A 72,089-nucleotide genomic window follows, 5' to 3' on the forward strand; every position below is an offset into this window, starting at 1 on the left:
ATCACTGTGCACAAGCTCTAATATCTGTTTCGCCCTTTTAGCACCAGAGGGGAACCTCACCCGATTCTTCTTCCCATAGACAAAATTTTCACAGAAATCAAAATCCAGAGAGCTATTACTCATACCTTCTACCATACCTTTACCATGAAGTATTCAAAGGCCCTTCTCTCCAATATGTCCAAGCCTTTGATGCCACAGTATGGTCTTCTCTCTAGAGACCACTAGATTTTTAGCTCCACTTTCAGGAACCACATAACTGTTGCACCCATCAACAACAGTGCTACCTTGCAGCTTGTACAGAGTTCCAGTCCGAACTCCCCGCATCAATACCAGTGCTCCCCGAACCATCTTGTAGGTATCCTTCTCGAACACATTTTTTACACCTGCATCATCCAACTTGATTACAGAAATCAAATTTCTGGCCAATGCAGGAATATGCAGAACACCTGGAAGTGTTCTAACCCTTCCACCTTGCAACTTCAACTTTACTTTTCCATGACCAATGATTCTAGCCTTCCTATCATCTCCTAAGAAGACATCACCACCATCGTATTTCTCATACTCGCAGAACCACTCTCTATGGGGAGTGAAGTGAAAGGATGCACCTGAGTCAATCAACCATGCCTCATGACCTACATGTGTACTTGAAGAAGCCAAGTACACATCCACACCTTGATTTGAGGTGGTTTTCACCTCTGCAGAAGGAGCATCATCAGATCCCTTTCACCTATGTAGAAGGAACATCATCAGATCCCTTTCCTTTATCAGGAGCTTTAGATTTATAGTCCTTTTGAAGTGCCCTTCCTTTCCACATTTCCAGCACACCACCTTTACAAGTTTTCTTGGAGATTTAGATCTCCCACTCGATGGCTTATTTTTGTTTCTATTCTGGGACCGTCCTCGTACAAACAAGGCATCACCATTCTGGCTCTCCATATTTTTCCGTCTCATCTCCTCCGTCAGAAAAGTTGAGACTATTTCATCAAACTGCAAAGCAGTTGCATTGCTACCTATTGCAATAACCAGACTATCCCACGAATCTGGTAGAGAACACAACAAACGGATGCACTTATTTTCATCTAAAATTTTAATATAAGCAGACGCTAACTGAATTACCACAGTATTAAATGCGTTCAGATGCTCTATCACCAAGTCTCCATCTTTCATCCTTAGTTTATAAAGCTTTTTCCGCAGGAACAGTTTATTCACCAGAGAATTAGATTGGTACAAAGTCCCTAACTCGTCCCACAAATCCTTCGTCGTATCTTCCCCTGATACATTCAGCAATACTAAATCTAAGACACATAATCGTATTGTGCTCTTTGCCTTCCAATCCAACTTCTTCCATTCTTCATCGGTCACTACCGTTGGTTTAGTACCTGGATCTACCGCGATCCACTGATCTTTATCCACCAACAGATCCTCCATCTTGAGTTTCCACAACTCAAAACTCTGACCATTGAACTTCTCGATCTCTATCTTTCCACTGCTCGCCATCTTCTTTCACCACCAGAATCGATCTCGCAAATCTCCCACTGAACAGGGTCTACCACAGGCCCGAGCGAAACCCCTCAGCAATAAAGGAGTCCCCTTGAAGCCAAAACAGCTCTGATACCAAATGTAGGTTTTAACCCCGTACAGAAATTACTTGCATACAAATTCTAAATCACAGAAAAATAAACAACGCGAGAGCATAACACATAAAACACATATAGACAGAGATTTTCCCCTGGATCCCAAAACTGGGACTACCAGCTTGATTTTTCATTATATTCCTTTCAATGTTACAATACATATTTATACATGCCGAAGCATCCAATACCATGGACCGAAAACCATCACGTCCAAAACCATGGACCAAAAACCATAGGTAGGTTCGCCCAACCTAATATAGGGTCCAAAAAAAATTTTCCCGGGGCACTGCCCCGGACCCCGTAGAGGGGGGCTACCCACCCCACGGTTCACTACATAGGTTAGTTGTGGAAACAATATAACACAACCCAACAATTGCCTCTTCATGCTTGCCATTACTGCCCCTGCCCAGTTAAACATGGTGGGATTTATACATTCAAGGGCCAACCAGAGATGGGTCTTCGAGGCCTCATGTTGGCCTTGGGAGCCTTCTGCCCGTGTCACCATGAAAAGCATAGCACGAAGGATTATGTCCTCCACCGTTGTGATTTCCACCTTTCCACTCCTTGACTTGCGTCCCTGTGGGCATACTTGATCCATCAGCATAACTAAGGTATCACCCCCGGGTCGCTGCCCCTCCAGAATGGGCATAATTTCCCATTTGTGGGATTCGAAGCCCTGATCAGTAGCTCCAGCAGGTCAGGTTGTGCCCATATGTTATAGACAATTTTGTGCCTTACAGCAACAAGCATGAATTGTCAATAATCCAAGGGATCCAAAGTTCCCTAAACATGATGTTCCTACCCCTAGAGGAACAAGGTCAGCAAACCAACAGCTCTCAGATCAGTTCTCCACCTGAAAACACTCAAAAACAAGCAATCCTGAAATCAAAGCAGGTGCTCCACTAGGTTTCTGCGCTGAAACTCAGTTGCTCCATGGTGTACCTGCGTTGCAAAGCAAGTGGAACAAAGGCCACCTGCGCTGAGCGAGATGGGACAAGTGGCACACTGAGTCATTGCTCTGGAATCTTCCAAAAATGACACTTGGATCAGGTATTTCGCCTTGTGATGAGTCAGAGGCTCTGTTTCTCCAAGTGGAAGCAAGGTTCTCTAAGTGGACTCAAGAACTGAAGATCAACTAAAGATTAACTGAAGAGAGAGAGGACACAAGGCAGCTACACATCAGTTGCAAGCTGACTCATCCTTTCTCAATTCATCTATATATTGAGCTCTCTCCTATGAGCTCAGGAGGCTGGAATTTTGTGCAAAGTAATGATATGCTGTTGGTTTCACTATAGAGCTATTGGGTGATTGTTTGAGAGAGGTGAAGAGGAGAAATTCTTTCTGCTGGGAGGTGTTGCTGGATTGGAGCCTTCAATGGTTGTAATACTCTCAGAACCTTTACTTCTTCATTAATAAAAGCTATTGAGGTTCTTCTATGTGCTCTTGTTTCAATAATATATTGTGATAATTGCATGTTTGGTTTACACTAATCCTTGAACCAGTTATGATTGCATGCCTCTTGTAGTTTCCTTCTTTGTCATTTTGCAGGATCTCATTGTAGCTGGGCCAGCAAAAGAGCAAGGAGCTAGGAGCAAGCGGCCAAAGAGAAGAGTTTGGATTCGACATTAAGCGCAAGGCAACGGTTAGTGCATTTCTCCACTCTCTTTTGCTTTCATAAAGAAGTAAACCTTCAGTAGTTTTCCTTACAGTTGTTGCTAAGGTACTATCACCCTTAGAGTGGGATAGGGTCATCCGAGTCGGATACTTTTCCCTACAACAAACTGGCGACTCCGCTGGGGATCGTATCCGTTTGATTGTGTTTGTAGTATTTTGCTATTCATTTCCTGAACAAAAGAGTACCAAATCGAAAAGCTTTTGACTATATCAAAAGCAAAGTAGAGGGCAGCTACTCTAGCTCATTTCTGAGCAAGTTCATGATTTGAAGAGCTGATCTACAAGGATCCTTGTAAGCTCTTAGTGATAGCTTTTCACCTTCCTTATCATCCCTTTGAGTGTGCTTGACTGATTGCTTCTGATTTGAGCAAAAACTGTGCATTTTTGAGAAAATTATGACCCGGAAACTGTGAAAACGCAACTTTCGTTTTCCAAAGCAGGTAGTACACAGGCTACCTGCTTTGCAACGCAGGTCCCGAAGGGGCTACCTGCGCTGAGAGCCAGACTGGCTGTGCAGCACCTGCGTTGGCCCAATTTTGCCTAGTGCTGTTGGGGTTTCCTCCTTTTCTCTTGCCTGTTTTCACTATAGATTTGGCTGCCAGTTACCAGTCTTGCACCTGTTCTGAAACCAACATTACTTGCCATCATTCTGCCTCTGTTATATAACGAAATTGTACTTGTTCTTTTGTATTTCTTAATCATTTACAATTTCCCATAACGAAGAGTAAACTAGTCTTGCTTTTGGCCTCTTAGATCTGAACCTGTGTTAGGCATTTTGCTGGTCTAAAGAGTTAGCTTGTTTGCTGTCCATAGCTGATTAGTCATTTTACTTTCGTCATTATGGTTTGATTTCATGCATTTCCAGTGATTAAGCAAGTAAATCTTAAGGTGTCTTTTGATTTTGGACAAGCTTGTTTGTTTTCACTTTAAATCGAAATCAAAGTTATATAACAACTTTCTTTTTGTAACCCATCTACATTAAGAAAGGGAAAAGAAAATACATGCATTGTGCATTTTGCATTTGACTGTTTGCTTGACGATTTAGGAAAAATTTGCATTTAGTGTGTGCTCTATGATCTGTGTGAAAAGATTTGCCTTTCTTTTCCCTCAGTAGTTAAGGTTTTCAAAGTTGAAAGATTGAAAAGTTTGCTTCTCATCTTAGACTGCATTCAGGAATTTGTTATATACATCTCGTGGTGATCCTTAAAGGCAAACTGCTAAGCAAGATCAACATTAAAATAAATCCAATTTACATAACAACGCTTTGTAACATAACGCAAACACATAGAGGTCTAGGTAGAGACGTGTTCCGGCGTCGTTAAACATAGTGACTGTCGATCTCTACGAAGGTGGGTGATTCCTCCTGAGAGTCGGTGGCACTAATACGGACTTGTGCTCCCACGTACCGTCGCGTATATATTGGGAGACCCCTATAGGCAATTATCCTTTATCCATAGGAAGCCGTGTCGGCCGCCCTACTGATCGCGATGCAGTGAACACAGCATTCACGAAGATCGACCACCCGTACCGTAAAACGTATTCTGTGGTTTCACGAAAAGTTTGGCACACCCTCTGCCTAGAACTCCAGAGAAGTTTCTTTTGGCCTTTTTCAAACTCTATAACTGAAAAAGTCCATCCGAGCATTTGTCACTTCGGGCTCGTTAAAACATCGAAGGCGACTAGAGTCATCTTTAGCTTTTTCTCGACTCTTAAAACATGAAAAAGCAAGTTTGTGTCTAAAAGCGTCGTTAATAAAATTTATTTTAAATGGAACATAATCACCTGTTATTCTCACGTTGATCTTTCAGTTGAAAAGTATGGAGCCCACCAACCAAGGAAGTAACCTTGGTGGAAGTCCAAATCCCTTCTCCTCTTGGGGAGATATTGGTGCGCCTCATATGGCCACATTGTCACTTCCAGGATTGACAATTGGCCTACCTGTATGGCTCTTTTCAACTAATGTAGTCCAGATCGCCACTAATCCTGAGCAGTCGAATCAACAGTCAGACCAGTCTAGAACTACCCACCAGCCTTCCACTTCTTACAATACTTCCTCTGATCCTTCATCTTCGCAAGGTAGAGCCGGCAAAAGTCAGCCTCCCATGGAGAAGAAGGAAAAGAAGAAGAAAATAGAAAAGAAGCAGAAGGGGCCTATGGCGAAAGCGACTGGGGGCAAGCAAAAGACAGCTGACAAAAATCCACACACTGCACCGACCAGGCCTAAATCGCCATGTGTCATTTGCAAAGGGGCCCACTTCCATCGTGATTGTCTTTGTATTCCCCGGATACTAAGGGACTGGTCCCCAAGGTTGCACAATCCGGTAGCATCAACCTCTGGTAGTCATGTTGATTGCAGTCCGTCAACTAGCGAGAGTGAAGGACGAAGAGGGAGACCAAGATCACCCTGTATGTTGTGTGAAGGCGATCATGCCATCCACCGATGTCCATTTTTAGATGAGGCAAAGAGAGTTTTGGAAGATCGTCCGGTTTCACCGTTACGACTTCCTCCTGGATACCGAAAACTCGCGCCTAATCCCTCGATAGTTGAAAATCCAGCTGACCCGCTCAAGTGGTCGGCTGAAGTGTCAGTCATTGAGAATGAACCTACTGAATCCAGACCAGACGAAAGTCTAAGGGTCGAAACGGCAGTTGACCCGGTTCTTCCTTCAGAGGTTTCATCCTCCAATGACTCCGTCATTGAAGACCCATCTTCAAATGACACCCTCACTGAAGAGGATAAGGATGACACCGTCCATATTCTTTTCATCAACACAGACTCTGATGAGCATCAGGGCAATGCGCCCATTCCTTTATCGCAGGAAGGAACATCGTCAGAGTCGTATCCGGCCGTATATTCGGTCCCACCACCAAGCAACCTAGTTGTATCCTTTGATTGGAATCAATTAGGCAGACCCCGGTTACCAGCCAGTATCCCATTCAGAATCATAGTCCAAATCTACAGAATGGTGATGGCTGGAACTATCATTGATGAAGGGGCATCTGTGAGTATCCTTTCCTCTATTGCTTGGAAAGCACTGGGTTGCCCGGCGCTTTTACCTGAAATGAGAAATCTATCAGGTTTTGATAAAGGAACCAGTCACCCGTTAGGGATTCTCCCCAATGTTCCAATTACATTGAAAGGGAAGACAGTTCATATGAACATCATGGTCGTCCAGGGACCCTTGGTTTATAACTTACTCCTTGGACGAGACTATATATATTGCATGGAGGCAATAGTGTCCTCGCTCTTTAGAGTCATGTGTTTTCCGCACGAAGGAAGAATGGTCAAGCTCGTAGACCAACTTTCATTTCTAGGATCACGCATCGCAAATAGTCAAATACCATCCCTTAACGGTTTATTCACTCAAGGAATGCCACCACCCCCGGTTCTACTTCCCGATGAATGCGAGTAATTCGGAAAGAAAGAACTGGGGCCCAGGGGGCATGCACCCTGGCCTGCCTTGGGCAGAGAAAACCTTGGGTATAAAGTTAATTTCCGCAGAAGAATGAACTAGTCCGTACCCCGTCCGAAAAAGGAAGAGAGGGTTGTTCTAGAATAAAATTCTTTTGTCAAAGTTATGTGAGCGAAAAGATCGTCTCCCTTTGTCTAAAAAAGTAGGCTCTCCTAAGGAGGAGATCCATTTGTGGCAGCAAGTAGCCACCATCTTTGAATGTCAAGCCTCACCCATTAAAACAATATGTTTTGAAGGATAAGTAGGGGCAGTCTCCAAAGAAAGAGATGAAATTGCTAAAACAAGTAGTCACCATCCTTAGCAACCTAATGATAGACATCGCCGAAAAGAGAGTTTAGTTTGCGGCAGCGAACAAAACCATTTTTCGGATAATAAGTAAGAGGACAGAATCTCGAAATTATACTTTATACCTGGGGGCATGCAAACCTTTTGGAGTGCAAGCACGTGACGACTATTTATTTTTTAAATTTTTAGGTCCTCCCTTTAAACCTGTAGGTCTAACCCGTTAAACTCGTAGGATTAGCCGTTTCCAGCTTGCATAAAGAAAGGATGAAGGGCAAAAGTTAAAACCTGCCAAATTGGAGTAATTAGTGAGGTATCGCTCCTTAAATAAGATTACCTCACCTAAGGCATTCCTTGTATTAAGACTGGTATAATTGAGCAAGGTTTGAACGCATTCAAGCTCGTTAAAAAATGAACTGCCCCTTAAAGTTTAAGGGACATATGCCTCGTCTGCATTATTATGCTGGGGGCATCCAGAATCGAGCAGTTTTTGTATAGAGTTCATGCTCGTTAAAAAATAAACATAAATTGTGAGCAATCTTTCCCTAACAGTTCAAGCTCACCCAGAAAAAATGAACCGGTAAATAACCTTGAGAAATGTAACCTTTGACAGCCATATTAAAAGCCCTTGGTCGTGTTTATATGCCATCACCTCCATCCGTTCATTTGGCCAATCGTTCATCTCCATATGTTTGTTTACCCATTTTGAGGAACAGCTGCGAAGAGTGATTTCACTTAGCCATCCTTGTGACACTGCCGTGATTGGAAAATTCCAACCTGTACCTGGAATCTGCTGCTATCCCTGTTTATCACTCGTTCCTCAAAAGACGAGTCTTCTTTGAGCTCTTTTCACTGACTCGTAAAATATGAAAAGTTTGCCGAGTTTTGGCCTTCCAGCTCGTTAAAAGGACCGGAAGAGCTATCCCTCCTCTAGATTTTAATCTTTTTGGACCTGAGGGATTATTGCACAAAAAGATCGAGCGCTTGTTTTGTTCGGCTCGTTAAAGAAATCGAAAATTCATCCCTTTTGTATTGTTTTATACTTTTTCGGACTTAAGGGATTAGATGACGAAAAAGGAATTTTGGAGTTAACTTTCCGTACCTTTTCAGACTCTCTAAAAATGAAAAGGACCGAGTTTTCCTTGTCGTTAGACTCGTTAAAATGATTAAATAGCGACAAACTTGTCTTTAGACGAGAACGAGTTTCCCTATCGCTAGGCTCGTTAAAACATAGCGATGGGCTTGCCCGAAGGGCAGGTTATAGAACAAGCATATGTTATCCTCCTCAAGCTTGACAAAAATAAAGAGGTACTGGTCAGCAATGACTGGGGAAAAATTGGGAGAACCTCACAGCATTAATGGTAGCAAGTCGCTCTTGAACATGACACTTTGTCCTCCGTATCACATCGGGTTGGGTTGTTTCATTCACCGGTCTCATAACCATGGTCCTCGCCACACCATCCACAATTGGGGTAATGCTACCAATCCATCACATCAGTGTCGTTATATGTTCAAGAGATGTGGTTCTGCAAAGAGTCAACCGTGTCCCATCCACTGCCATACATTGTCCTTCATCCATTTCATGACCGCCACCCTGAATCATACATCACAGTTTGTTTTCACCTCATCACAATCACTAGCTCCGTTCCGTGTCACTGATGTGGGATTCATTAAGGCCCTCCTTTGACGGATCGCTCCTTGTCGACATCAGCTCATTATCCAAGGAGTTGATCTAGGAACACCCCCTTCAGTACTTTGAAGCTTGCATGCCTCAATGGCAAGTTTCTCACTTCCGGCGACAGGTATACATCAATGACCTTCGACCAGAAGATTTTGCATGGTGGTCGACGCCAAGTCCTTTATTCCCACCATGTGAAGTGTACTGCCGTACCTTGAGGTTCATCATCCTTATCGGTGATTCCTCTCGCGCTTGTTAACGGTTTACATCATTGACCGGTAATCAAGCGATGTCTTTCCATGTTCGACTTCAAAAAATTCTCACATGGATCGACTTGTACATCGAGTGAAGATCGGAAGAGATTGAAGACCCCGGATCTAGTTTCATCCATCCGGGCTGCGATATATATTCAGGACATAAAGACATTTGATATGTACATCATTACAGCAGATGATCATCCTTCTCAAAGGATGATAATTTCAGCAGAGAATTATCAGTCTACAATCAGATGATCGTCTGTTCTATGTACCAAAATGTATTTATAAAGCTGAGCATGGGAATGCTCGCCTCAGCTAGATCATGAAAATGTATGAAAAATAATGTATTGTATTGTATCTTATTACAGGACACTTCTCAGCAGATTGAATGAACTTCGGATCCTCTCAATAAAGCATTTCACCCGATAAACGACCTCATACTTTAGGGGGCATCTGTTATAGACAATTTTGTGCCTTACAGCAACAAGCATGAATTGTCAATAATCCAAGGGATCCAAAGTTCCCTAAACATGATGTTCCTACCCCTAGAGGAACAAGGTCAGCAAACCAACAGCTCTCAGATCAGTTCTCCACCTGAAAACACTCAAAAACAAGCAATCCTGAAATCAAAGCAGGTGCTCCACTAGGTTTCTGCGCTGAAACTCAGTTGCTCCATGGTGTACCTGCGTTGCAAAGCAAGTGGAACAAAGGCCACCTGCGCTGAGCGAGATGGGACAAGTGGCACACTGAGTCATTGCTCTGGAATCTTCCAAAAATGACACTTGGATCAGGTATTTCGCCTTGTGATGAGTCAGAGGCTCTGTTTCTCCAAGTGGAAGCAAGGTTCTCCAAGTGGACTCAAGAACTGAAGATCAACTAAAGATTAACTGAAGAGAGAGAGGACACAAGGCAGCTACACATCAGTTGCAAGCTGACTCATCCTTTCTCAATTCATCTATATATTGAGCTCTCTCCTATGAGCTCAGGAGGCTGGAATTTTGTGCAAAGTAATGATATGCTGTTGGTTTCACTATAGAGCTATTGGGTGATTGTTTGAGAGAGGTGAAGAGGAGAAATTCTTTCTGCTGGGAGGTGTTGCTGGATTGGAGCCTTCAATGGTTGTAATACTCTCAGAACCTTTACTTCTTCATTAATAAAAGCTATTGAGGTTCTTCTATGTGCTCTTGTTTCAATAATATATTGTGATAATTGCATGTTTGGTTTACACTAATCCTTGAACCAGTTATGATTGCATGCCTCTTGTAGTTTCCTTCTTTGTCATTTTGCAGGATCTCATTGTAGCTGGGCCAGCAAAAGAACAAGGAGCTAGGAGCAAGCGGCCAAAGAGAAGAGTTTGGATTCGACATTAAGCGCAAGGCAACGGTTAGTGCATTTCTCCACTCTCTTTTGCTTTCATAAAGAAGTAAACCTTCGGTAGTTTTCCTTACAGTTGTTGCTAAGGTACTATCACCCTTAGAGTGGGATAGGGTCATCCGAGTCGGATACTTTTCCCTACAACACCATAAGCGTGGAGTTAGGAAAATTTTGAGTAATCCACACCCCCGCAATGTGTTTCGGCACCCGGCATTGGCAAAAGCCTCTATATCATTTTTATCATGCACACGTTCTTGTCAGACAAATGCCATTATAACCCTGCATGACAAAAAATTCCATTAGTGCCCTGTGTGCAAAGTTTTAAATGTGAATTTTATTAAAAAATTGTCACGCTGCATCATCGCATTTGTTTCTAAAACAGACGCAATAATAATGGGTGCCTGTGTTATTTTTCCGGGTCAGCGCGGAAGTACATCACTTTTCCGCGATGATCCGGGCGCGGCCAATGTAATTTTTTATCGGTCATTGGGAACCCAATGGCGAAACCCGCGATGACCTAGAGCAGAAGGTGAATTGAAAATCTGCCCCAATAAACACATCCCACCGTCAAATGCAGTAAAAAAGACATTAAATCAGAGCGCAGGGCAATGTGTGTCTACTTGGAACTAGTTTCGGGACAAATGATGCATGTACGGGGCCAAATTTCGTTCGCCAACCTCAATGCTCCAAGTTGCTCCATAATGGCTGAATGGTAACAATGGTAAAAAAATATGGTTTAACCTCCCTATTTATGGTAATTTTGTGAAATTAAATATTATATTTCATAAATGTTGGTTTTTCTCATGGTTTTTACTATATTCATGGTCAAAATATGGTTTTTAACTATGTCCTTATGCACTTTGTTCATATTATCTTAAACGGGTTTACGTGTGTAGTGTTCTTTGTGCAGGATCTCAGATGATGGAATTACGACAGTTTTATATGCACTTGATCTCGAAAAGTCGTCTTTAAGCTATTTTCCGACTTGAAACATGAAAAGATGGCCGAGTTTCCCTCTTGACTCGTTAAAAGAAACGAGAGGCAATCACCTTTAAGCTCTTTTTTCGACTGTTTAAACATAAAAAGATGGCCGGGTTTTTGTCGTTTCAGACTCGTTATTGGTTACGAAACGACATGCTTCTGACCACTTTTTTACTTTTTCAGGTCGAACTTACTACTTACGAAAAGTACTCCTCGATCATAATGGTTGGGCGGTTCTTTTGAGTATTGTTTTATACTTTTTCGGGCTTGAGTGACACAACTCTACAAAAAAGGACCCCTGGTGAGCTCCAGTATTGTAACAATAATGCTACAACTCCTGGGGCTTCCTGTCTCTTAATTTTATCAACCCGGTAGTTCGTACAAACTTGGAAGCGGCGGTGCTATATGCACAAGTACTAGCTCTTGTCGCAGCTGTCACTTGGTCAGCTGGCACAAGTCCGCTAGGGCTCAAGCCAACTTCTATAGGCTCTCAGAAGAAGCTTGCTAATTGATGGACGAAAGCTAATCTCAAAGGAAAGCTACTTTACTTGACAAAAATGAACTGAAAGCAAATCAAAGCATGTAAACCTAGGAAACCCTAATTTGACTAGTCTAACCTCTACAATGCAAGGAATGTAAATGCAACTTCTACCAATGCTGTCATTACCTCTAATAAATGAAAATGCATGGATATAAACTACTTGCATCATGAAAGTTATGTTTTTGTATTTTTCCTTTAAGTGTGTGGAATGATGGTGATCTTGTGCTAACTAGGGTTTGGTTGTGCAGATGGGATGGAGAAGGAAGGAAAGCGTGGGATAGGTTGGGGAGGCTAGGAGAGGTCCCTAGGGATCCTTGGCATCCATCCACAGAGGTTCCTCGCATTCAGATGCTCAGCAACCGAGAGAGTGGCCTCCTACAGGATGGCTGTGGAGGATCCTACAGGATACTCTGTTTTCTACAGGATAGTCCTGTAGGTCTTCTACAGGATGTTCTGTAATTCTTCTACAGGATATTTTCGAATTGGATTTTTGAGGATGGATGGTTGATGGAAGATGCATGGATGGTTATAGGGGTAGGATGGGGATCTGAAGTGACCTAGGAACTGATGGGTGGAGTGATGAGATGATATGTGGAAGGCTGATTTGGCTTTAAGGTAGTTGAGGCAACAATGGAGAAGAAGGTAAGGTTACTTGGCAAAAGAGAAGATGGGAGATGAGCAAACAGACTTGGTGATGGAGGAGCTGATCTGAACGAGGCTCAGATGAACGAGGAGGTGATGAAGGTGATAGAGATGCCCTACACAATGCTTATTCAAACAAATCAATGAATTCTTGCAAACAAACCAAGTCTTAGCTAACTCAATCCAACAGTTAATGAATGAATAAACAGCAGCCTTGTTTGAAAAGAGAACCATATACATCACATGAGAAAGAACATGCCAAAAGATCTAAATGCATACAAACTCCTACCAATCTATTATAAACATGAGAAGCTACTTGAACCATCAAAAGAAACCTAAGTAACAAAGCACGAATTAAATCTAAAGACCAGATTTTATTATGAGAATGCAGCAAAGACACATAAATATAAACAAGGGAGGTACTGGGCGCTTGAGATGGGCCCAACCCCAAGAGCTACAGCCTCCCAAGAGCGATTTAGAGCTGGTGCAAAGCTGGATCCATCTTTATTAATCAAGAAATGAAAAGTACATGAAAACTGTCCATAAGGAGAGCTTGAGAATGAGTTGAAAGCAAAGCTAATCCATGGCCTAAAAATCGAACTACAAGCTAGCTAACTAATGGCTAAAACAAAATGACTAACTAGCTACAAAAATGACTACCAACTAGCTAACAAAAATGACCAACCACTAGCTACAAAATGTCTATTAACTAGCTAACCAAAATGAGGCCCCAAGCCTTCTTATTTATACAATTTGAGGACCCAACAGTCCTCCTAAAAGTTAGGGACTTGGCTGCCCAAGACTTGGAGTTAACAGCAGTCCAACTTGACTTGCTTGGCTGCCCTTGAGCTCATTGATTTGGTGGCCTTTGAACTCCGAGCTGATGGTGGAGAATTCGAGGTAAGGGTCCATAAATGAGGGGGACACCTTCCTACAAATCCTCTAGCTTGTTCTCCCACGAATTTGGCTGCCAAGTGCACATTAAGACCTTCCATTTTGTCTCCAAGTTGACCAACAAGGCTACACAAAGCACCCATTAGACTTGTTGGCATAATGACTAACCAAATTCACTCTATTAACATAAATATAATCAAAAACATGCAATAAACAAATGAGAATGGTGGACTAAGCCAAATTAGGAGGTTGAATGAGCCCAAATAATTGTACATTTTTGGGGCTCATCAACCCCCCTGGAGTTTTCTTTTCCGTGTCTTTTTCAAACTCTCTAAACATGAAAAAGACTCTGAGTTTCACCTATGTTGGACTCGTTAAACCCTGATGGCATTGGACTCATCACCATGACGAGACTCGAGCTTCTCCTTCCTAGGGCTCGTTAAACTATTACTAGGTTGGATTCAAAAACAAGTTTATCATTGATTGTCTATGGCAACTAGTCACTTTTGAACATCGACACTTTTACTTTTTGTCAAGTTGGGACATCCATACATCGTCATTTGGCCTTCCACGGGTTTGGGTTATCATTCTAGCCTCCTTTCATGCGATTCATGTCGTCTCCTTCGTGCCTCTGATCCATTGGTGCCTGAATGCTGCCACACCCCCTTTCGGAGTCGTGTCACCAATATGTTTAAGAGTATAATCCCTCTGCAGTTTACACCCTCGCCTTCTCCTCTAGTAATCTACTCTGCCATCTACCACTTGTTCGTTATCTCATGTCATTGATGGGGGAAACATTATGGCCCTCCTACGACGGGTCATCTCCTGTCGACATCGGCTCATTATCCAGGAGATTGACCTAGAGATCCCCTTTGATACCTTAGAGCTTGCATGCCTCAATGGCAAGTTCTTCACACCTGACGATCGACTTTCATCATTGGTCGTCGATTAGGTGATTCCACGAGTGTTCGACTTCAGCTCCTTTTTCACACTTCGTGGATTGTGCTAGATAGTACCTTGAGAGCCGTTGGCATTATTGGTGGTTTCTCTCGCGCTTGTTAACGGTTTTCATCATTGACCGGTAATCAAGCAATATTCTATCATGCTCAACCTCAGCACCTCTATTCGTATGTTAGGATTTGTACTATGATCGGATGGGTTCAAGACCTTGAACTTAGCCTACACATGTTCGGGCTACGTCGATTGGTTTTATGATTATATGACTCATTGATGGATCGCTATGACCATACTTGAGTCTTCATGGATGGCTGCGACCATACCTTTATTATCATCATGGTCTCATTAGCTGGGCGGCTGCATCCATACCAAAAACCTATTTTGTATGTCTTTTGGATGGTTGTGCTCATGCCTAGACTACATGTAGTTCATTATCAGAGATATCAGTTGTACTTGCGTGCAGGTTCTTCCAAATGGTGTTCCAGTTCAGTCAGTTTCATAAAGCATTTCACCCCTTCCACTCTCTCGGGCTTCATACTTTAGGAGGCATCTGTTACACAGTAATTTGTCATTGTCTTCATCCCAGTATTCCTACTATGTCATGAGTCCAAACTCATTCATGCTCATCCTCTCTGTGTTGCCAAATGACCCACTTTGCCAAAGTTTCTACATCATCGTGTCTGTTTTCCAAATAAACATGCTGATGAGCGCTCCAAAACAGACCATGCGCGCTGTCATCGCAGAAGTACACGTGATTCCCATGATGGTCGAATTTCATGAGATAGCACGACTGTTGCTTTTATTTTCCCGCGATGACATGATTCTCTCTGTTATTTAGTAGCAATGTCAGTGTGTCATAACAGTTATGTACCCACGATGATCTAGTTTGGGCGAGTTTGTTCTAACAGCCGGCCTTCCAGATGACTCCAGACTTGGTTGTTGGCCTTGTTTATGTCACCCTCCCTTCTCTGGCATGGTTGTTCCGTCATTTGTGCTACCTTCCTTGGAGATAAGCTCATCTTCCCACCATTCATGGAGACTCCTTCTCCTATTTAAGCTTTCACCATTGCTATGAGCTGCTAGTTTGGAATTCTTAGTCTTTGGAGTGTTGCTAATAGTGTTGTGAGCTTGATAGGTAGCTGGTGTGACAAGTGTGGGATTGTTTGAGAGCTTGAGGAAGGTTGTGAAGTGCTTTTGATCATGTGTGAAACTTGTGAGTGAGAGAGACTTATTTTGGGAGATCCATCTTCAAGGGTGAATGCTTGAGGAACATGCTGGCTAGACCCTCCTGAGAAGGCTTGTGACGTCAAGACCTGGGTTGTAAGCTTACTCTATTTCATATTTAATACAATCAATGATGTTTTCCTATGTCTCATATGCAATGTACTAGATCGCTCATGATTTCTTGACTTTATGGGTAAATAGTTCTTTGCTGTATCCGGTTATGTGCTTTGTTGTATTTCCTTGCTTTGTTTCAGGTTGATTACTCATTAGGAGAAGGAAGCAGAAGCTGGAGCAGCGCAATGAAACTCCATCGACCACCGGTTGAGGTAGGCCTCCAACTCGAACTATTTAAGGAGAATTGTTGTTGATTTGTCCTTGTTTGTGACTAGACCCACTCTATGGCTAGAGGGGTTGCCTCTATCCGCAGAGGGAACACTTTCCTGCTTCAAAAGGGGCATGACAAAGACCATTGCCTGATCTTTGTGAAATACATTACAAGTGGGGGACCAATGCCTTTGAGGCTAGAAGCTCAAGGACCAAGCACGGGGTCTGCATTGTGGTGCGCTATATGTCAGGTAGCAGGAAAACATGCCATGGATAACTTTCATTTGTTGCAGAAGTTTATACAGACACCAGAGAAACTATTCTGCATCTTATGTAGGTCGGTAGGGAATGGTGAGCATAATTGTAGAAGCTATGAACTAATGATGGATAGAACTCCTACCTATAGGGTTCAGGTAGAAACAAGGCCCCTTGACCAGAGCGTAGGGATGGAACAAATAGGCTTTTAGGGACACAAACGAGGCCAAGGTGTAGGAGTACTTGGCAAAGGCCGAGGATCACTTCACGCTGAAATACCTGGTCAATAAGCTTGTGGGTGGTTTTTATTGTTCCACGATTATGATGTTGAAGTTATCGTAAAGCTTGGATGACTAAACACAGGACCAAACCATCTGTTGTGCATCAAAATAGGGGAAGATCCCACTAACGTGGAGGAGGGATTTCCTGACGCATAGCTATTTGCAATATGCATCATGGATGATAATTTTGAGGATATAATACACTTGCTGATGATAGGAACTACCCCAAAAGGATACATCGTCTAGCAGAAGGAGTTAGTGGTGTGAGCGATGATTTTTCTATCATTGCTAAGCATCTATACAAAATGGGGTCTGATGAGATATTGCAATGGTATGTACCTGAGTTTGAAAGAAGCAGTATCCTCAAGGACACTCATTGGGGTGCCACAGGAGGACATTACGTAGGGAGAGCAACCACGCAGAAGATTCTACGCGTAGGGTTGTGTTGGCCAACCCTCCATCAGGACTCAAAAGCATATTACAAGGCATGTGATGTGTGTCAAAGGACAAGCAAGCCATCACGGAGGGATGAGATGCCTTTGAATCGATAGATGACGTTGCAACCCTTTGAGAAATGGGCGATAGATTTTGTGGTACCCATTCAGCCCTAAGGAAAAATGGGGGTGAGGTACAATATCACCACGATAGAGTATTTGACTTGTTGGGCGGAGGCATAACCTATGAAGGATTGTATAGGCATGACTGCTGCAAAGTTCCTCTTTGAGTATGTACTAACGGGATTCGGCTGTACAAATATCCTGATGAGTGATCATGGTACACACTTTCTGAATGAGACGATCAACGCGCTAACAGAGGAATTCAAGTATATCACCAGAAGAGCATGCCTTATCACCGCAGGCTAACGAGATGGTCGAAGCATTCAATAAAGTCCTAGAGAATGCACTAACGAAGGTTTTCAATGCTTAGTGAAGTGACTGCAACCTACGCATACCTGCGGTATTATGGGCTTATCGAATGACATGCAAGAAGTTGACTGGACAAACGCCCTTTAGGCTTGTCTATGGTGTTGAAGCGGTAATGGCTATGGAATATATTGTTCCTAGTCTACGCATAGTGGTGCTCATGGGTATGATGGATGGCGGAGCCCTAGAGGAAAGACTCGCATAGCTGGATGAGCTTGAGGAAAAAATATTTCTAGTTTGATTTCACCAACAGGTCCAAAAGAAGCGCAAAAAAGCATTGCATGATGAGCACATTAAGTTGCGTACCTTTAAGGTAAACGAACTGTTTTGTTATATGACAACAAGTTTGATAAATTTCCAAGGAAGTTCAGAATGCACTGGTTGGGGCCTTATGTCATTAAGGAAATTATCGACAGAGTAGCGATACAGCTGGTCAAATTGAATGGAGAACCCTTCCCAGGAAAGGTGAATGTCAGTCAGTTGAAGCCATACACCAGTGGTACGGCCATGTGACTAGATGAAGGTAGCATAGTTTTAGCTCTCCAGGCAGCTGAAAGGAGGCGCCAGACTATAAAATACACTACCTAGGTTGGGGGGCTACGTGATTTGAGGACTATATGAAGCAAGGAAGTGTCACAGGGTTCGCGATAGTGCAAAGGGAGTTGCACTACCCAGGGGAAATCACGTAGGTTGGCTGGAAAGTGACCGTCAAAGTCACTGATCATGATTTAACAGTAGAAATGCGGCCAAATGGAGTGGGTGACCAGCATTTAAGACAAAATTTATTGGTCAGATCCTTGAATATCTGCTGCCAATCCAACATTAATTAACTGAATTTGGGGGGAACGGTCATATTTGAATTCAGAATGCCCTATAAATTACAAGTGGATGTCCAGAAAAAAACACTTAGCATTTTGATAATTGACTTGTTGAGATCTCAGGCACTCATGAATCGAGAATTCTTTGAGGCTTTGAAAGAGACTCCAGCATTTGCAAACTTACCAAAGACGTCATGAGCACTATTGGAAACCGTTATGTCAACACCCATAGAAGCTATAGATACCGAAGTCAAGGAGTCAGTGCCGGAAGTTGAGATGGAGGCAGAAGTAGCTGCTCTAGAGGTTGCCAAAGTACTAGCCGAAGTCCCTAAATCACCAAGGACGCTGAGACCAAAGCCGATCCCAACCAAGGAAATTGCGAAGAATAATAAGGGCAAGCAGCTTGCCATACCGGTGTATGCATTGCCATGAAGAAACCCATTGAAGCCCACTGCACAGGAGAAGGGCAAAGCCATAAATTTGGAGCCAAAGGAGGAAGAAATCGAAGACATCCCAATGGATGATGAGGATGTGGAGGTTGAAGTGGAGGAGGTTGAAGCCTAGGGTGCTGACCCTATCACTCCGTTTCCTGAGTATGTCCCTCCACGCAAGCCCAAGATCAACATGCCAAAAGACATGGATGAGAGCAAGACCCCTTTGCAAACCCCTCTCCTACCGGATGAGATTGTTTTCGATGGACCGCGCTTGGCACAGGTGCCACTGCTAAAACGTGAGGACTAGGACTTGGCTGATCACAAGAAGTTCCCACACCTCGTGACTGAGCAGCTGATGTGTCACATCATCGATACAAACAATTGAATGACCGCATTGGAGCCACAGAGGTGGCTCAGAGGAGTAGACAAGGCAGGGTTCCTCAACCTACATTGGTTGTCGCACTACAACTGCACCTTGGTGATAGTATTGGTCATCAAGTAATTGTTGTGCTTGGTGCATGACGGATGTTTGTGGTTGGAGGAGCCAATACCTATCACAGATAGATTGATTAACAAGATAACATGATTGTCGTATATAGGAGAGACTCCAGCCATGATATTTGGCAGAAAAGGTTGTGAGCAGGCCCTCTTGGAGTCTATGAAAGAAAAGTTTAAACTAGCGAAGAAGTCGCGTGGATATGCTATATCCATCATCTTCAATCCTAATATATAGGTAGCTACATAGATTCTAGCAGGGAAAGTGATGAGGAAGTGTCGAGCTGATTAGGTGCCAACACCTGTCGTCGCGTTAGCAGCCCAGTGCGTCGAAGGAGTGCAGTTCAACTGGTCAGATTACCTTTGTGGTGAATTCCTGGTGAACATTCGTAAAGCACAGGATCTTAGCAAGACATTCCAATATGCATGGCTCTTGCTATCAACTATGCTGGTAGAGTGGGAGCTGCCAGAGGACAGCCAATTCCCTTTGATCATGGCAGACCTCCCAAAAGCAATGAAGTACGCTTCATTGTGGGCAACGAAGGACATGCAGCGAGTCAAGGACAACAAGATCTTTTGGATCTTGATGGAGATGAACATCCGCATGGCCATCAATTGCAAACTGCGATTGTCACCTACGGTGTATGCCAACCTACAGGGCTACACAGAATTTAAAGAAGACTTCCATCATGTATCCATCAGGGTGCGGAAGTACCCTACATAGAAATGGTATGACTTGCCTTATCTGGCAAGAGATGGCGCCATTAATGCGGTACTTGATAAATGGACAGCAGAGTGGTGCCCTAAAACAGACTTGGCAGTGGGAGGGAGAAATTTCACCATGCAGAGAAAGAAGGAGGAGGCCAAACTTAAGATGACACAGCTAGCCGAAAAGAGGAAAAATGAGGCCGCTGATAAGGCTTAGGTGGAGAGTGAGGCCATGCAGCAGAAAGTAAAGCAGATAGATGGGACAGAGCAAGGCTTTGAAAAAGGCGCAAGGTTGCCTTCACTTCAGGCAGAGGAGGAGACAGAATAACACGGCGCAGACCCACAGGAGACGTTCGCCTACATAAAGCACCTAGGAGAGCAAGAGAAATGAGGGTCCAGGAAGAAATCAAAGGATACCAAGAAATCACTGGACCCTATCACGCTAACATAGGGTGATCTACACGACATCAGTGACACGGTAAGGGATGTCGCCACGGAGGCCCTACAACAATTTGAGTAGCAACAATAGATAATATTGGGGGCTATCCAAATAGGGTTGCAAGAGCTATAGACTCGCACGTCGCAGGCTAGCACAGTGTCTACCAGCTTGGTTATCAACACTTCAGAAGTTGCTAAGATGCTATGCGTGAAGGCCTCTAGTGTAATAATGTTGCCTGATGGAGAACTGACCACGAAGAAAGAATCTGACAGGCCTAATGTCAGCACCCTAAAGGGAGTTGGGTTGAATCTAGCAGTGCTCCCGCGTGAAGCACTTCACCTCTTACAGGATGGAGTCATTACAAAAATAAGGGCTCGTGAGCACTGCGCCCTCCAGGTGATCAATGAAAAATGGATCAATAATGAGAAGATGGCACTACAACGAGATTCTTCCAACGTCACTAAGACCGAGGCGACTAATCAGATCAAGTGCATTATGCAGGTCATCGAGGAGGCATGCCGAATGGCGCCAGAGTTGGCCATTCCTGAGGAGGAGCCAGTCGAGGTGTGCATCCACAAGCTAGCCACTATGGTGCATGACACTTGTACTGAGATAGTGAGGGTTTAGTTGGAGTTGAACCTGCAAATCATGGAGTTACAGTTGAAGACACAGCCTTCAACTCCTCCAGAAGTGAAGGAGCAACAGGCAACCGCTGTCACAGAAGCAGTAGTGGCAGTGGATAGTGCAGTAGCAAACTGCACGCAACTTTTTGAGGAGTCGTTTGAGGTCCTGACAAGCTTACAGGAGGACCCCACTATATAGTGACTACAGACAGAAGCACGTGAGCTACAACAACACTATGATGAGGTTAAGGGCACAGCACAAACCATCGCGTTGACTCAAATACTATCCAAGTAGTTGAAGGAATAGGTGGATGCAGCACTGCACAAGGAAGCACTGTTGAAGGCATGACTAAAGCCCTGGATAGATGAGGCTTACACAGTGACAGGATCTATTGAAGGTAAGCTTACGACTCTGCAAGCAACTTAGAAAAAGCTTTAGGCCAACAGTTCAGGAATAGTGATTGAGTAGATGGTCGAAGATGCGAAGTAGGCAGTAACTCAGTGCATTGTCGAGGTTGCGGTCATACAAGTCGAGCTAGAAGGTCTTTGCGCAAAGATCTCTGCACCTATTGAGTGACTCGAGGGTGAGTCATGAATTTTATGTTGGGGACCTATTGGGAACGAGATCCCCCAAGGACAGTTTTGGGGCTAAAAGCCCATGTTTTGGGTTGAATTTTGTAATAAAATAGTAAAGTCTCTGCATTTTGTGGTCGCAGAGCGCGAAGATGTTAGGAGTCATAAAGGGTTGTCCACCCTTATTTTTTTAAAGTAAATTCAGATGTAAAAGATCTACCCATGGTCCGTGGACCTTGGGATTTTATAAAAAGAGCTAAGCTCTAAGTCGTTTTAGAGTCATGGATTGGAGTTAGATAGTCATAGCCCTGAAATAAGAAGTCTAAGTTTCAGGTCATAGCATAGGTAGAGGCTCTGTAGTTGAGTGCGCAGAGGCCTAGGGTGGAAGTCCGTAGCTGAGTGCGTGGACCCTTGCAGTTGTGTGCTCAAGGTGGATAGAGTCTATAATTACTTGAAAATATCAATAAAGAGAAGTATTTTGCAATTCTATGTCTTTGTTTCTGGTTACTGCATCTTGATATGTTATGCATGAATTTCATTTATAATGCTTATGTGATGCACGAATACATGTAATTATGTTGGTTAAGTGAACCCAAGTAAGAAAATTTGTTTACGTAATGCTAATTATGATTGTTAAATAAGATAATTAAGACACTTAGACTAGTTTGGGAATCTGCACAGTATGCTACCTTAGCAATACGAAAGTATCTGAGCTGTAGGTTAGGGCTGCGCGAAGGTCAATCGTACCTTTTCGTGGAGGTACTGGTGGCCGAAATAGAGGGCTAATCTGGCAAGCCCTAGAACTAAGTGACCTACTCAAAGGCAGGAATAGAAGGAATAAACTAACATTATGACCATCTCAAGGTGCGAAAACGTGGTTCTATCATCCCCCATACTTCTTTAGGTGAGACTTCAGTCCGCGCTCTATGGGATGATGCCGAAAGGGCCAATAGTGTAGGGATATTTTTGCCTAACTAACGTTGAACCAACAGTTTGCAATGAACAAAGAAATGACCTGGATGTGCACGTAACCATGGTGCTATGGTCTTATAGAACAACTTGTAAGAAGTTGACTAGACAAACGCCTTTTAGGCTGGTTTATGGCATCGAAGCTATGATGACAATGGAATACATTGTACATAGTTTGTGCATAGTGGCATTCACAGGAATGGTGGATCATGGAACCCTGGAGGAGAGGCTCGCCCAGCTAGCAGAGCTATAAGACAACAGGTTTTTGGCTAGATTCCATCAGCAAGTTCAAAAGGCACGCGAAAAGGAATGGCACGATCATCACATCAAATTGCACACCTTCAAGGTAAATGATTTAGTTTTATTATATGATAAGAAGTTTGATAAATTTCTAGGAAAATTTAGGATGCATTGGCTGGGGCCGTATGTCATCAAAGAGATTAACACTAGTGGAGTAGTTTAGCTGGTGAAGTTGAATGGAGAGCTATTTTGAGGGAAGGTAAATGGAAGCCAATTGAAGCCATACACTGGGGATCCAACTAGATGACTATATGGTGGAAGCACAGTCTTAGCACTCCAGGAAGCTAAAAGGAGGTGTGGGACTATAAACTACAATGCCCTAATTGTAGAGTCGTGTGATTAGGGAACTGCACGGAACGGAGGGTTGTCACGGTGTCAATAGAAGCTTGAGGGGAGCTGCACTATTGAAGGAGAGACCACGCAAGGCAGTCGGAAAGTGACCGTTATGGTCACCATTCATGATTTGATAGTGGGAAAATGGATAAATGGAGTAGAGGGGTGGCATTTAAGATAGAATTTAAGAACAATATCTTTGAAAAGCTACTACCAATCTAGCATTTATGAATAGATTTTGGGAGGAACTGTGGGATTCAAATTTGAAATTGCCTATAAATTACAGATGGCCACCCAATGGAAAACACTTGGAATTTTTAGAATTGAGGTGTTGAGATATCAGGTGTGCATGAACGTTGACTATTTCAAGGCTTTGGTGGTGAGTTCAGTATTTGAGAAGTTTCCCAAGGGACCTCAGGTACTCTTGACTAGCATCATATTGGCACCCGTGGAGACCACAAGTGTTGGAGAAGCGATGGCAGCTGAGGGAGTTGCCCCAAAGGTAGCGAGTGTAGAAGTACCTGCAGAAGTACCCAAATCATTGAGGAGACCTAGCTGAGGCCTACGCCGACTATAGAGGGGACTAAAGAGAAGAAGGACAAGAAGAAAGCCTCGCAGGCAGTGCATGAGTCTCCAAGGAAACACCAGAAGAAGGAAAAGCCCACTACATAGGAGAAAGGAAAGGTGGTAGATTTAGAATCTGACGAGGGTGCCAAAGATGTCAATATGGGCATGGAAGACATGGATATGGGAGAAGAAGACATTGACGTTGATGGGGAAGACCCTATCTCCAAGTTGTCGTAATACATCCCTCCACACCGAGGCAAGGTAAAGGTCCCAAAGGACCTTGATGAGAGGAAAATCACACTTCACACACCATTTCTACCAGACAAGATCACATTTTAAGGTTCGTGCCTAGAGCGCATCCCCCATTTAAAGCTGGAGGATTGGGATTTGGCAGATACAGAGCACTTTGCCCACTTGGTGACCAATACATTCATGCACTGCGTCTTCTATAAAGACTCTGGTGTGACCATGCTAGAGCCAAGATAGTGGATAAAAGGGGTGGACAAGGTAGGATTGTTGAACCTGCTATGGGTGCCGCATTACAACTACGTGCACATAACTTCGATAGTGATCAAACAACTATTATTCTTGGTGAAAAATCAATTCTTTTGGTTAGGAGAACCAATACCGATAACTAACATGCTGATCCACAAGACCACTTTTATCCCGCATTCAGGCTTGAATCCGGCCATGGAATTTTGCGGAAAGACGGGGGAGTGCGACCTCGCTGAACGAATGAAGGATAAGTTCAATCTTGCCAGGAAGTCGCATATCTACTCCATTTCTAGAATAACTAACCCCACAGTTAAAGTAGACACCCAGATCCTAGCTGGGAAAATAATGAGGAAATGTCATGAAGATGAAGTGTCAGCACCGGTTGTCTCATTAGCGACCTAGTGCACAGAGGGCGTACAATTTAACTAGGCGCACTACCTCTGCAATGAATTCCTCATGAACTATAGAGAAGCGTAAGACCAAAGCAAGACCTTCCATTATGCATGGTTGTTGCTGTCAATTGTACTAGTTGCATGGGATTTACCAGAGGATAGTCAGTTTCCTCCAATTGTAGCAGATTTGCGAGAAGCAGTGAAGTTTGCTTCGCTCTGGGCCACAAAGGACCCCCAAAGGGTCAAGGATAGTAAGATATTTTGGGTCCTCATGGAATCAAGCATCTGCATCACAATCAACTGCAAGCCACGGCTCTCACTAACTGCCTTTGAGAAGTTGTCCGAATATGTGGAGTTCAAGTCACTTCCACTGCATTTCCATTAGAGCGTGGAAGGACCCTGAGAAAAAATGGTATCATCTTCCATACCTGGCGAAAGATGATGAAATCACCATAGTCTTGGAGATTTATCCAATAGAGTGGCGCATGGCCTCAGACTTATCAGTTGGGTCTAGTAATTCTGCCGCGAAGTGAAAGAAAGAAGAGGTCAGGTTCAAGATGGAGTAGTTGGCCGAAAGGAGGAAGGAAGCCGAGGATAAAGCCAAAGTAGAGCACACTGCCAATAAGAAGGCAGAAGGGGAGGAAGCATAGGAAAAGCGTGACTCTGATAGGAGTCATAAGTCTCCTTCCCTGCAGACAAAGGATGAGGAGCAATGCTTAGAACGGGGAGGATCAGACCCGGAGACTAATCCATTCCAAGTTAAGCACACAAAGGAGCAGGAGAAAGTAGGGTTGCGGAAGAAATCCAAGGCTACCAAATCATCCCTTGATGCCATCACCTTGACAGAGGGTGATTTGAAAGACACTGATGATACAGTGAGGGGTGTGACAGCAGAACTACTGCAGTAGTTCTAGCAACAGCAGAAACAGGCCTTCGTTGCCATTCAAATGGGTCTACGCGAGCTAGATATCCAAGCTACTCAGGTGTAGACTAGTGTAGGGTGGGGCAGCGTAGCGTCGAGAAGTTTGGCACCTGGAACCTCAAATGTAGCAAAGATAGTCTGCTCAATGGATCCCCAGGTTGTCGTGCTTTCAGATGGAGTGTTGACTGCAGAAACAAAAGCTGATAGGGCCACCATCAGTGCTCTCAAGAAATTTAGATTAAACATGGCCATGCTTCCAAGTGAATCCCTTCACACCTTGCAAGACGGTGTGATCGTAGAACTTCAGCCTTGGAACAGTGCATATTGAATGTTATCAGTGAACAAAAGGTGAAAAACGCCTAGATGTTCGTAGAAAAGACATTTGTGATTGATCTTCTTAAGAATATCACAGAGAAGAATGAGCGCACAACAGTTGTGGTGACTAAGGCATGTCAGACTGTTCCAAAGCTAAACATCCCAAAAGATGTGCCAGTCGACATGAGAATCTGAAAGCTCGCTGCAGATGTGGGTGACGCACGGACAGAGCTGGGTAAGGTTCAGTTTGAACTGAACCTTAATATCATAGAACTTGAGTTAAGGGCCTAGCCTTTTACTCCACCAAAATTTAGAGAGCAGCGTGAGGCCGCTATCAAAGATGTCATTGCAACTTTCAATATTGCAGTGAAGTATTTCACTACACTCTTAAAATAGGCGCTCGAAGTAGTTACCATTCTATAGGAAGATCCCAACCTGTAGACACTAGAATTTGAGGCATGGTAACTGCAGGAAAGGTATGACGAGGTCAAAGTGATGGCGCACATCGTCCCACCACACAGAGGTTGGCAAAGTTGCAAGAAGCAAAGGCACTCAAGGAACAGGTGGACACAACACAGCACAAGGAGGTAGTATTAAAGGCTAGGTTGGGGCCTCGACTAGATGAAGCATATGTACTCACGACCACAATTCAAGGAAAATTGGCTTGTATATAGGAAACATGACATAAAATACAGACGGATAGCACAGGACCAGCGACGGAGCAGTTGGTAGAGCAGGTCAAGCAGGCAGCGACGCAATGTACTGTCAAGGGTGCAGTGGTCCAAGTAGAGCTGGGAGGTCTTCACAACAAGATCCCCTTACCGGCCGAGTGACTTGGGACGAGTCACCAGATTTTTGTTGGGTGCATGTTGGGAACGGGTCCCCTAGGCTTAATTTTCGGGTTAAAAACCCAAGTTTGGGGCTAAAGGCCTAAGTTTTGTATAAATAATGTAAAGTCTCCACATTTTGTGGTCATGGAGAGCAAAGATGTAAAAATTCAAAAAGGCTTTACCCCCTTATTTCATGTAACTTGTGTCGTCTTTAAGAGATCCACCCATGGTCTGTGGGATTGTATAAAAAGGAAGTCTTAGAAGATTCTAAGTAGATCTTGGTAAGTTTTTGGGCAATTGATTGATGTAATAGATCTGTGAGGGCTAAAAGCAAAGACTCTTAGTGTAGGAAAGAGGATCTATAGCTGAGTGCACAAAGGTTTATGATAGAAGTCTGAAGTTGAGTGTGCAAACCCCTGCAGCTATGTGCGCAGACCCTTGCAGCTGTGTGAATAGGGAAGTTAGAGTTTGTACTAAAGATCTGAAACATCAATAAAGAGAATTATTCTAGAAATACCTTTGTATGAGCTATTTTACTTCTGTTATGAATGTATGTGGTTATGTTATGATGAATACTAGGTTTATGATTTAATGTTGTATTGATGCGCAAATCTATCTGTTTTACTTTGTCATATGAACGTGAGTAAGAATATCTGTTTACGCGAAGATAATCATAACACATGTTAAAGTTATCCAATACTTAGGCTAATCTGGGTTAATACAGAAGTAAGAGTAATTACCGATGTGCGTAAGTGCCTGATATACCTATTTAGGGTACACGAAGGACAATCATAGACCTTCATGGAGGTCTAAAGGAAGATTAAGAGAAGCATATTGATAAGCCTTAAAGGGCTTATCGATCTACGTGAAGGCAGAGCTAGGGTATAAAACGACATCACAACCATCTCAGGGTGTGGAAACTTGGTTCCCGCATCCCCCCATTCTGCTTCGGGTGAGACTTCAGTCCGTGCTCTGCAACTTGATGCCGAAAGGGCCAGTGGTGTAGGGATTTTCTTGGCTAATTAACACTAAACCTGAGTTAGGGCCCATCAAGCCAACATGACCCAGTAGCTTTACTTTCATAAAAAATTATCTTTATTCAACTGTAAAGGATATATATATTCTCTTTATGGTTGGTTGCAATTTAGTTAGGCATCACTAGGTAAATACGAGGATTTCCATTGTTTTTTGGTGTGTTTAATAATTGTTGTTCAATCAATTGAACAAATTTTTTTCAATCCGTTGAATAGCTCCAATCCTTCTTTTCTTGTATTTTGTTGTTCAATCAATTGAACAACTCCAATTTTCCCTTTTGCATATTTTGTTGTTCAATCAATTTAACAGTTTTTGTTCAATCCATTGAACAGCTCCAATTTTTATTTTTGTGTGTTTTGTTATTCAATCAATTGAATAGCACCGATTTATTTTTGCATGTTTTTCTCTTCATTCAATTGAAAAATTGTTGTTCAATCAATTGAACAACACCGATTTCTTTTTGTGTGTCTTTCTATTCAATCAATTAAACAATTGTTGTTCAATCAATTGAACAGTACTAATTTATTTTTGCGTGTTTTGTTGTTAAATCAATTGAACAACAATGATTTATTTTTTTATGTGTTTTGTTGTTCAATAAATTGAACAACACCGATTTATTTTTGCGTGTTTTGTTGTTCAATCAATTGAACAACGCTGATTTATTTTTGTGCGTTTTTTTGTTCAGTTAATTGAACCAATTCTATTCACTCAATTGAGAAACATCGATTTCTTTTACAGTGTTTTATATTCAATCAATTGAATATTTGTTGTTCAATCGATTGAACAGATGTTGTTCGGTAGAACAAACAACTGTGATTTCCTTTTTTGTTCCATTACCGGTCATTCTTTTTGCCATTTTATTTCTCTTCCATGTTTTTAGTGAAACCTTCTGTTTGGATTTGAAATTTGTACCCGAGATAAAAGAAAAATAGTAATATTAATACCATTATGACTTTTAAAACATTTGATAGTCATATTTATTCTGAAAATGACATGGTTCATCTATATAAGGACTGGTTGAATATAGTCTATTTGGACACATCATAAAATAATTTACTATATTAATACCATGTTGGTTTATTTTTCACACTTTCAATTGATAATTCCCTTTGGTATGATTATATAGGGATAAAAGCATAAATTTTATTAGCATTTTTTTACTTCTCACGCCATCCCTGACTCTTAAGAAGTAAATGAGCCTCCGTCCCTTTACAATAAACACATGAAAATATGAAAATATGAAAATGCAACACACATCTTGTTAAAGAGGATAGGGGGTCTCATCATGAGCTAGCCTACAATGATCATAAGGATGTAATAAGTGACATTCCATTATGGCCACCACACCATGGTAATGACCTTATTGATAGTTAAAACTTTCAGAAGGATAGGAGGTCTCAGCATGAGTCAACCTAGTCACTTTGTTATATCCTGGTGAATGGAACTATGATTATCTGGTTACCATGCCAGCATAGTGGTCTCTTTATAGCAATGAAAAGGAAAATCATTTAAATACTGAAAGGAGGACTCTGGCTCATTTTTGGGGTTAAAAGGCAACCCTATTGAGGCTACGAATGCCTACTAGCAGCAGTGGCTCTGCTTGTGGTATTGAAGTACTATGTTACATTGCCAAATATTCTTTATCCTATTACCCCCTACTGATTCATTTCTAAAGGTGAATTTACCATTTGAACAACATTCATAACTAAATTAACCAACATGCATGGTAAACTATATCTTTATATGCATTATATCATTATTGTCCGATCAATCGATACCAATAGTCATTAACATTTATCATTGGTCATGCATTCATCACCTTTTCCACCTAAAGTAAATATCTCTTCACATAATGATATAATCATTGTTTTATTCCTTTTACAAGAATTTCAAATCTTTTGACCTATACTGCTCTGATTGTCTTTATCGTATTTACACCACCTTGATTGATTGTCCGGCTGCATTTATGATTTCCCGATGCCCTCTCCCTTTTTCCTATGCTTTGTGGGTGTGGACGCCCTTTTCTTATTGGAGGGGGGACAGTCTGCTTTATGGATAGCATGTGTGATGATTATTAAATTGCTTTCTAATTGGAGGGGGGAAGGACTACATTATGAATGTGTGTGTGTAATAGTTATTAAACGGTTTTCTGATTAGAGGGGGGAAGGCAAGCATTACAGATAGCATGAAAATTATTTATGAAGTTGTGTTAGAAAATTATATATTACATAGCAATGGAACACATAAAATGTATTGCAAAAATAAAAACATAAAAAATGCATAAAACAAGAGAGACATAGATATATGTGGTTCACCCAATTTGGGCTACGTCTATGGAGAAATAACCAATACTTCCTTTTATATTATCCAGCAAACTGAAGAGATACAACCTACAGTAGATCCATTGTAATTCCCTCTTCGCTCTCACACAATATCCTTGCTCTTTCTTACTCAGAATACAGTTATACATAGACGCAATACAATTCCCTCATATATAGCAAGGGGTTGCCTTCTAGGGAAAAAAAACCATAAATTAAACATCTCCTACCATTAGATCTCTGCATAATGAACGACCTAGATTGACTACGAAATTGCAACATTTTACAAGGTAATTTACATCTATTTTTAGCTTCAGGGGCACTACTCCCCCCTGGACCCCCCTTCCAACACAAATATTATAAGCAGCGTTTCCACCACATTATGAACTGGGGTCCAATGCAGTGATACCTCGGAATAAAGAATATAATCAAGCTCCACACCCAACAATCTCCCACTTGGAGACTGATTATAGCAACTCCACTGTTATAGACATTTTTGTGCCTCACAGCATGAAGCATGAAATGTTAATAATCTGAGGGATCCAAAGTCCCTAAACATGTTGTTCCTACCCCTAGAGGAACAAGGTCAGCAAACCACATCACTAAATATCAGTTCTCCACCTGAAAACACTCAAAAACAAGAAAATTCTGGATCATGTCAACTGCTCCACTGAGCATCTGCGTTGAATGTCAACTGCTCCACTCTGTACCTGTGCTGAATGTCAACTCTAATGAAGGCTACCTGTGCTGGGCGAGATTGGCCAAGTGGCACAGTCATTCCTCAATGTGTCAAATGCCCAGGAAGCTTCCAAAATGACACTTGGATCAAGGAATTCACCTTGTGATGAGTAAGAGGGTCTAGATCTCCAAGTGGAAGCAAGAACCTCCAAGTGGACTCAAGAACTGAAGAATAACTGAAGTGGGAGAGGACACTAGTCAGCTCCATGCCAGCCTCAAACTGACTCATCTTTTCCCCAAATCTCCTATATATAGAGCTCTCTCATGAGGTCTAAGGGGGCTGGAATCTTGTGACGGTAAGGAAGTGTTGTTGGTTTGAGTATAGAACTATTGGGTGATTTGCTTGAAGGAGGTGAAGAGGAGATTTCTTTCTGCTGGGAGGTCTTGCTGGATTGGGCCTCTTATGGTTGTAACACTCTCAGAACTTTACTTCTTCCATTAATAAAGCATTTGAGGTTCTTCTATATGCATGTATCTCAATGGTGTATTGTTATACTTGTATATTTGATTTACTCTAATCCTTGAATCAATTATGAATGTATGCTTCTTGTAGTGTCCCTCTCTTGCCATTTTGCAGGATCTTGGTGTAGTTGGACCAGTGAAAGAGCAAGGAGCTGGGAGCAAGTAGCAAAGAGGGAAGATTGGATCAATCATTAGCGGAAGATAACGGTTAGTGGATCTCTTTCTCCTCTCTCTTACATCTCATAAAGAAGTAATCTTGAATAGCTTTGCATTCGGTTGTTGCTGAGGTACTATCACCCTTAGAGTGGGATAGGGTCATTCCGTATTGGATACTTTTCCCAACAACAAATTGGCGACTCCACTGGGGATCGTATCTTGTTGGTTGTTTGTGTTTTTTCTATTCATTTCATAAACAAAGGGAGTACCGAATCGAACTGCATTTGGATCTTTCAAATGCAAAGTAGAGGGCAGCTACTCTGGCTCAGTTTCTGGGCAAGTTTATGATTTCAAGAGCTAATCCACAAGGACTCTAAATAGCTCTTAGTGATAGCTTTTCATCCTCCTTTTAATCCCTTAGTGTGTACTTGACTGATAGCTTCTGATTTGGCCAAAAACTGTGAATTTTTGAGCAATCTGTGACCCGAAAACCAAGAGAAACGAAAGTTTCGTTCTTCAGTGCAGGCTGTGTGAAGGCTGTCTGCATTTCAGCGCAGTTCCCGAAGGGGCTACCTGCGCTGAAGGTCAAACCGCCTTTGTACTACCTGCGCTGAACCAGTCTTGCCTTGTGCTACTGGGGTTTCGTGCTGTTTCTTGCCCTGTTTTCACTCTTGTTTTTGCAGCCTGTTACCAGTCAATGTACCTATCTGAAACCAACTTTCCTTGCCACTATTCCGCCTCGGTTGTATAAAGAAACTATGTTTGTTCTTTGTGTATTTCTTGTATCATTTACAGTTTCCCATAACGAAAGTGAACTAGTCTTGCTGTGGCCTCTTAGATCTAGACCTGTGATTAAGTGTCGTTTTGATCTTAAGAGTTAGTTTATTTGTTGTTCATAGCTGATTGAGCTTTTTCTTTCGTCATATGGTTTGAGTTTATATATTTCTAGTGTCGAAACAAGTAAATCTTAAGGTGTCTTTTGATTTTGGACAAGCTTGTTTGCTTTCACTTGAAATTGAATTCGAAATTATACAACAGCTTTCTTTCTGTGTCGCACAAACATTAAGAAAGAGAAAAGAAATACTTGCATTGTGCACATGCATTATGACAGTTTGCATGTTGATTTAGGGAAAAATGCATTAGTGTGTGCTCTATGATCTGTGTGAAAAGATGTTATCTTTCTTTTCCCTCAGTAGTTAAGATTTTCAAAGTTGAAAGATTGAAAAGCTTGCTTATCATCTTAGACTGCATTTAGGAGTGTTACTATACATCTCGTGGTGATCCATAAAGGCAAACTGCTAAACAAGATCAAACTTAAAATAAATTGAATTTACATAACAACGCATTGAAACATAACGCAAACACATAGAGGTCTAAGCTAGAGACGTGTTCTGGCGTCGTTAAACGTGATATCTTAGCGTTGAGTGGTTGGGTGATTCCTCCACGGTGAAGCGATAAGTATCAATACGGACTTGTGCTCCCACGTACCATCGCGTATATATTGGGAGACCCCTATAGGAACAAAGCCTTTATCCATAGGAAACCGTGTCGGCAGCCCTACTGATCGCAATGCAGTGAACACAGCATTCACGAAGATCGACCACTCGTACCGTAAAATGTATTCTGTGGTTTTGCGAAAAGTTTGGCACACCCTCTGCCTAGAACTCCAGAGCATTTTCTTTTGGCCTTTTTAAAACTCTATAACTGAAAAAGTCCATCCGAGCAGTTGTCACTTCGGGCTCGTTAAAACATCGAAGGAGACTAGAGTCATCTTTAGCTTTTTCTCGACTCTTAAAAAGTGAAAAAGCAAGTTGTGTCTAAAGCGTCGTTATAAAATTTATTTTAAACAGAACATAATCACCTCCTATTCCTGCGTTGATCTTTAGGTTGAGAACATGGAACGCCCAACCAAGGAATTCCACATGATGGAAATCCTAGTCCTTTCTCCTCTTGGGGAGAAGTTGGTGCGCCCCACATGGCCACATTTTCGCTTCCAGGACTGACAATTGGCCTGCCTATTTGGCTATTCTCAACCAATGTAGTTCAGAACACCATGGTTCCTGAACAGTCGAGTCAACAGTTAGATCAGTCTAGAGCTGCCCACCAGCCTTCTACTTCCTATAACTCTTCCTCCAATCCTTCATCTTCGCAAGGTAGAGCCGGAAAAAGCCAAGCTCCCATGGAGAAGAAGGAGAAGAAGAAGAGAGAGAAGAAGAAGAAGGAGCCTAAGGCGAATGGGGGCAAGCAAAAGACATCTGACAAAAATCCACACACAGCACAGACCGGGCCTAAATCGCCATGTGTCATATGTAGAGGAGAGCACTTCCATAGAGATTGTCCCTGTATTCCTTGGATACTAAAGGACTGGTCCCCTCGGTTGCACAATTCGGGAGCATCAACCTTTGATAGCCATGTTGAATGCTTACCGTCAACCAGTGAAAGTGAAGGTTCAAGACAAAAGGGGGGAGCAAGATCCCCCTGTAGACTGTGTGAAGGCGATCACGCCATCCACCGTTGTCCCTTCTTAGACGAAGCGAAGAGAGTTTTGGAAGATCGCCCGGTTTCACCGTTGAGACTTCCTCCTGGATACAAAAAACTCGTGCCAAGTCCTTCGTTGGTTGAAAATACAGCTGGCCCGCTCAAGTGGTCAACTGAAGCGTCAGTCATTGAAAATGAACCTACTAAATCCAGACCAGACGAAAGTCTAAAGGTCGATATGACAGTTGACCCAGTTCTTCCTTCAGAGGTTTCATCCTCAAATGACACCGTCACTGAAGATTCATCTTCAAATGACACCCTCACTGAAGAGAATAAGGATGACACCATCCAGATTCTTTTCATCAACACAGATTCTGATGAGCATCAGGGCAATGCGCCCATTCCTTTATCGCAAGAAGGAACATCGTCAGGTTCATATCCGGCCGTGTATTCGGTCCCACCACCAAGCAACCTGGTTGTATCCTTTGATTGGAACCAACTAGGCAGACCCCGGTTACCAGCTAGTATACCATTCAGAATCATAGTCCAAATCTACAACATGGTAATGGCTGGAACTATCATTGATGAAGGGGCATCTGTGAGTATCCTTTCCTCTATTGCTTGGAAAGCACTGGGTTCCCCGGAGCTTTTACCTGAGATAAGAAATCTCTTGGGTTTTGATAAAGGAACCAGTCGACCATTAGGGATCCTCCCCAATGTACCTGTTACATTGAAAGGGAAGGCCGTTCAAATGAACGTGATGGTTGTTCAAGGACCCTTGGATTATAACCTACTCCTTGGACGAGACTATATATATTGCATGGGAGCTATAGTCTCCTCACTCTTTAAAGTAATGTGTTTTCCACACGAAGGAAGAATGGTCAAGCTCGTAGACCAACTTTCATTTCCGGGATCACGCATCGCAAATAGTCACATACCAACCCTGAATGGTCTATTCACTCAAGAAATGTCTCCACCCCCAGTCCTCCTTCCCGATGAGTGCGAGTGATTCGGAAAGATGGGACTGGAACCCAGGGGGCATGCATCCTGGTCTGCTTCGGGCAGAGGAAACCTTGGGTATAAGGTAGAATTTCCGTGAAAGAATATGACTAGTCCGTACCCCGTCCGTGGATGGAAGAGGGGTTGTTCTAGAATAGGATTCTTTTGATAAGGTTACTTGTTTGACAACAGTCATTCACCATTGTCTACTTCGATAGACAGTGCCGAGGAAATGTTTTCGTTTGATGGTGTTAACAAAACAATCTTTGGGTAACCAGGAAGAGGTAAGCCTCACCCTTTAAAACAAATGTTTTATCGGATAAGTAGGGGCAGCCTTGAAATTGTACTTTATACCCGGGGGCATGCAAACCTTTTGGAGTGCGAGCTAGGAGCGGTTATTTATCTGTTTTTGGGATTAGCCGTTTCCGAACTTGCATAAAGAAAGGATGAGGGAGCAAAGCTTAGTGAAGATGAAGCTCCATAAAAAATAGAGATCTCACAAGAGACATTTCTTATCTTATGACTGGTATATCGAGCAGTTTTACCGCGGAATTTATGCTCATTGAAAAATAGAAAAGCGAGGATCCGAGCAATTTTAGCACATAGTTCATGCTCGTTAAAAAATAAACATAAGATCGAGCAGTTTTACCGTGTAATTTATGCTCGTTAAAAAATAGAAAAGCGTGAGCAAGAGTTTCCTCCAGAGTTTAAGCTCATTAAAAAATGAACCTATTCCGGTAAATAACCATTGTGATCGTAAATTTATTAGCCATAAAAGCCTTGGTCGTGTTTGCACCTGCCACCTCCATTCCATTTGGCCGATCGTTCACCCCCATATGATTGTTTACCCATTTTGAGGAACAGCTGCGAAGAGTGGTTTCACTTAGCCATCCTTGTGACACTGCCGTGATTGGAAAAATTCCAACCTGTACCTGGAATCTGCTGCTATCCCTGTTTATCACTCGTTCCTCAAAAGACGAGTCTTCTTTGATCTCTTTTCTCCTGACTCGTAAAATATGAAAAGTTTGCCGAGTTTTGGCCTTCCAGCTCGTTAAAGTGACCGGAAGAGCTATCCCTCCTCTAGATTTTAATCTTTTTGGACCTGAGGGATTAGTACATAAAAAGGTCGAGCGCTTGTTTTATTCGGCTCGTTAAAGTTATCGAAAACTCATCCCTTCTGTATTGTTTTATACTTTTTCGGACTTAAGGGATTAGATGACGAAAAAGGAATTTTGGAGTTAACTTTCTGTACCTTTTCAGACTCTCTAAAAATGAAAAGGACCGAGTTTTCCTTGTCGTTAGACTCGTTAAAATGACTAAATAGCGACAAACTTGTCTTTAGACGAGAACGAGTTTCCCTATCGCTAGGCTCGTTAAAACATAGCAATGGGCTTGCCCGAAGGGCAGGTTATAGAACAAGCATATGTTATCCTCCTCAAGCTTGACAAAAATAAAGAGGTACTGGTCAGAAATGACTGGGGAAAAATTGGGAGAACCTCAAAGCTTTGATGGTAGCAAGTCGCTCTTGAACATGACACTTTGTCCTCCGTATCACATCGGGTTGGGTTGTTTCATTCACCGGTCTCATCACCATGGTCTTCGCCAAACCATCCACATTTGGGGTAATGCTACCAATCCATCACATCAGTGTCGTTATATGTTCAAGAGATGTTGTTCAGAAAGAGTCAACCGTGTCCCATCCACTGCCATACATTATCCTTCATCCACCCATGATCGCCACCCTGAATCATATCTCACAGATTGTTTTCACCTCCACTAAAATCATTAGCTCCGTTCCGCGTCATTGATGTGGGATTCATTAAGGCCCTCCTTTGACGGATCGCTTCTTGTCGACTTCAGCTCATTATCCAAGAAGTTGATCTAGGAACACCCCCCTCAGTACTTTGAAGCTTGCATGCCTCAATGGCAAGTTTCTCACTTCCGGCGAGAGGTATACATCAATGACCTTCGACCAGAAGATTTTGCGTGGTGTTCGACGCCAAGTCCTTTATTCACACCACGTGAATTGTACTGCATTACCTTGAGGGTCATTATCATTATCGGTGATTCCTCTCGCGCTTGTTAACGGTTTACATTATTGACCGGTAATCAAGCGATGTCTTTCCATGTTCGACTTCAGCGCAATTCTCACATGGATCGACTTGTACTTAGAGTGAAGATCGAACGAGTTTGAAGACCCCGGATCTAGTTTCATCCATCCGGGCTGCGATATATATTCAGGAAAAATAAAGACATTTGATATGTACAGCAGATGATCATCCTACTCAAAGGATGATAATTTCAGCAGAGAATTATCTGTCTACCATCAGACGATCGTCTGTTCTATGTACCAAAATGAATTTATAAAGCTGAGCATGGGAATGCCCGCCTCAGCTAGATCATGAAAGCAGAATGAAAAATAATGTATTGTATTGTATTTTATTACAGGGCGCCTCTCAGCGATTGAATGAACTTCGGATCCTCCTGATAAAGCATTTCACCCGATAAACGACCTCATACTTTAGGGGGCAACTGTTATAGACATTTTTGTGCCTCACAGCATAAAGCATGAAATGTCAATAATCTGAGGGATCCAAAGTCCCTAAACATGTTGTTCCTACCCCTAGAGGAACAAGGTCAGCAAACCACAGCACTAAATATCAGTTCTCCACCTGAAAACACTCAAAAATAAGCAAATTTTGGATCATGTCAACTGCTCCACTGAGCATCTGCGCTGAATGTCAACTACTCCACTCTGTACCTGCGTTGAATGTCAACTCTAATGAAGGCTACCTGCGCTGGGCGAGATTGGCCAAGTGGCACAGTCATTCCTCAATGTGTCAAATGCCCAGGAAGCTTCCAAAATGACACTTGGATCAAGGAATTCGCCTTGTGATGAGTAAGAGGGTCTAGATCTCCAAGTGGAAGCAAGAACCTCCAAGTGGACTCAAGAACTGAAGAATAACTGAAGTGGGAGAGGACACTAGTCAGCTCCATGCCAGCCTCAAGCTGACTCATCTTTTCCCCAAATCTCCTATATATAGAGCTCTCTCATGAGGTCTAAGGGGGCTGGAATCTTGTGACGGTAAGGAAGTGTTGTTGGTTTGAGTATATAACTATTGGGTGATTTGCTTGAAGGAGGTGAAGAGGAGATTTCTTTCTGTTGGGAGGTGTTGCTGGATTGGGCCTCTTATGGTTGTAACACTCTCAGAACTTTACTTCTTCCATTAATAAAGCATTTGAGGTTCTTCTATATGCATGTATCTCGATGGTGTATTGTTATGCTTGTATATTTGATTTACTCTAATCCTTGAATCAATTATGAATGTATGCTTCTTGTAGTGTCCCTCTCTTGCCATTTTGCAGGATCTTGGTGTAGCTGGACCAGTGAAAGAGCAAGGAGCTGGGAGCAAGCAGCAAAGAGGGAAGATTGGATCAATCATTAGCGGAAGATAACGGTTAGTGGATCTCTTTCTCCTCTCTCTTACATCTCATAAAGAAGTAATCTTGAATAGCTTTGCATTCGGTTGTTGCTGAGGTACTATCACCCTTAGAGTGGGATAGGGTCATTTTGTATTGCATACTTTTCCCAACAACATCCACCGCTGCTTCATTTGCTGAATAATGACTCCACTTTGGACCTGTCTGTTTCTCATCTTCTTCATCATACTTGAAGACCAATTGAAACTAAGAAGAATCTTAGTTTCTCCCTGGTTACAACTTTTGTTGACATATATGCAGGATTCTAGCTAGTGTGTACCTTTTCCAGCTTCAACTGTCCATCTTCCAACACTGACCATATGAAATGATACTTGAGCTATATATGTTTTGTCTTGGAATGAAATGCAGAGTTATTTGCAAGATGTATGACACTTTGGCTATCACTGTATAACCTACCCAACTCCTGCTTCTTACCCAATTCATCCAAAAACCTTTGTAACCAAATCATTTCTTTACTAGCCTCTGTAGCAGCAACATACTTTGCTTCCCTTGTTGAGAGTGCAACAACACTTTGCAGTTTTAAAACCCAACTGACAGTTGTTCCACCTATAGTAAACACATACCCTATTGTGATCCTCATATTATCTCTATCACTCGCCATATCTGCATCAACATATCCCTGTAGAGCAATGTTTGAACCACCAAAGAATAATGCTTGATTTGTGGTACCTCCCAAATACCTGAGAATCCACTTCACCGCCATCCAATGTTCTTTTCCTGGATTGTTCATGTACTTGTTTACAATTTCCACTGCATGTGCAATATCAAGACTTCTTCAGACCATTGCATACATTAAGCTTCCAACTGCTGATGCATATAGAACTTTAGACATATAAGCGATTTCTTCCTAAGTCTTGGGGCACACCTCCTTACTTAGTTTGAAATGGCTAGCCCAAGGTATACTAATTGGTTTTGCATTTTTCATATTAAATATTTTCAACACCTTTTCTATGTACTCACTCTGAGACAATGTTAATTTTCAATTCTTCCTATCTCTAGTTATTCTCATACCAAGGATTTGTTTTGCAGCACCCAAATCCTTCATTGCAAATGAGTTCACCAATTTTCTTTTGAGCACATTTATTTCTTGCATGTTAGAACCTGCAACAAGCATGTCATCTACATACAATAACAATATAATATAGCTGCCATCATTTTTCCTTTTGAAATAAACACAATGATCAAAGTCACATCCATTATAACCTTGTTCAGACATAAACCTGTCAAATGTTAGATACCACTGCCTTGGATCCTATTTTAAGCCATACAAGCTCTTCTTCAACCTGCACACTACTTTCTCCTTCCCTTTTACCTCATATCCTTGTGGTTGTTACACATATATATCTTCCTCCAAATACCCATGGAGAAAGGTTTTCTTTACATCTAACTTCTCAAGATGCAAATCTTTAGCTGATACTAGACTTAAAATACTTCTGATTGAAGTCATTTTAACAACAAGAAAAAATGTCTCATCAAAGTCTATACCCTTTTTCTATGCAAACCCTTTCACCACAAGTCTATCTTTACACCTTTTTCTACCTCCATCTTCTTCCTTCAAACTGTAAAACAATTTATTCTGTGATGTTGTTTTATCTGCAGGCAACTTGACTAAGTCCCAAGTCTAGTTATGTGCTAAGGATTCCATCTCTTCTTTCATGGATTGCTCCCACTTCTTCCCGGTTTCTACCTATACTGCTTCTTCATAACATTCTGGTTCACTAGAATCAGTCAACAATACATAATATAATGAAGGAGAGTATCATTTATGGGGTCTACTTATCCTGGTAGATCTTTTAACAACACTTTCATGTGTTTGAGGTGCTTGTTGTTGTTGTGGTTGCTATTGTTGCTCTGGCTATTCATCATTATGATTTTCAGGCACCTTCACTTTTTTTGTGATGTCATCAAGAACTGTGTATTCTTTATTTTCTTTTTCTTGTTTCTTTTCCTACATCTGATCCTTATACAAAACATTTTAATTGAATATGACATCTCTACTCCTAATTATTTTGTGTATTTCATAATCATAAAAGTGATAACCAAAATCATTGATACCATATCCAATAAAGGTACATTTCTTTGATTTTGCCTCAAGATTTGTTCTATTTTCTTTATTAATTTGGACAAAGGCTTCACAACCAAAGGTCTTTAGAAATGAGTAGTTTACCTTTTTACCTGTCCATGCCTCCTCTAGAATACCACCATCCAAGGAACTTGAAGGCCCTCTGTTTATTAGATAAACAGTAGTATCTACATCTTCTGCCCAAAATTGTAAAGGCAATCCTGCATGCAATCTCATGCACCTTGCACGCTCCATGTTTGTCCTAATCATCCTTTCTAACACACCATTTTCTTGTGGTGTTCCTGGAACTGTCTTCTCTCTGTGAATTCCATTCTTTGAATAGTACCTATCAAACTCTTTGTTGCAATATTCACCTCCATTGTCTGATTTGAGACACTTCAACCTTTTTCCTATCTCATTTTCAACCAAAGCTTTCCGTTTCTTGAAAGTATCATATACATCAAATTTATTTCGAGTACAATAAATCCAGGTTTTTCTGGTTTCATCATCAATAAAAGTAACATAATAACAAGAGCCACCGATAGGTGATACTTGAGTAGGTCCCCATACATCTGTATGGAATCTGACTCTCTTTTTTTCTCCATAAACACAATTCTCACAAAATTTTAAATCAACATGCTTCAGACCTGAAAACAAATTTCTTGAGTGAAGAATATGCATCCCCTTCTTACTCATGTTCCCAAGCCTATGATGCCAAAATGTCTTATCTACTCTTGTAGAGGTTAAAGCATTAATAGAATTAGAAATACCATTGCATAAATACAATGTACCAACTGTTTCTCCTTTTTTTATTACTAGGGATCCTTTAGTGACCTTCCAGGATTTATCTGTAAAAGTAGTCACAGAGCCTTCACCTCCCAACTCCCTTGTTGAAATCATATTTTTCTTTGCATCTGGAACATGCCTTACCTCTTTCAATAGCCATTGATTTCCATTCTGTTTTTTATGAAAATTGTACCCATTCCAATGATTTTATAGGGTTTATCATCACCCAATCGAACCTGTCCAAAATCTCCTTGAACATAATCATGAAAATGTTTCCTATCAGGTGGGGCATGGAATGAGGCCCCTGAATCTACCACCCAGGCATCAATAATATTTTCTAATGAAAGAATAAAGGCATCTTGCAACACATCACCTGTCACATTTTCTTCATGATTGTTTTCTTGTTGCGCGTCTCCTTTTTTCCCTTTTGAGACTTGCAGTGTTTCTTCAGGTGTCCTTTCTTCCCATATTTCCAGCACACTATCCCCGATCTGGACTTGGATCTACCTTTCCTTGACTTACTGCAATATCTTAGGCTCTTTCATATTTCTACTTTTCTTCCCCTACTCTCTGCAGTCAAAGCATTACCTGATGTCTCACCAGAGCTTTTACGTCGCATTTCCTCGGTGACAACATCATCAAACTTTAAATTACTAGATCCAAAGATAGAGTTACTAATGGCCATAACTAAATCATTCCAAATTTATAGCAATGAGCATAGAAATAACAGAGCCCTAACTTCATCATCAAAAGTTACCCCTACAGAACTTAATTGACTGGTAACTGTATTAAATTCATTTAAATGATCAACAATAGATCCACCTTCTCACATCTTCATAATAAATAAACACTTCACAATAATACCTTATTTGAGGCCAAGGGTTTTTCATATAGTTTGGCCAATTTTGACACTAAACCCTCTATTGTCGTTTCCTTTAAAATATTAAAGGCTACCGACGAAACTAGGCATAGTCGTATTGTTCCAAGTGCCTTTCTGTCGAGAATATCCCATTTTTCTGTCATAATCGTCGGCTTCTTTTTCTTTCCACTCAATGGTTGGTATAGATCTTTCTAGTACAAATAATCTTCCATGTGCATCTTTCATAGCTGGTAGTTTTGGCCGTTAAATTTTTCAACCCTAAACCTACCATCTTCTGCCATTGATGCCACTCGAACCAGGAACCCTTCTCTCCTGCGAGTTTATCACCCAAATAGACCTTCGGCTCTGATTCTAGTTGTTAGAAAATTATATATTACATAGCAATGGAACACATAAAATATATTGCGGAAATATAAACACAGAAAATGCATAAAACAAGAGAGACACAGATATATGTGGTTCACCCAATTTGGGCTACGTCTATGGAGAAACAGCCAGTCCTTCCTTTTATATTATCCAACAAAATGAAGAGATACAACCTACAACAAATCCGCTATAATTCCCTCTTCGCTCTCACACAATATCCTCTCTCTTTCTTACTCAGAATATAGATCTACATAGACGTAATAAAATTCCCTCATATATAGCGAGGGGTTTCCTTCTAGGGAAAAAAACCCTAAATTAAACATAACATTTACCATCAGATCTCCACCTAATGAATGGCCCATATTGACTACAAAATTACAGCATTTTACAAGGTGATTTTACATCTATTTTTATCTTCGGGGGTGTTTCCCCCGATCCCCCACCAGGGGGGGGGCTCCCAAAGATCGCATTCACCCCCCCTAGACCCCCGTTTGCAGTGAAAATATTACAGGTGACGTTGCCACCACATTAAGAACTGGGGTCCAATGCAGTGATACCTTTAAATAAAGAAGATAATCAAGCTCCACACCCAACAAGCTGCACCAAAAACTGCTAATGAGACAATTAACATAATTGCCTTTGATATTAACTCTAAAATGACATCATTGCTCTATTAATATCTTTAAAATTTAATGGTGTTGTTCCAAACCGTGAGATTGTGAGAAGAGTGCACGAAAAAGTGCAAGTGAACCAGCTACTGAGAAACAACAACCATGGGAGGAAACACCATCCAAAGTGAACCTACAGTGCTTCGAGTATCAGAACAGGCTCATGAAATTCTTCAGCGTGCCAGTTTGCTTCAACACCTGACCAAATTACAGGGATTTCATGAGGAAATAACACTTGATTTTTTGTAGAATTTACAGAATGGACACACAAAGATAACAGTTTCTGAAGTAGCTATAGCTGAAGTCTCTGGACTTCTAGTAGAAGGCACGAGATGGACGGATAAGCATGTTCTTCTGCAGGATGCAATTGTAGTATTCCAAGACCCATAGGAACAATTGGTGTGCAAAGGCATAGGTATTCACCCTACATCTTTAAGGCAACCATGGTAGGAAATGGAAACCATTTTTCAGAGGAATATCACTTGTGACGGATGTCAGGATGTGGTAAAACCTCAACGACTCAAATTGTTAGCTATTCTGAAGCATAAAATTATAGTTAATTTTCCATTTTATTTAAATTCTTTATTGTGTGACATTGCTAGTCAGGTCAAAAAGGCTAAGGACCCACATTTTGTCTTTAGCCATCATGGGTTGATTAAATTAATCATCATTCATGGACTAGCCCAGCATAAATTAACCTAGGATAACCTTGTATATCCTGCTTTGACCCCACCTGAAGAAAACCTAAGACTAAACAGCAGGGGGTAAGAGTGACAGGTACGAAAATGACATGAAAAAGAAGGAATCCTTCTTTGGCCTTGGGCCCAGTAAAGCATAGGCTCTCAGCAAGGATAAAATCGCAGCAGCACACCCCAATTCAAACAAAAGAAGCAGGGTCATCTTGCATGCCCTCTGTAAGTCAACAAAATGACATTTTGCAGGAATATGAGGAAGAAATTGCCTGAGTACTGGAGAATATGGGGACATTCTGTGAAGGGAGCTATCTAGAAATTATGAAGGGTCAATTTATGCCCCTAACCAGTCTGCCCCTACTGGCAATTTTGGCCATGCTAAAACTTTTCGAAACGCATCGACAAATGGTATCCCATGTGATTTTCACTGAAAAATCTCTCACAAACTTTTCCATTTACTAATAATTTAAAGGGTCATAAGGAACCATTTCCTTCTATGGATGAGCCCCTTGAGAAAGAGGTCCATGCAAAGGAAACCCTCGAGGATGGAAATAAAGTAGAAGCTATTGTTCCATTGGAATCCCCAGCAAAGGAAAACCATATAGAAGAAACCCTGGAGGATGAAAATCAACTATGGGACACTATCTTAATGAAGTCCCCAGAGGATAAGACCCATACTGAAGAAGATCCTAAAAATGACAATCACTCAAGAGACACCATTCCATTGGAGTCTCTTGAGAGGGAAGCCTGCGAAGAAAAATACCTAGAAGACGAGAATCCATCGGGAGACATGGTTCCATTGGAACCCCATCTTGACATAGTCTCAGCTCCACCTGAACCTGAAATAAACACAGTTGTGACATCGCCGATCAAAAACCCCGAAACAAAGAAAACATATAAGGATAATTGAGGAAGTTTCTTAAGAAGTACAAGAAGCAAAAGAAAACAGTTAAGCAACTAAGATAATGGTTGAAGGAAGTAGTTAGGGTCCAGAAACTGAAAGTAGAATTGGAGATCGTAGGGACCCAAACAGAACATTGTTCTTGGGAGGATATTGAAACCCAGACTAAGAGTCCTTTTGTTTGTTCAAAAGGGACCCAAACAGAGCAATTTACTTTGAATATTAGTGACATTTAGACAGAAGGTCCTTGTGATTGCTCAATGGAAACCCAAACAGACTTTCCCACTACAGATGTTGTTGTCCAAACCAATTTTTCAAAGAATACTTAGGAAGAATTCTATATGCCCCAAGTATATTTTTGAAGGAAATGCCCAAGTATATTTTTGTATGTCCTGAGAAGCAATTGAGGTTGTTGTTCAAACTAACTCAATGATAACACAGGATTATGAAACTCGGATAGAGGAAACACTTGACTACATTCCTCTGGTAAGGGAAGCTGTTATCATAAAATTTCAAAATGAACTAGCCAAGACTTAGTAGGGGTTGGCTCAACATAAAGAAGTAGTGTCGTTACAACTACACCACAAATTACGAAAGAAATTTGAGGCACTTACTGTCACAAAAGATGAGACTTTCACCAATTACAAAGATGGGTAGAAGAAAGTCGAAAAAGCACAAGCCAAGCTGCATAACGCCAAGGATAAAATTGAAACTATTTTCTCTCTCTACTCAAATGTGTTGTCTTGTCAATCACCTGCCACCAATTATGCACTATTCTTGTTAGAAAGATACCTCTTACTGAAGGTTAAAGTCGTTAAGGCTGGTAAGTCAATGGAATTTAAGACCACTCCAGACTTTGTCAAATGTTTCAAAGAAAAAAATGAACAAGTACAACATCTTTTATGTGAGTTATACATGCACAATTTTTTCTTGGAGGATGACTTGGATAGTAATCATGGCCCCTTCATTGGGGATATTCAATTTCAAGCATTTCTCTCTTTTGCCACCAATTATATTAAATGGGCTAAAGCCCATAATTATTTAAAAAAAAAACGGAATATGGTATAAACTTATGGGTCAGGTGAGAACACACAAAACCCCTACATATTTTTGTCCAGTATAAATAGTTCATGGAATGAACAGGAGTTGTGGCTCAATTAGGACCACTCCATACAGACATCATACAGGCAAGAAAGGAATACTTTTAGGAAATTAAGGAGGAAGCTTTGTTAGAAGCAAGACAAAGATGGGAAGCTTCCAGTAACAATGTCAGGAACATGAAGCCATTTGGGTTTATAAATCTTAAAGTTTCCTCTACTTTCCTACATAAACACAACAATATGGTCCTAAGCATGGCCCTTGACTAGATAGGGTGTCGTCACAGAACTCTGATTATCTAGAACCCTCTTGATGGGTATTACTGTGATTATAATTTTCCAGATTACCGTGTAAACCAAGCTTTTGCAGTACTCAAACAAAAAAATGGTTTTAGACTATATAAGGAATAATTTTATCCTGCTTATTCATTAACACAATTGCACCTCAATCATCTTATTGCATGAGGACATCAAAAAATGCAAGCAAGGGAGTATGTTGGGCAAGGAAAAGGTATGTTTTATCCTCATAGTATCTTAATTAATCATTTGCGTTTATGTGTTTATCTTTGTTTTAGGAATAAATATAGAATAAACAATCACCGAAGCTGTATAAAATCAATTATTAACGAATTTGGTAAATCCGGGCATGAAAAAATAACTTTTGTTATATTTATATGTAGGAACATGAATTGAAATATTGTTGTTCAAACGATAGAACGGCAGTGACCAAGAAAGGAAAATGACAATGTTTTGATTATGAGGACAAGGGAACACCAGGAGGATCAATGTTATTCTGTGATGAAATCATATTGTCGGTTGTGAAATCCTTAGGATCTCCTAATTCTAAGGATTCTCTTTTATCTATTTTATCTTTCCATGGTTATATAAAGCCACTGAGCGAAATGAACAGCTAGTTAGAAATTTTAAGATTGTAATTATTCTTTTTGGACACAAAATACTTTCATCACTGTGATGTTGTAACTCTATTATCAAATTTAATGAAGAAGAATGTGCTTCACCTATAATCGCATTCAAGGTGTCTTTCGGTAGTGACTTCTAGAGACTTTAGGCCCAGTCGATAGGAGATTTACTGCCTAAATTGTGTCATATTCATTTTCTGCTTATTCTTATAATTGTTTATTACTATTAGTTTGTGAAATTAGAATTATTTTGATTGTTGTGATTATTGATGATTATTATTTTCTTTTGTTGTTCATACTAGATTCTAGATCTTGTCGTATTTTACATCTGCATGTTAATCTTTACCGAATTGATCAGGTTAATTTAAGTATTCGATTGTTGTTCATTCTAAAGTAGTGTTACCAGAGATCTCAAGCTTATAGTTGGTTGCTTTCCATGAGATGTTTACATAGTTACTTGATGTTCAATTGTTGTAGCTTTCCTTCATGCTAAACGAATTATTGTCAATACCAGATAGATTTGATGAGAGTGATTCCTTTTACTTGCATTCTGATTCAGCACTTTTCATAATAGATTAAAGTAGATTTGAAAATTCTTTAAATATTTCTTTCATAATTGTTTTGGATTGAAATTCGAGAATTAGATATTAATCATTGCAGTGATTCTAAATCATTTCATTATGAATTAGCCTCTGAATTCACTTGCATAGACAATGTTGGACACTCTTGAAATAAATAGACTTACCCTGGGTTGATGATTAATGTAGGTATTAAGATTGCTTTTAACCGTCATCTTAGTGCACCAACAGACATCACCTTGATGTGGCAATACAGTGGACACGCGGCATGTTGATATGGAATTTTCATGGTCCTAAGGGGACATATATAGGTGACACATGTCACAACTTACGGAGCACCACATGGAAGTAATAATGTCACTCATCAGATATTGGAGATTGACGGTTGTAGTGTGTTGTGCCTCAAAAGGAAATTGTCGATTGCAAACATCCGATTGGTGGGGCTCTGATATGGGGGCTAACCCATAGTCACGAGGAGTGCCAAAGGACCAAGGGTTAAGTAGAAAAGATGATTAGAGTTTGGAAATTAGTGAAGTGAAGTGTTGTGTGCCAAATTTAAATTTTTGATTGGAAATCGCCAATTGTGAACCTTCGATTGGGGGGCTCTAATATGGGGGTTGGCCTACAGTCACAAGGAGCCCCAAATGACCGAGGGTTAAGCAGAAAAGGTGATCATAGTTCGCCGATTGTTGAAGTGAAGTGTTGTGCGCCAAAGTTAAATCATCTATTAGAAATCACCGATTGAAAACCTTCGATAATTGGCTAAGCACCCAGTTATAGCCCCGATCATATGGTGAAAAAGTGCTGAAAGGGCTCAAAGTAAAAGGGGTCTAAAGGGGTTGGAAATCGTTGTTTCACAATGTTTTTTAATGTTAAGTTCCCATACTGGAGAATCCCAAATATCACAACATGGTTATTTTATGAGGTGTGGTGTGTTCCAATAACATGGTACAGAGCTTTGAAGGCTTATGGGTCGGAAGCTATAGTATTAAATGAAGGCATGGAGTGGTTGTAAATCAGTATGGGGCCAGGGAAGACTTAATGCCTTAGCATGGAGCTCCACTTAGCCATACAATCCAGGATTGCCAGATCGATCTCCACTTCCATTCTGTGACAAGCCAATACAGTTGATCGCTACCAACTTCAGAGAGTGGTGAAGCTAGACAGTTAAGGTGTAAGCGATAAGAGGACTGGTCAGATCATTGAGGCAGAGAGGTGGCTTGAGGAGAGGCCATAACAGGGGTGTCTGGGAGATATTTTCCTCCCATCATCATTTTGTTTTCCTATTTCTTATTATTCTGTAATTTCTATATTTTCAAGAATGGTATCAAATTTGAATCAAATCATTTTTGGTATTAGCCTTCACACACCGAGACAGCTGGAGCTCAAGTTGTGATATTTTGTAATTGTTTTCCAAAGCTTCCCCCCTCCTTATAAATAGAGGGAAGAAAGGCTTAATACACGTTTCGTAATTCTAAACCCACAATGGTCCAGATTTTGTGATTCCACTTTGGTTCTAATTGCCTATTCATGAGGGACTCGAGTAATGTATGGCTAAATGTAATGAACTGGTATATTAGACTCATTTTCAAGATTGATGAAACTCTTTGGTGATTCCAATCATGGTTGTAAGAATTATTTTTTCACCTCTGTAAATCTCATTTCATGTATGTTTCTCTTCTTATGGAATTGTGTAATGAAGTTTTCGGTCTTATTCTCTCATGGTTATACATACGCAGCTAAGTAGTAGCAGTACCTATGTTATTTAAAGATTTACTTATGTACCTTTAAGAGCACATATTTACATATGCTTATTAGTGATAAGTGTATCCATAAGATATAGAACATGAAACCTTAATTCTCACTTCACAATTCTTGTCATTCAATCTCTTCTACTATCCATCCTTTTGTCGAAACATTGCTTCTTAGGATGTTGTCTTGTTTACAGCCTTATGCATCTATTTCCTTCCTTTAACTCCTCTTATTCACCTTTACTACAACTTCAATATTAATTTGCTCGTTGTTGTGTGTCAGCCATTAGAACAATACATTCCTCTTTCAGATCAGCCTTGATGTGGAGGTAAATCCCCTCTGCGGAAAGAGGCGATCCCTACTAGCCCAAATAGGGTCTAGCAACAATCAAACAATGCTAACATGCAGGTTCCTAATTGCAAATTAAAGACCGATGATGAAGACCTACCTGGATTCCAACGCTAGTACTTGTAGAAGAGTCGATGCTCCCGTTCTTTTGCTCCAGCCAGTCACAGTCCCCACGATCCTCGTGCACGGACACCTGCACATGCAAAGAACGATACAAACACAAGCATAAAATCCAATAGATGCAACTATATATCTGTCAGAAAGGATATAACTCAAACACCATCATAAAGACAATAAGAGTGGAACCATAATGATAGTCGTCTATTATTGATAAACAAATAAGAATACAACCGCAGTTCTGACATCAAATCCTTCTCAAGATGGTCCAGCGAGCAAGTTCCCCAAGTATTCACCCTTGAAGATAGATCTCCCAAGACAAACTCTCTCACTCACAAGTTTACACAAGATCAAAACACTTCACAGCCTTCCTTAAGCTCTATAACAATCCCACACTTGTCACACCAGCTACCTATCAAGCTCACACACTATCAGTAACACTCCAAACACTATGAATTCCAAACTCGCAACTCATAGCAATGGTGGAGGCTTAAATAGGAGAAGGAGTCTCCATGAATGGTGGGAGGATGAGCTTATCTCCAAGGAAGGTGGCTCAAATGATGAAATAGACATGCCAGAGAAGGGAAGGCGATATATACAAGGCCAACAACCAGGTCTAGAGTCATTTGGAAGGTCGCCTGTTAGAACAAACTCGCCCAGACTGGATCATTGCAGGTGCATAACTGTACTGGAGCGCTGACATCACCATTGCATAACGGAGAAATTCATGTCAGCGCGATAAAATATAAGCAACAGTCACGTTGTCTCATGAAATTCGACCATCGCGGGAATCACGTGTACTTCCGCGATGGCAGCGGGTTCGGTCTGTTTTGAAGCGCTCATCAGCACGTTTATTTTTACAACAGTCGCGATGATGGAAAAAATTTGGCAAAGTGGGTCATTTGGCAACATCAGAGAGCACGAGCATGAATGATTTGGACTCATGACACAGTAGGAAGACTGGTATGAAGGCAGTGACAAATTACTGTGTAACAAGCCTGATTCACCCCCTGTATTTGGATCCATGTATCTACCTGAGTTCACCTTGATGAAAGACTATTGAATCAAGCCCCGCTTTACTATCTTTCCAAACTACATGACAATTGGAGTGCAGTAGAAACTCCTCACTGATAATCTTCCATGCACTCCTCTATCTAAGATGTCCTACGCACTAGTCTACAATCAACCGAGAGGTTGTTTCTATAAAGATTCCTATATCTCCTCAAGAACTTGTGCTATAGGTGCTATAAAAAGTGAAAACATATTTGTGGTGTTTTTTTCAGGGATGAAACTAAAATAATATTCCCTGGGTACGACAAATATTTGAATTTCCTCTGTTAGGTGAGCAAGGGAAGTGTGGGTTGACGATCTCTCACGTTGGCGACTACACTATCTAAATTTCATTATAAATACCCTCGCGACTCCACTATCTGAATCTTAATTGGAAACACCTTGATGAATCCACTTTCAAGACATGGAGGAGAAGATAGAAGAGATGGAGAGGTTAATAAAGAACTCCTTTTATAGGATGGAAAAAATGGATTTAGAAAGTATAAAGCGATAGGACTTTTGGGCTTATAATCCATGTTTAAATCCCCAATACAGAAGGCCTTCATACAGATATTGCAAGGGGAGAAGAAATAGCAACAAGATAAAACTCATCCTCCACTATATATAGAATATGATATGGAGAAACAGACACCAGATGCAAATAAAGTTCATGGGAACTTATGTTCCTTTTTCTCTGAAAAGGAACAAGAACTCAGAACATATGAAGAAGAGGAGGAGGATATTGATACAATATTGAACGATGATGAGATAGATGATTATTGTAAATAGTTCTTTGATCTCATGCAAGCTCAGTTGCACAAGAAATACTATCTTAGGTCATCTGGAAAGAGATTGAGAGGGAAAGATAAAAATGAAGGTACTCCTTCCCTAGAGCCTCTTAAGCTAATTGATCATAAGGGAAAGGGGAATTTATATCCCAACTTCCTTAAGCCTGAGGCCCTCAAAGAAGAGATGTCAACCTCCCCCTCTAGGCCCATCTAGGATAAAGAAAAAGAGTCAAGTAGTGTCAGTGGTTGCCCCAACCAAGAAGATATTGGTCAACATACTATTTAAGGAAATGAGGCAGCTATAATTTTCTCTCATCAAGTCCATGATCCAGTAGCTGAATACATGACATCTTTATTTGGCCTACAACATTATTCCCCAATTGTAAGCCCAATTATAAGGTTCATGGAGGAGATTAAAACAGTCGAGAAACAACAATCAAGGTGGGGGCACATATAAAAAAAAATTGTCAGAAGATTTTTCAAGGTGCATACTTATTTTGATTTTTTAATTATAGCAGTATGGAGGCATAATGTCCGGTACTCGGATGTTGTGCTAGTGTCATTGGAAGGTGGACCTAAATTGGGTGAATTGATGCCTAGTACATAAGTAGGATTGTATATAAATAAGCTCATTATCACCTTCTCACCAAAATACCAAGGTTTAATTAAGCAGAGAAGGTGATCAGAGTTCAGATATCAATGAAGTGAAGTTTTGAGCGCCAAAGTTAAATCACCAATTGGAAATCATTGATTGAAAACCTCCTATATTTAGCTAAGCACTCAGTCACAGCGCTGGTCATATGACGAAAAAGTACTAAAAGGGCTCAAAGTAAAAAGGGCCTAAAGGGATTAGAACTCATTGTTTCACAATGTTTTGCAATGTTAAGTGCCCATACTGGAGAATCCTCAATATCACACCATGGTTATTTTATGATGCTTGTTGCATTATGATAACATGGTGCAGAGATTTGAAGGCATGTGGGTCGATAGCTACAATATTAAATGAAGGAATGGAGCAGTGGTAAACCAGTATAGGGGTCAAGGAAGACTGAATGCCTCAGAAAGGAGCTCCTCTCAGTCATACAATGCAAGACTACTAGATCGATCTTTGCTTCCACTCTCTTACAAGCCAACACAGTTAATCGCTACCAACTCCAGAGAGTGGTGAAGCCAGATAGTTAAGGTGAAAGTGACATGCAGACTAGACAGATCATTGAGACAGATACATGGCCTGAGTAGAGGCCATAACAGGGGCATCTGGGAGATATAAATAGAGGGAAGAAAGACTTAATACAGGTTCTAGAATTTTTCACCCGCAGTGGTCCAAATTCTATGATTCCACTTTGGTTATAATTTCCTATTCATGAGGGACTCAAGCGATGTATGGCTAAATGTAATGGACTGGTATATTGGACTCATTTTTACAATTAATGAAATTATTTGGTGATTCCAATCATGGTTGTAAGCAGTATGTTTTCCCCTTTGTAAATATCATTTCATGTATGTTTCTCTTCTACTCAAATTTTGTGTAATGAAGTTGTTGGTCTCATTCTCTCATGGTTATATGTATGATGCTAATTAGTAATAGTACATATGTTACTTAAAGATTTAATTATGTACCTTTAAGAGCATAGATTTACATATGTTGATTAGTGATAAGTGTATCCATGAGCTATAAAACATGAAACCTTAATTCCCTCTCTGAAATTCCATTCATTCCATCTCTTCTACCTTCCATCCTTATGTCGGAATATTGCTACTTAGGATTCTATCCTTTTTACAACCCTATGCATCTATTTCCTTCCTTTCTCTCCTCCTCTTTACCTTTACTACAAATTCAATATTAAGTTGCTCATTGTTGTGTGTCAGCCATCAGAACAAGACATTCCTCTTGGAGATCAGCCTGATTCACCCCCTGTATTTGGATCCATGTATCTACTTGAGTTCACCTTGATAAAAGGTGATTTAACCAAGCCTCCCTTTATTATCTTTCCAACTACGTGACAATTGGAGTGCAGCAGAAACCCCTCATTGATAATCTTCCATGCACTCCTCTATCTAAGATGTCCTAGGAACTGGTATACTATCAACCCAGAGGTTGTCTCTATGAAGATTTGTATATATCTTGAAGCACTTGTGGTATAGGTGCTAGAAAAAGTGACAACAGACACCAAGTTGAAAAAGAGCACAACATTCCATTCGCAAACCAATGGTCAAACAGAAGTGGTGAACAAAATGGTATTACATATTTTTTATATATAAATGTTCTTAAAGTTATTGAAAGAAAAACTTTGACGTAAAGCACATGTAGACATACATTTGTCGACGTGTTTCGAACCAACTAGTGTGGTATTACATCTTCTTCGAGGTTATTGCAGCAAACATCCCAAGCTTTAGGATAAGCACTTACACTACATTCAACATGCTTATAACTGGGAAAATCATTCATCGACTCAAACATCTTCATTTGAGGCATGCTTTGGTTACTTACCAAAGTATCCTTTTGATTTTATCTTTGGGCAGGATGTTGCTATTGACGGTCACAGTGACATTGCTAAGGCCAAGAGGCTCATTGAGCAAGTTCAATTGGTGCATCAAATGGTTCAAGAATAGTTGGAAAAGAGCCAAGCCAAGTACAAGATGAGGCATGATAAGCATCATGTTGACCACATTTTCCAAGTTGGAGATGAATTTTGGTTTTACATTAGAAAAGAGAGGCTTAAAGGAGAAGGTAAAAATCTGAAACCAATAAGGTATGGACCTTTTAAGATTCTAGAAAACATTGGTAAAAATGCCTTCCATTTGGATTTTCCTCCTTATATGTAAATGTATGTAGTTGTTAATGTTGATAATTTGAGGCTATATGAGCCTCTTTTTATTGATGATCAAGGAGAGCATGTTTAGATTCCTTCAATAGAATATTCCTTGCCAGAATTTCTTGAAGCTTTGCAACAGGGTACCATCTTTGATAATAGAACAAGAGCTTCAAAATGAGGAAATGCGGAGTACCTTTGTGTTGGTCTCAAAGGCACAAATCCAAGCAAAGCTAAATGGATTAAGGTTGGAAGGGTGAGGGAACTATACCCTCATTTATTTGTTGATTGAAAGTAGTCTTCTGGATGTCCAAAAGCTTCCAATGGGGAGGAGTGATCCAAGGGATCAGTTTAGTGCTCAAAATTCAAAGTGCTTGAATTGGCTCGAAACTAGCGCCAAAGTGAATATCTCATCACCTTGAATCCAACACAGCTTGTTTCATTCAAAACTGACATTGAATGCTCCCAGTATCGCGTTCTGATTGATTTGGCAAACAACTAAAAATTTTAAAAATGTGGTTGCAGGGATGCCTAGTTAGCAATCTGTATGCTAATTGGGTAATGACTAGATAAGGTATATGTACTTCATATGGGCCAATGAGATGAGGACAAGTGTCAGTCATTTATTTGTTTGATTTGGTGGTTTTCTATTAGTTCAGGTTGTGATTGGTTGAACCAATTAGGAGGAGCCACGTGGGCCAATCCCCAGCTTTCATGTGGCCTCCTATTAGTTGTGTAAAAGTTTGGTATGGCCAAATTAGGACTTCACCGGATTCAAATGTGAGACCATTTGTCTTCCAAAAAATCCCTGCATCAACCTTCCTATGGTGTTTCTTAACTCTATGGTTCAAAAATGCTATTTAAAGTTTCAATATAGCGCCATTAGGGGAGGGGTTTGGGCTAAGCCCTATCCCCTGGCCACTCTAGTGCCCACGGAACCACAAGAAGAGGGGCCATAATCTCTTCTAAGTGATTACAGACTTTATCCACCCTGCACACATAGCTACAGGGGTCCGCGCATTCAGCTGTGGACTTCCACCCTAGGCCTTTGCGCACTCAATTGCAGAGCCTCTACTTACTCTACAACCCGAAACTTAGACTTCTTACTTCAGAGCTATCACTCTCTTACCTTGTGTCGTGTCTAAAACTACTTCGAGCTTAGCTCTTTTTATACAATCCCATGGTCTGTGGACCATGGGTAGATATCTTACAGTTGGATTTACTTTACAAAACTAAGGGCAGAGAAACCTTTATGACTTATAACACCTATGCGCTTTGCGACCACAAAATGCAGAGCCTTTACCATTTCATTACAAAATTTGACTCAAACATAGGCTTTTAGCCCAAAAACTACCCTTTGAGGGATCCTATTCCCAACAGGCCCCCAAAACAAACATTGTGACTCACCCTCGACTCACTTGGTAGGCCTGGAGATCTTTGTGCGAAGTCCTTCTAACTCGACCTGTATGACCGCAACCTCAGTCGTGCACTGAGTTGCCACCTACTTCGCATCTTCCATTGTCTTCTCAGTCACTTCTCATCCACTATCATCCTGAAGCTTTTGTTGTTGCTTGGAGAGTAGCAAGCTTGACTTCGATATTCCCTATCACTGCATAAGCCTCATCTAGTCAGTGCTTTAGTCTCACCTTGAGCACTACTTCCTTGTGTAGCGCTATGTCCACCTATTCCTTCAACTGCTTCACCTCCTACATCTTGGCTAGTCTTTGTGTTAGTGTGACAGTTTACATTGTGCCCTTAACCTCATTGTAGCACTTTTGTAGCTTGCTCACTTCCGTCTCTAGCCTCTGTACATTGGGGTACTCCTGCAAGATTGTCAAGACCTCAAATTACTGCTCAAACAGCTACATGCAGTCTGCTACTACACTGTCCACCACTTCTACTACTTTTGTGATAGTGGTCACCCATTGTTCCTTCACTTCTAGCTGAGTTGAAGGTTGGGCCTTCAACTATAACTCTGTAATTTGTTGGTTCAACTCCAACTGAACCTACGCCATCTCATTTTGAGTGTTGCACACCCGTGTGGCCAACTTGTGGATGCGTACCTCAACTGGCTCCTCCTCCGAAATGGCCAACTCTAGGACCATTCTGCATGCCTCCTCAATGACCTACAAAATGTTCTTTCTTTGATTTGTCACCTCGGTCTCATTGGCAATGGAATCATTTTTCTGTAGGGATATCTGCTTGTTATTGATCTATTGTTCTTTGATCACCTGGAGCACGGGGTGCTCTCAAGCCCTCAGTTCTGCAATTACTCCATCCTCCAAGAGGTGGAGTGCTTCATGCAGGAGCACTACCAGGTTCAAATTGGCTCCCTTTAAGGTGCTAACAGTGGGCCTGTCAGCCTCATTCTCTGTGGTAAATGCTCCATCTGGCAGCACTATCACACTGGAAGTCTTCACGCGTAGCATATCGGCAGCCTCTAAAGTACTGATAGCCAAGTTGGTAGACATCGTACTAGTTCGTGATGCATGGGTCTACAACTCTTGCAAACCTATCTGGATGGACCCTAAGATGATATGATGTTGTTGTTCAAACTATTACAGGGCCTCCGCAGTGACATCCCTTACTGTGTCGTCGATATCATGTAAATCGTCGTCTGTTAATGTGATGGGGTCCAGCGAGGTCTTGGTTGCCTTGGATTTCTTCCTAGGCCCTCCTTTCTCCAGCTCTCTTGGGAGATTGATGTGGGCGGATGTCTCCTAAGGGTCCACACTGTGTTGTTCATATGTTTCCTCCTCAGTCTCAGGTGATGGCAACTGCGTGCCTTTGTCACGTCCTTGCTCTATCCCACCTTTCTTCTTCCTTATCTGTTGCGTGGCCTCACACTCTGCCTGAGCCTTATCAGTAGCCTCCTTCTTCCTCTTTTTGGCCAACAGTGTCATATTAAGCTTAGCCTCCTTCTTTTTCTTCTACGCAGAGGACTTGCTTCCGCCCACCACAAAATTTGTTGTAGAGTACCACTTTGTTGGCCATTGATAAAGAACTGCATCAATGGCATCATCTATTTCTAAATACAGCAAGTCATACCATTTCTGCACGGGTTCCTTCCGCACCCTGATGGATACTCAATGGAAGTCTGCTTTAAACTCGGCATAGCCCTACAGGTTGGCTTACATCGTAGGTGACAATCATGGCTTGCAATTGATGGCCATCTGAATGTTCATTTCCGTCAAGATCCAAAATATCTTATTGTCCCTGACTCATTGTGCATCCTTGGTCACCCACAGTAAAGCATACTTCATTGTTTTAATGAGGTCTGGCACAACTGAAGAGAATTGACTGTCCTTTGGCAACTCCCATGCTATCAGCACAATTTACAGCAAGAGCCGCGTGAAGTGGAACGTCTTGCTAGTCTCTTGTGCTTCGCAACAGTTCGCCACGAACTCTCCATGAAGGTAGTCCAACCAGCTGAACTAGACTCCTTCAGTGCACTGTGCTGCGAGTGCGACGACAAGTGTCGACACCTCATTATTGCAACACTTCCTCATCACCTTCCCTGCTAATATTTGTGTGCCTACCTTCACAGCAGGGTTGCAGATACTGGATATAGCGTATCTGTGCGGCTTCTTCACCAATTTAAAATTTTCCTTCATTGACTCTACGAGAGCCTGTTCACCCCTTTTCTGCCAAAGATCATAGTCGGATTCTCTCCTATATATTGTAGTCGCGTTATCCGGTGAAACAACCTATCCGTGATGGGTATCGGCTCCTCCATCCATAGACACCCATCATGCACCAAGCACAATAGTTGTTTAATGACCAAAACTGTTACTGAGGTGCGGTTGTAGTGCGGCACCTAGAGCAGGTTGAGCAACCCTACCTTTTCTACTCCCTTGAGCCACCTCAGCTGCTCCAATGTGGTCATTCGCAAATTCTTATCAATGATGTGGCGCATTAGCTACTCCATCGCCAGATGTGGGAACTTCTCGTGGTCCGCCAAGTCCCAATCTTCAAGTTACAACAGTGGAACTCATACTAAACGTGGACTATCGAAAACAATGTCATTCAGTAGTAGAGGGGTTTGCAGGGGAGTCTTACTCTCATCAATGTCCTTTAGCACCTTGGACTTAGGCTTTCGCAGAGGGACATACTCCGGCAACCAAGTAAGAAGTGATGAGCATCATAAATGGGTAATTATATGGGCTCATTTTACCTTCTAACCTAGTCAAATCAACCATTCTATTAGCTTATTGTATGATTTTCTGATTATATTTATGCTTATAGAGTGAGTTGAGTTAGTTATGATGCCATGTGGTCTAATATGTGTTTAATGCAGATTATTGATGAATTTTGAGGTCAAAGTCAAGGATCCAGTGGACAAATGGAAGTAATAACTTGAAGTGGACAAAGGAGAGGACTTATAGGAGGGAATCCCCTTCATTTATTACTCCTCACTTTGAATTCCCCTTCATTCAGATCAGAGTACAAGTAGCCAAGTCATGCACTAGAAGGCAACCGAGCAAGTGGAGGATGACTGATGATTATCTCGAGTTTTGGGAGCCAAGCCTCCCTGATTTTAAGGAAGCTATTGGTAGCTTCATTTGTATAAGTAGAGAGACCCAGGGCCTCACTAGGGTCAGATTTTTGTTGGATTTTTGTTGTATTTTTGCTTATGTAAACTCTGCTCCAACTTCGAGCTTATTATTTTGACAGTTTCATGTAATCTTGTTATTGTTTTTTAAATAAAGATGGAATCCTTTTTGAGCTAGCACTAAGTTACCTCAAAGGGCTAAAGCTCTTCGGGTAGGGCTTAATCTAAGTAGCCAAGCTCTTCTTTACTTGTATTTGGATGTTTCATTTCAGTTTGTAGATTAGGTTGTTGTTAGATGTATTTCTTTTATTGTTAAGAATAGGTTGTTTTTGATGATTCAATAGTTTGCTTCCATTTGTGCTTTCTATAGAAAGTTGTGCAATGATAAAGAAAAGATCAAAAAGGCTAGAAATAGTGCCTTGCCCTCTCTTCCTCCCTTTGGGACCATGATTTGAGGCAAAGACCCTCTTGCTGCCCCAAAAACACATATTCTCCTCATTCATAGGACTTCTAGTGTTTGCAGCTTTTTAGTTGGTTAATAGTCTAGTATTTCTTTTCTTCAGAACTTCTCCATCATGCTCATTTATTTATCTACAACATTCTTCTTTCATGCTTTCCTTTCTTGCAGCATTTCTCAGTGTTTCCTTTCATAGATCATAGTTTAGACTAGTTTGATGCAAAACTCTATTTTCCTATATGCACTTATTTCATTGTTTGCTTCTCATTGGTTGACTGTCAGTTGTTTATGCAGAAGATATCTTCTAGCAGTAGGTCAGCCTATCAGCCATCCCATTCTCCATCTGATCCATGCCCTACAAGTCACCCAAGTCTCCCCTCAATTCTGCCTTAGTTTCCTGCATTTTCCATAGAATTTATTCCTCTCTCCTTGAGAAAATCCAATTATCTTTCTCTCTCCTAATGATTCTTGGCAGAACCCCTAGGTGCCCTAACACTTCATTCCAACCTTAATCCACCTTTTCCACCCACTCTCACACCTTCAAAACAATGAAAACTGCTCTCGGCCTCCTCCTGTGGGCCTCTTTTAGAACACTGTTTTTCCTCCTGTAGATTTCCTGTGTCCTCCTGTAGGCTTCCTTTTGAGGGTCGAGTGTGGGGAAAGCCTCCAGAAGGCCACCTGAGACCTCCTAGGACCCATCCACACCATCCTACATCCTCTCAAGTCCCAAAACTACCCTTCAACACCACCTATTCGTTCCCACATTCACACACAATAAATTACATGCATGTCAAATTCACATAAAAATACATAAAAATCCAAAAAGATGTTTTTTGCTCATTTACTTCTAGAAATAGTTTAGTTAGATGTTGTTTACCTTCTTGAGTAGGTAATGGAATTTTTTTTCATGTTTTTCATAGTGCTTTATGCAAAAGTAGGATTATTTGGTTAATTAGGATTTACTTAGTTTGTTTTACATTTCAGTCTTTCTCCTCTCTGTAGTTAGAGTAGTATTTGTAGAATAGCCTTTCTCTCCTTTCATCACATATAGATCTTCTTCTGGAATCCGTAGAAGTTTGCTTGAGCTCCTAGTGATCTTGCGTCGGCTAACCAAGTGACAACTTGCAGTAAGAACTAGTGCTTGTGCATACAACACCATCGCTTCTAAGTTTGTTACGAACTACCGGGTTGATAAGAGTAAAGTAGGCAGCCAGGAGTTACATCATTATTGCTGCAATAGTGGTGCTCACCACTTTTTTGCGTTGTTGCTGGGAAGCATCAGAGTATTCTGTGATTACTGCTTTCTTCTATTTTCTATTGCAAAATTCTGCTAATAGTTTATTTCAGAAAAAGTAGACTAGTCATTTCTGTTCTTTCAAGTTCTGCATTTCCTTGCTTTTCTTTCCAGTTCTACAAATTTCATTTCAGCAAAAGTAGGCTAGTCATTTCTCTTCTTTCAAGTTCTGCATTTCCTTGTTTTCCTCTTCAATTCTGCAAATTTCATTTCAGCAAGTTCATTTCAGCTAGTTTCAATTTGTTTTGTTCAAACAATTTCATCTTTACAGGTACTATCAGTGTGGGGAAAAGAAACAAAAGCCAACCAAAAATATGTCCTTTCATGCCTTGTAGGAATAGAGATAACTCAGGGAAATTTTTGCCCAACACCCCCACTGCTTCACACAGCCAACCTTCTCTCTTCTTCAGTGGCTACGATCAAGAGGAACCCTTAGGTGAACAACCAGACATATTTGAAGAACCTATAGGGGAAGAAGAAGAAGAAATCATTCCTTTGGAGCTAATGGCTGAACATAGAAATGCTATGGAGAATGGAGAGAGAATAGAGGGTACCTTTCCCATTCAAGAGACCAATGGGGACACCAAAATGAAGAATATAAGCCCTTCCGCCCTACCTCATTTCCATGGTCTAACTACAGAAGATCCTGACACCTTTTTGTTTGAGTTTTTTGTTATTTGTCGAACCTATGACTATGTAAAAGATGAGCAAAAGTTGAAATTGTTCCTTTCTACTCTCAAGGATGCAACATTGCACTGGGTCATGGGATTACCTAGCAATAGCATCACAACTTGGGCTTAGATGCAGCAAGCCTTTAACAACAAGTATCGAGACTATTATAGGTCAAAAGATACTAAAGAAGAAATTTTTTGAATGACTATAGGAGGTGATGAGTCCCTGGAAGACTATGAGGAGAGGTTCCAGCTCAGTTACAAAAGGGTCAGGTGTACACTTAACCCTGAGTCTCTAAATTTGGTCCTGCTCAGGGGAGTTCGGGAAGATCTTTTAGACACCCTCCATCTACTGGCCGGGGGAGACATCTACCAACTGTCCTATGAGGACATAAAGACTGTTTTCAGAAACCATTCTAGAGTAGCCAGAAAGAAAGGTAGGGGGAGTCAACCCATAGCCAGTACCTCTTCCTCTAACTCATCCATTAAACGAGAAATTGGAAACATGCTGGAAGACTTCAAGAGTGAGATGTTGCAGACTCTTTCCATGCAAATGGATACCTTTCATATCAAAAGGAAACAAGAGGAAGCAGAGAGGGCTTTGGCCATTTTTTTCCCTAGATGCACCAGGAGGCATCTTAGGAATGAATGCCCATTGAACTCTATAGAGGTTTGTTTAGTCTGTAAAGAAAATCATTCTACAGATAAGTGCCCTTCCTTACCTGAACTTAAAGTTGTATATCAAGGGGTTGAGGGAGTCACTGAATAGCTCTATTACATAAACCAAAGAAGGCCGCATGAACCTAGACCATACTAGCAGGGGATGCAAGGGACATCTCAGGCATACTACAACCCCAACCAACTCACTTCCATACCTTCTTGGGCCCCCCTGCTCATCCTTCCTGGTCCACGCCTCCTCCTTGGTCCTTCACATCTCAATATCATGCCCAACCAGCCAACCATTCATTTCAATCCTATGCTCAGCCACCACCTCAGCGAAATGCACCTCATCAAGGGTAGAGACCCCAATACAACTCTCCTCCCACTCTTTTGCCTCCACCACCTGCCCAACCATAACCGCTACCTCCTACTCCTCCAAAGAAACCCCAAATGCCTGCCCAGCCGAATCCAAACCCGAACAACAAACAGACTCAGTAAGTGTATCGTGGGGAACCATCATGCCCAACTTATGCTGTGGAGATTCCGGAAATTAACTTGTGATCTGGGAAAGTTCTCCCAGATAGCTAGCCTCCACCCAGGGAGGTTGAGGAAGATAAAGACGAAAGTGAACCTAAAGCAATTCCACCATTTCCTGAGAGACTATGAGTGAAAGTTCAACCTACCCCAGAAGAAACTGAACTCCTAGGGGAATTGAAACATTTATGTGTGAAGATAACACTTCTCCAAGCCATAAAATATGTTCCTATCTACAATAGGTTGATCAAAGAGAATTGCTTTAGGCATCCAGGAAGGCACAAGAGAGATGCCCCAACCATCAATGTCATAGGGAAACTATCCGACCTGATGTTGGGGCAGGTAATCTGTCCAAAGTATCTGGACCCTGGAAGCCCAGTAGTCGATGTCCACATCAATGGCACCATGATCCCACACACCTTGATTGATCTAGGAGCTACCATTAATGTGATGACAAAGGACACAATGCTCAAACTCAACCTCCAAGGCTCCTTGAGGAAGACCACAACTGTGCTACAGTTAGCAGACCACTCCACCGTGACCCCTGAGGGGATTTTGGAAGATGTGATGGTCTTCATTGATTCTTGGGAGTACCCTGCTGATTTCTTAGTTCTCCAGCCAAAGGAAAAGCTCACTAGGTATCCTTTCATTCTGGGAAGACCCTGGTTGGATACTGCCAATGCCTACATTAGCTGTCGAGCTGGGAACATGACCATAAACAACGAGCATATGTCCAAGCAGTTAATCCTATATCCTCCTGCCTAACCCTTGTTAGAACATGATATACCTCTCTGGTTGGAGGAGGAAGATGAGGATGAAGTTTATTCTACACTGCTTTGTGCATTAGAAATCGCCATGGGGGGAAAATAGCAAGATGAGGATGATACTATTGAAAATATGATTCAGAATCCACCTCCCAGTGTATCGCCCTTAGAGGACATAGTAAGAGAAACCCAAAAAAACCCCTCAACTAATCTTTGTGCAGCCGACTCGACCTCTCTCCATGTCAAGAATATAGAGTTCGGCCCAAAAAGAACCTTGAAAATCAATCCATCCCTATCCACTTCCTAGTAGAAGGAACTGTGTAGCCTTCTGAGAAAACACCTAGATGCCTTTGCCTGGAGTTATAAGGAGATGAAGGGAGTGCACCCTTCAGTATGTACTCATCATATATACATCAAGGAGGGTTGCAAGCCAGTCAGGCAGCCTCAAAGGAGGATGAATCTAGCACTTAAAGATATTGTTAAGGAAGAACTACAAAAATTGCTTAATGAAGGATTCATCTATCCCATCTCTAACAGTGAATGGGTCTCTCCTTTGGTGCTAGCGCCAAAGAAAAATAGTAAGTGGAGAATCTATGTCGACTATCAGGAATTGAAAAAAGCCACTAAAAAGGACCATTTTCTTTTAACTTTCATAGATCAAGTGTTAGACGATCTGGCGAGGAAATTGTTTTTCTCTTTCCTGGATGAGTTTAGCGAGTACAATTAGATTCAAATCAACCCAGAAGACCAAGATAAGACCACTTTCACTTGTCCTTGGGGTACCTTTGCATACCAAGTCCTTCCTTTTGGTTTTTGTAACGCTCCTGCCACTTCCCAAAGAGCGGTATTGAGTATATTCTCTGAATTAGTTCATGATGCAGTAGAGATATACATTGATGACTTCACTCCTTTTGGCTTTGACTTTCAGGAAGCCTTATCTAATCTAGGAAAAGTCCTAGACTAGTGTATTGAGATGAACCTGTCCCTCAGTCCGGAAAAATGTGAATTTTTTATAACTGAAGGGACCGTGCTAGGTCATGCAATATCTCAACAAGGACTGCAGGTGGACCCCAACAAAATTTCCATCATCCAAAGGGTCCCACCTCCTCAAAAAGTGAGAAACATCAAAAGTTTCATGGGTTTAGCTGGGTATTACAAAAGATTCATTAAAGATTTCAGCAAGCTAGCCTCTCGTTTGTTTGGCCTTTTAGGTAAATATGTGGAGTTTATATGGTCAGAAAACTATCAAGAAGCCCTAGATATCTTGAAGAGCAAGCTCGTGACTGCCCCAATTTTGAGAGGCCCAAACTGGACCCTACCTTGCCACATTCACGCAGATGCCTCGAACAAAGCAATAGGAGCATCCTTGGGACAAATCAATGAAAATTTGCCTTATGCCATATACTTTATAAGCAAAAACTTGTCAAAGGCCGAATTAAACTATAAAGTGACCAAGAAGGAACTCCTAGCTATTGTTCATTCCTTAAACAAATTTAAACATTATATCACAGGCTATCAAACCTTTGTGCACATTGATCATGCTGCAATTAGATATTTAATGAACAAACCAGATGTAAATGCTCACATTATTAGATGGTTTCTTTTACTGCAACAGTTTTATTTGACCATTATTGATAAGCCTGGTAAAGAAAATGTTGTTGCTAACTTTTTGTCTAGAGTAAATTTGCCTGTAGGTGAAGAAGGAATGGTGGATGACCAAATGCCAGATGAACACCTGTTTGCTATCTCAGTACTCTCTCCAGGGTTTGTTGATAAATAAAACTACTTAGTTTCATCACAGTTCCCACCACACCTGTCCTCAAAAGAGAAGAGAAAGATAGTAAGGAAAAGCACCCCTTTCACTTGGATTGGGGGCAATCTCTTCAGACTTGGCCCAAATCAGATCTTGAGAAGATGTGTTAGGGAGGAGGAAGTTTTTGACATCCTCCTGACCTGTCATGATGGGCCTTGTGGAGGTCATTTTGCAGCAAAAAGAACTACCTTCAAGATACTGCAAGTAGGCTACTACTGGACCACTCTTCATTAGGATGTGAGGAGATATACCAGCCAGTGTGATCGGTGTCAAAGGATGGGGAAACCTACTCCAAAGAATGAAATTCCCATGCAACCTCAAGTGACCTTTAAGCCATTTGAGAAGTGGGGCATGGACTTTGTGGGGCCTATCAGCCCTCCTTCAAAGTAGAAGCAATACATCATTGTGTGCACCAGTTACTTGATAAAGCAGGAAGAGACAAAAGCAATCAAAGCAATGACAAAGGAAAAAGTAGGTGAATTTTTGAGAGAAAACATATTCTACAAGTTTGGGTATCCAAGAGAGTTGGTCACAGATCAAGGTAGTCAGTTCACTTCCTGTTTGATTGAAGACCTACTCACACATCATAGAACCAAGCATAGGACTTCGACCCCTTACCATCCAAAAGCCAATGGGCAGGTGGAGGTCACTAATAGAGCATTGGAAGGGATCCTGACAAAGGTAGTGAGCAACAGCAGAAAATACTAGACGGACAAATTAGTTGAGGCCACTTGGGCCTACAACACAACATGGAAGACCACTACAGGGTTCACACCCTATGTGCTGGTCTATGGGAAGAAGGCTTTTCTATCAATAGAATTTGAATTCAATACCCTGAGAATGGCAGCTCAGCTACACCTAGACCTCGACCATGCACAGAAAGAAAGATTACTTCAGCTCAATGGATTGGATGAACACAGAATGCAGGCCCTTCTCCATACAGAGGTATTTTAGCTTTAGAGAAAGATATGGAATAACAAAAATATCAAGGAGAAGTAATTCCAAGAGGGAGATTGGGCACTACTCTATGATTCAAGATACAAAGATTTCAAGGGCAAGCTAAGGACAAGATGGATGGGACCCTACACTATGGAGAAATGCAATGGAAATGGTTCATTTCTGATCAGAACCATTGATGATGAAGCCATCCCCATGCTTGTCAATGGACATCGGTTGAAAGTCTACAAGAAACCCCTCTCTAGGAGAGAGTTCATTGAAGATTTGAATAAGGAAGTGATGATGGTGGAGCATGTCTTAGCATCCACTTCACCCACTCACTGAAGAAAAAGAAAAAAATAACAAAAAAAAAAATAAGGACTCAAGTGAAAACCTCCATGAGGCACTTGAGTCCCATCATTGGGTTAAAAACCTCTTCTGAGGCGGCCCAGTGATGTCAAGAAAGAAGAATAGAGAAAAATAATATCCTGGGTGAAAACCTCCCTTGGAGGAACCCAGGGTAGGCAATTAGGGTGAAAACCTCCCTAAGGCGACCTAGTTGTTTTCAAAAATATAAAAAACAAAACTAAAATGAATTTTCAGTTGCATTGCAGGTTTGCAGGAGGACTACAGGAAGCAACAAAAGGTGCCAAGGGAGCCCTGAAACCAACACTAGCACCTATCCTACCTTCCCACACCTTTCTCCATCATTGTTGGCATTTTTTTCACCTCACTGTGCTTCTTTTTCAAAAAACTGTGTTTCCTATAGGAGGCTTTGTGTTTTCTATAGGAGGCTCCTGTAGGAATTACAGAGAGCCAGAAATCGATATAAAAGGTAGTTTGAGGGACAGGGAATCTTCATAAAAAATCTATAAATCCTCTTGTAGTCTTCAAACCTCCTTGCCATCATTTCCAAGCCTGCATCACATCCCAAGCATCATTCTTCTTCCTATCTGTTGTGGAGAAAAATGCCTATGCAGGACGATCCTATCCACCTAAGATGTGACAGTGCCTTAGCAACAAACAGATACAGCTATTCTGGTTTCTTCCTTTATGAAATGTGAAAGAGGGGAGATCAATAGACTTACCGTTGTATTCTGTTTGTCCCTCGATCTAGATCCTCTTCTCTTTGGGTGTTCACAGCTACTTGCCTCCTCGCTCGTCCAAGAGAACAGCTACTTGATTCCCGCGAGATCACAAGAGAACAACTACCTGCGACAAGAGAACAGCTACTTGCGACAAGAGAAGAACACAACACAAAGGCAAATATTCATATTCATAAATGATTCAGGATTAGAAGTAAATCAAATACACTAATGAAATCATACAAATACGCCAGTATATAGGAGAAAACCAAGATAGCTTTATTGATTGATAACAAGGTTCAAGAAGAGATACAACCCAGAGGGCTCCAATCCAGCATCTCCTTCCCAGCAGAATGGAATTCCTATCTTCACCACCCTTCAAAGCATTAAGCACCCAATGATTCCAGTCTCAAACCAACAGCAATTATTTGCAATAACAAAATTCCAGCCTCTAGATCTCATGGAGGAGAGATCTATATATAGTTATTTTGGAGAGAGGATGAGTCAGCTTGAGATCTGACTAGTGTCCTCTCCCTCTCTCAGTTATTGAATCCACTTGGAGGTTCCTGCTTCCACTTGGAGATTTGGAACCTCTTACTCATCACCAGTCGAATTCCCTGAGGCAAGTGTCATTTTGGAAGCTTCCTGGGCATTGACACATTGAGGAATGAGCCTGCCACTTGTCCAAACTCGCTCAACGCAGGTAGCTAGTGTTGGAGTTGACATTCAACGCAGGTAGCCAGTGTAGCAGTTGACATTCAGCGCAGATGCTCAGTGGAGCAGTTGACATGATCCTGAATTGACTTGTTTTTGAGCAGTTTCAGGTGGAGAACTTCTGTGAATTGTTGTGGTTTGTTGGCCTTGTTCCTCTAGGGGTAGGAACAACATGTTTAGGGACTTTTGATCCCTTAGATTATGGACATTTCATGCTCAATGCTGTAAGGCACAAAAATGTCTATAACAGTTGCCCCCTAAAGTATGAGGCCGTTTATCGGGTGAAATGCTTTATCCAGGAGGGTCCGAAGTTCATCCATTTGCTGGGAGGAGACCTTAATAAGATACAATACAATACATTATGATTCATACTGCTTTCATGATCTAGCTGAGGCGGGCATTCCCATGCTCAGCTTTTATAAATTCATTTTGGTACATAGAACAGACGATCGTCTGATGGTAGACTGATAATTTTGGTGAAATCATCATCCTTTGAGTAGGATGATCATCTGCTGGAATGATGTACATGTCAAATGTCTTTATTTTTCCCGAATATATATCGCAGCCCGGATGGATGAAACTAGATCCGGGGTCTTCAAACTCGTTCGATCTTCACTCTAAGTACAAGTCTATCCATGTGAGAATTGTGCTGAAGTTGAACATGGAAAGACATCGCTTGATTACCGGTCAATGAGGTAAACCGTTAACAAGCGCGAGAGGAATCACCGATAATGATAATGACCCTCAAGGTACTACAGTACAATTCACGTGGTGTGAATAAAGGACTTGGCGTCAAACACCACGCAAAATCTTCTGGTCGAAGGTCATTGATGTATACCTGTCGCCGGAAGTGAGAAACTTGCCATTGAGGCATGCAAGCTTCAAAGTACTGAAGGGGTTGTTTCTAGATCAACTTCTTGGATAATGAGCTGACGTCGACAGGAAGCGATCCGTCAAAGGAGGGCCTTAATGAATCCCACATCAGTGACACAGAACGGAGCTAATGATTTTAGCGGAGGTGAAAACGATCTGTGACATATGATTCAGGGTGGCGGTCATGAATGGATGAAGGATAATGTATGGCAGTGGATGGGACCCGGTTGACTCTTTCTGAACGACTTCTCTTGAACATATGGCGACACTGATGCGATGGATCGGTAGCATTACCCCAAGTATGGATGGTATGGCGAGACCATGGTGATGTGACCGGTGAATGAAACAACCCAACCTGATTGTGATACAGAGGAAAAGTGTCATGTTCAAGAGCGACCTGCTACCATCAAAGTTTTCTTGATTTTCTCCCAATTTTTCCCCAGTCATTGTTGACCAGTACCTCTTTATTTTTGTCAAGCTTGAGGAGGATAACATATGCTTGTTCTATAACTTGCCCTTCAGGCAAGCCCATCGCTATGTTTTAACGAGCCTAGCGATAGTGAAACTCGTTCTCGTCTAAAGACAAGTTTGTCGCTATTTAGTGATTTTAACGAGTCTAACGACAAGGATAACTCGGTCCTTTTCATTTTTAGAGAGTCTGAAAAGGTACATAAAGTTAACTCCAAAAGTCCTTTTTCGTCATCTAATCCCTTAAGTCTGAAAAAGTATAAAACAATACAGAAGGGATGAGTTTTCGATAGTTTTAACGAGCCGAACAAACAAGCGCTCGATATTTTTGTGCAATAATCCCTCAGGTCCAAAAAGATTAAAATCTAGAGGAGGGATAGCACTTCTGGTCGCTTTAACGAGCTGGAAGGCCAAAACTCGGCAATCTTTTCATATTTTACGAGTCAGTTGAAAAGAGCTTAAAGAAGACTCGTCTTCTGAGGAACGAGTGATGAACAGGGTTAGCAGCTGATTCCAGGTACAGGTTGAAATTTTCCAATCACGGCAGCGTCACAAGGATGGCTAGGTGAAATCACTCTTCGCAGCTGTTCCTCAGAATGGGTAAACAATCATATGGAGGTGAACGATCAGCCAAATGAAAAGTGGAGGTGATGGTGCAAACACGACCAAGGCTTTTATGGCAGATAAGGTTACATACACAATGGTTATTTACCGGAATAGGTTCATTTTTTAACGAGCTTGAATGCGCCAAAACACTACTCAAACTTATGTTTATTTTTTAACGAGCATGAATTCCGTGTTAAACTGCTCGGATATTGCGTTTATTTTTTAACGAGCATGAACTTTATGCTAAAACTGCACATTTATATAGTCAAATTTTGATTTTTTACCATAACTAGCTTTTCTCTTTTCAAGGATAGTACTGCATTCTCAATTGTTGCATCAAACTTAGTTAGAAATACATAAAATGAGATAAAAACCCTAATATTTCGCTTTGAACTACGTAAAAAGCAATTAAAAAGTGTTTTTACCTCTCATTTTACCATTTCATTTGAACTTGGTTTGTTGGAGCTTTGGAGGTGCCTCTTCCCCCTTGATTTTCACCAGATGATTTCGAGAGATTCTGTGGACGATTCTCGGCGCCGTCTGGAGTCTGGACCAGGTAGGAGCCAAACCCTAGCTCTTTCTTTTCATGGTTTCATTTTCCATTCTGTGCCTATTTCCCAGTCTTTCTGAGCACCTGGGGTTTTGCCAGGGCGCCTTGTCATCAACGCAGGTGGTCCACTCGAAACCTGTGTTGAATGTCAAGCTGCCTTAAGGCAGCTTGACCTTCAACAAAGGTGGGACATTGTCTACCTGCGTTGGGCTTAGAAAACTGATTTTGTGGCACAGTTTTTGATGAAATTTCGCCAGTTTCTCATCAAATCCAGGATCTTACTCATTCTCTTGTTTGTTCTGCAGGGACCTTTGAGCAAATTGTCCCTTACATGGCGAGAATGAGAACATGAAGAAGAAGATATGATTGCTCTCCATGACCCTGTCACGGTGAACGCGCTGCGGAACTGTGGCTTGCTGAAGTTTTTCTGTATCTCTAACATGAGAGCACAGATCTCTTTACTGCAGTATATGCTTGATGCTTGGGATACCTTCAACCAAGTATTCCAGATTAGGGGAAAATCCATCCCCTTGACCATCGTAGACATTTACTTCTTGCCTGGGTTGTCAAGGTGGGGTGCCCCCATTTCTTTGTCAGGTTCGGCCCGGGGGAATGACTCCGTGAGAGACTATGTCTGCCAGTATTGCAGGGAAGGTTCCCAGCCGAGCAGAGACGGCAAGGTCATTATCCGTGAGATTACTGATAGGTCTCTCAGGTCCATTCTGTATACTATTGGTAGGATGGCCGGTAGTGCATCTCTTCATGTTGCCAATAGGTCTTACGTGCAGCACGCCTTGGAGTGTCTCCAACCGAAAGTATTCAACTGGTGTGATGCAGTACTTGTTCAGATGAAAAGTCAATTGACCAAGGTAAAGGACGGGAAGCTGAAGAACTTTGGATTTGGTTCTATTTTGACTGCCTTCGCCTTGGAGAAAATACCACTGATGCAGCCTCAGTATATTGCACTCGACTTGCCTTCTCCGACCGAGCCACGCATGCAGAGATGGGTCGATCACATGTCTAGGCATGCTGGTCAACCTCAGATTACTTTCACTGATACCTTCTTCAGGTGGTTCGAGCGCCAGGAGATGGTCTATTCCGAGTATCCATATGTGGGTATGGATTTCCGAGGTGATCCGGATTTGGTGTTACCGGATGGTGAACAGTGGGGCGCTATTGGTAAAATCTCTGACCATATCACTGTTTACTACTTTCATTCATAATGTTGTTGTGCTTTATTCTATCAAGACTTTTAATCAAACTCTTGTGTGCATGCAGATGTTGGTCATGTTCGTCCAGCAGTTCGTCCGAGACCGCCAGTCGCTGCCCCAGCAGGGGAGCCTGCTGGGAGGGTTATTCTTCGCGACCTTGACGTGGCCGAGACCCTTACAGCTGTGCAGGAGCAGGTTGAGAGCCTTACTCTTGGCATTCCGGATGTACGGATCGACGAGTTACCTTTACAGTTGCAGCGGCATACTACTGGTGTGCCTAGATGATGGACTCGTCTCTTGCGCATGATTGCACAGGCCGTGACGTGCTATCATGAGCATCACTAGGCTAGGGTGCCCCCTAGCACTTTTGAGTTTTTGGGTCATGCGACCAATTTTTGTCTTGGTTACAGAACATTATGTGTAAACGATAAACAACTTTTATATATATATATTTTGATTTTCGAGGTTTATTCTGGTTGAGTTACATGATCCACTTGTATAACATTGATGATGCATTTTTCTTTATAAATGTCGCAAATGTCTATCTAACACATAGTTTGCTAATGAATCGGTTAATGTGTTTAAATTCCTGGAAATATGTTGGTATTGAATTAAATCAAACTGTCTTTCCAAAATATTAACCCTTAGAAACATACGATAAATAGCTGGATTGCGGACAGAATATATACCATTGAGTTGTAGTATCACGAGTTGTGAGTCTAGCCTGACGATTAGTCGGCGTATACCATGGGCAATGGCATCAGAGAGGAGTTCTATCAACGCACTATA

Source organism: Pinus tabuliformis, chromosome Q (genome assembly GCF_031772625.1).
Source record: "Pinus tabuliformis cultivar Carrire ecotype Pingquan chromosome Q, CPIR1, whole genome shotgun sequence".
Lineage (NCBI taxonomy): Eukaryota > Viridiplantae > Streptophyta > Pinopsida > Pinales > Pinaceae > Pinus > Pinus tabuliformis.